At 39.9% G+C, this 63417-nt stretch overlaps 4 protein-coding genes across 7 annotated transcripts; 2 read left to right on the forward strand and 2 right to left on the reverse strand.

Moving 5' to 3' along the window:
- Positions 1-22540: 22540 nt before the first annotated feature.
- On the reverse strand, positions 22541-25412 carry LSM3 (LSM3 homolog, U6 small nuclear RNA and mRNA degradation associated). The gene is made up of 4 exons (XM_035546597.2): positions 25327-25412; positions 24350-24460; positions 23267-23362; positions 22541-22944 (listed from the first exon to the last, which is right to left on the reverse strand). The coding sequence occupies exons 1-4, from the start codon at positions 25345-25347 to the stop codon at positions 22864-22866; spliced, it is 309 nt and encodes a 102-aa protein (XP_035402490.1). The 5' UTR covers positions 25348-25412; the 3' UTR covers positions 22541-22863.
- Positions 25413-25418: 6 nt separating this feature from the next.
- Positions 25419-37065, forward strand: XPC (XPC complex subunit, DNA damage recognition and repair factor). Of its 3 annotated transcripts, none has more exons than XM_035546596.2 (16): positions 25419-25583; positions 25990-26188; positions 27132-27268; positions 28152-28275; positions 28372-28456; positions 28960-29117; positions 29328-29448; positions 30320-30409; positions 30893-31828; positions 32291-32451; positions 32693-32774; positions 33192-33326; positions 33815-33984; positions 34311-34404; positions 34942-35031; positions 35706-37065. In XM_035546596.2, exons 1-16 carry the CDS (start codon positions 25478-25480, stop codon positions 35916-35918), a joined length of 2901 nt encoding a protein of 966 aa, XP_035402489.1. In that variant the 5' UTR covers positions 25419-25477; the 3' UTR covers positions 35919-37065. The 3 variants fall into 3 exon arrangements, with proteins under 3 accessions (XP_035402489.1, XP_050568665.1, XP_050568664.1); XM_050712707.1 differs by having other exon boundaries at positions 25454-25552; XM_050712708.1 differs by lacking the exons at positions 34942-35031; positions 35706-37065 and having other exon boundaries at positions 25434-25583; positions 34279-34404.
- Positions 37066-38273: 1208 nt separating this feature from the next.
- TMEM43 (transmembrane protein 43) lies at positions 38274-50837 on the reverse strand. 2 transcript variants are annotated; one of them, XM_035546591.1, is made up of 12 exons: positions 50626-50837; positions 49888-50037; positions 48719-48853; positions 47921-48015; positions 47109-47158; positions 45558-45627; positions 43749-43819; positions 43475-43596; positions 42765-42839; positions 42582-42683; positions 40953-41070; positions 38274-39971 (listed from the first exon to the last, which is right to left on the reverse strand). In XM_035546591.1, exons 1-12 carry the CDS (start codon positions 50635-50637, stop codon positions 39769-39771), a joined length of 1203 nt encoding a protein of 400 aa, XP_035402484.1. In that variant the 5' UTR covers positions 50638-50837; the 3' UTR covers positions 38274-39768. The 2 variants fall into 2 exon arrangements, with proteins under 2 accessions (XP_035402484.1, XP_035402483.1); XM_035546590.2 differs by having other exon boundaries at positions 42582-42839; positions 50626-50779.
- Positions 50838-50878: 41 nt separating this feature from the next.
- CHCHD4 (coiled-coil-helix-coiled-coil-helix domain containing 4) lies at positions 50879-60100 on the forward strand. Its single transcript, XM_035546593.2, has 3 exons — positions 50879-51019; positions 53089-53187; positions 58939-60100. The coding sequence occupies exons 1-3, from the start codon at positions 50998-51000 to the stop codon at positions 59232-59234; spliced, it is 417 nt and encodes a 138-aa protein (XP_035402486.1). The 5' UTR covers positions 50879-50997; the 3' UTR covers positions 59235-60100.
- Positions 60101-63417: the final 3317 nt, after the last annotated feature.

Raw genomic sequence — 63417 nt, forward strand, 5'->3', positions numbered from 1 at the left:
GGCTTTGAATAGTGTGCAGTAAATAGGCCATGGGGTACACATTGAACAATGAAGATAAAAGAAAATATTAAATAGTTGCTCATTAAGTGAGCAGTATCCATCCTGCACTTTAAACAGAGCATACGTTTATAGTATGTGAGCCTGTGATTAAAGACGATGCCATAATGCATACACCCAAAGGCTATAACGAATTTGTAGCAACAACTTAAATTCTTGCATTTCTCAAGTTTTGAGTGTTTGGCTTAGCCATTTTGTTAGAATGCCAAATTCTCTTAATTTAGATACACACAAAAAGGGGCATAGACCAATAGAGATTAGAGAGGGGGATGGGTTCCAGAACTGGCTCAACACAAAGTCCAAGGGTGTTTGAATTCAGTTCATATTAGAGAAGAAAGCTGACCACAGCTTTTTATCTGGATCCAGATGTCCTTGAATTTCAGGGCTAATTAAGCCTCAGTTATGCTTTGGCACCTACTCTGCTGTGATTTTGTTCTCCCGAAGTTGGGAGGGTGCTGCTGTGGACCTCTTCCTTATCTTGACCTTTATAAACGTTGCAATACTAATCCTGCCATTAAATTCTACTTATTCTTGGTAAGTACAGAGGGCTTTATTTAGCAACATAAAAAAATAAAAAGTGTGAGGTAAGTATAGGTCTTCCAAGCAACTTGGGTGATACAGGACAGAATGTGTTTTTTTCCCTCTGAAAATGCCATGGGATAAGACAGAAGAGGTGCATCAGGAGGAGGGGACATCTTTACAGGGGCCAGGATGGAGCACAGGAGGAAACCCCATAAAAAGCAATGGACACATCAGGAAACTACATTGCACCAACTGTCATCCAACTGCCCACATGGGAATATGGGAAAAGCAGAGACTTAAAGAGGTGGGAAATGTGACAGTGCAGGTGGAAGGGTCCCTTTCCAAGGCACACAAACCATACACTGCACCTGTTACTGCAGACTGCAGCAGCATCACCCTGATATATGCTTCAGCTGTACCCTGCAAAGCCACAGACAATCAATGGACCAGGTGCCATTTCCCATACCACAGCCAAAGCATTTATGTTTGTGTTGTCATCCAGGATTTCTGCTCTTAAGCTTCCAAATATACAAACAACAGAATATGCATGAGGTGGGAAGAAAGTACTTGGGTCAGACACAAAATCACATCGTTCCACATATGTATGCTCCAGGAAGACAGCTTTTACAAAGTCTTTACTCTTAAAAGTTTAAACAAAATGTAAGGCAGCTGTAAAATTTTCTTTTATAGAGTAATTTATCCCAAATGTCTTGAAACAAGCCTGGCAACAAGGAATATCCCCTGCAACATTTTCCACACAGTATAATAAAGACCTTTGTTTTTTGGGGGCTGAAAATATTTTCTTTTATCCACTACAAACTTGTTGACTTTCAGAAAATTATATGTATATTTGTTCTTAAGCCCCGAGACAGAAGCTAGAGGCTCCTGATCAACTTTTCTTGTATTATTCACTACTATATAAAAACTTCACTATCTGTGCAGAAATGACAGAAACAGCACGTCAAAGGAAAAGGGAATTGACATAACTGGGGGAAAAAAAGCAAAATAAATTCGAATCTGTTTTTCTCCTCACTGGACTAGCAGCCAATATTCTAATCTTCGCCACTGCATCCCATTCCCCACGTGAGAACATGGGCATTACTCCTTTCTAATACCTGGGGTGCCACATCCGCTTAATATTCTAATTCATGCTCCCAGGAGGAAAACCTCTGTGTTTTCAAAACAACAGACAATTCAGTCTAGTCTTTGAGCCATCTGAAACCAATGATAATTATGTGTGTGTATGCGTATATCTACATATATATATATATATATGGGGAGTGGGAGGAAATTAGAGAAGTCTGCTGTTACCCAGCTGTGCACTGGGAACTGCTGCTACAGGTATCACAGCAAGGTTGAAACTCTGTCTTCTCCATGTAGACATTTCTATTGACATGTGGGGGTCCTGAATCCTGTTTGTAGTCCCAGATCAACCAGCTGACACATTCACAGCACTTCTCAGTGTCTTCTCATTCACAGCATCTCCCTGTGCAGTTAGACAGCCAATCCACCAGACAAAACACCGATTTCATACAGGTGACGGAGACCTGTTTCTGCTCCCAATGTCATGAGCAAAGCACTCAGGGCTGCAGGACTGGGCACAAGCCTTCTCAGTCTAGCTTTGTCCAACACTGTCATCTAGTGGAGGCAAGTCTGGAGAGCAGGGAAGGTTGTGCTGTTTGGTATGTTAACAGCACCAGAGAGTTGTAGTGCTAAGTAGCTGGCACGAGGGGGAAAAGCAGCCACCCACCTGTAACTAAAAATGAACTTGCTTCTTCCACTTGTAAGCTGCCTCAGATACCAAACTGGAATTCCATGCTGCTAGCTCTTTTTTGATTGACAAATTCCCCTCAAACTCACTTCGAAGAGGGTATTAGAAAGAGACACGTTTACTTCTGCCTTGGCTGAAAAGTTCTTCAGAGCAACTGCTGGAGGTCAGCGATGCAACATATTTAAGCGCAAATGATTTCCAGTGCTGGGATGTTCCTACATTGTGAATAGGCAGTTACCGAGCTTTGCTGAGCAGAACAGTGCTGTTCAGACAAAATGCTGCAGAAATAAAAATCTGATTTTGTGTAGAGATTGTTTTCTGTGAGCCCTTTAGAACATTTTGAAAGTCTTAAGAAGGCCTTACTGGCAAAGAGGAGTATTAGCACCCACTCTCGGGTGGTGAAATCACGTTGTGAAGATCCCACTCCAGGTCCTTGAGAAGAGTTGTTTAACAAAACATCCAAGTTCATCTCTTCTGCTTTCCAGTTTGAGTAAGCTGCTTGGAAAACTTCATGCACACCTCCTGCTGATTGCCCACAACCCAGCTGAACGTAATGAAGAAGTCAGTGCTTCCTACACCTGAAAGATTTGTCTGCAGGTGTTTCATGAGTGCAAACCCAAATGCAGAAGCAAGGCACACCAGAGCCTAGCAGTGGCTACCCAATTTGCTAAAGAAGGGGTACTGTTAGTAGAAGGAAACCAAAGGCTGCCTTCTGTGTTGCTGTAGTTAACAGATCCATATCTACGTTTGAGCTAACCTGCAAACCTCATTATCTACACATCATAACTAGTGGTAAAATTACCTGCCCAGAACTGTCTCAACGGAAGTAAAAAAAACAAAAAAAAAACACACACACACAAAAAACACTTCATTATGATACCCTTTATCTAAGTTACAGAGTCCCTTTTCTCTAAATACCTCATTTAGTTTTCAAATGCCAGTTTTATTACTCTGATTCCTCAAGGCATTTTAAAGCAGAGAATATTTCAGAATATTTCAGGAACACCACAGAAATAAAGCTTGCTTTAACAATAGAAGCTTGGGATGATTTGGTGTTCTTCTCTTCCCTTCTTTTACCCCAGGGAAAGCAGCATTGCTAATAAAACCCACAAATATCAACCCTAAAAATAAATATCTGCTGTTGGTCTAGACAGCTCTGGCTCTTGAAAGAATTTGATCTGGGTGGTAGTTACACTTCACTTTCGATCCATACGTGAATTCAGTTCTGGCAAGATGTGTCAGACTTTTATCTTTATATCTTCCTCTGATCCATCCATCAGCATTTACAAAGCAGTCACCGGAGCAGGAACAGTGCTGGAGATTGAAGTCCTTTGTTTATTCACACAGCAAACACACCACAGAACACAACAGTGCAAGCTTCTTTACATTACTTTATCATTATTGAACCCCGCCCAAAGAGAAGAAGTTTAAGGGTGAGAAAGCATCCCTTTCACTCATCAGCCTATGCTATAAAGTTGTCCACTAGACTCTTTTAAGGTCTCTCAGGGAAGGCCGAATGTGCATACAAATACCTAATAAAAGATATCATCTCTCTCTGAATGCCTAGCTTCCATTCTATCCTTAGACCACCATGACTTCAACACAGCTATTACATTACTATTAAGTAGTAGTCGGGGAGGTATCAATTTTACGAGAGAATACTTGTCTGATGATAACACCACCGAGATCTGGTGAACACTGCTTAATGATGAGATAGAAAAAGCACGTCATTTTACCACACATCTCTGCTGTTCTAGAGCCCGTTTGTGTGTTTACCTCCCACCCTTGAAGAAGCAGCATAGCAGCTGGCTTGGTGGTGAATGGATTTTGTTCTTTCAGCTGAGGGCCTTCACAGAGTCCTGTCCCAAAGCTCCCAGTTCTTGGTGCAAAAATTGGTAGCGATGACTCTTTCAGCATCAGAGGCTAGAAAGGTATTTTTATGATTACTTTTTTCACATTTTGATCACAATGCTGTCTTGTCTTTAGCTTTACTAGCTTCTAATCAGTTGCTGGAAGATCAAAATTTAAGTGTGCAAAAACTCCTTCTTTTCCTTTTCCCTGAGGCTTTCTAAGGACCATCTTTGCTCCACCATTACTTGTAAAAACAACTGCAAAAGGGGTAAACCAATCAAAGTCTAAATCCTTCCTTTGTTTCTCCACAAAACTGAATTATTTGATTTCCTGGTAAAGATCTTCATTAATTTCACTTCAAGGACAGAATTTCAAGGAAGAAATACTATTATTCATTTGCCTGCTCTTCTTGGCAGGCAGTGACATGCATGGAGCAAAGCCACAGGTCCTGTTATTGCCTTCAAGTTAGAGGTGAAAAAAGAGAAAGCACAAGAAAGAGACACACACACAAAGGTACTGCAGGTTCAGAGTTAGAGAGGAATGAGTAATAGATATTTTGTGGGTCACACTACCCTGTAGGACACTTCTGAGTTATTCTTCAGATCCTGAGGCCTCCAGGAGGTCACTTGTTTTTAAACATCCATTTATAGAAAACTTAGAAAACAAAGTGAACAAAGTGCATCCCAATTCTCCTTCTACATGCTGTTGAAGATAGGTTCCAGTCATGCCAGGATCACTTATCTAGTTTCAGGCTCTGTAGTGAGGCTTTATATCAATGCATAGCATTACAGATAAAAAAAAGTGCATCTGAAGCTGTTTCAAAAAGTGAGGAGAATGCTTTCAGTCTCCAGGAAAACAAATCTTCGGGAAAAACCTAAACCTGACGATGTCCACTGTGTTCAGTGGAGCTGCAACAACCCAAATCAGTAATCCCTTACCTTTAACTTCCATTTTCCTTTCAATACTCCTTGCTGAACTCAAGACAGATTGAGAAGGGAACACGGTGTGTATGTTAGCACTACACCTAACACAATGGAGTCCCAATCTCAGCTAGGTCTTCTAAGCACTACCAGAATATTAACAAGAATAATTAACAAAAATTAGCATGTTTAGGGGCCTTCCAGCTAGACCTGAATACTACGGATGTCTAGATCAGAGAAAGTGACAGCCTACAGACTGCATCCAACCTATGGGATGAGCCTGTCCCACTCCCAAATTATTTTCAACCAGAAGGTCTTTGGCTTATGATCAGAGGTGCTTGTAGCTGTGGGAGCTGCAGCTATTATCATTCCCATCTGTTTACCCCATTTTTGTGCCAGAGTTCACTGGTCCCACAACAGGCAGGACTGTGTGGTATGTGTAGCCCTATTCAGATATCACACAATACAGCTTGTTTTATTCATGTGAACTGAAATTAGCTGCAGATTTTGCTAATGCATTAGACTGGGAATTGTAACATCTCAAGAAAAGAGAAGGGGGAAGACAGAGATATCTCTTCTGCGGTTCACAGCCAAACCTGCCTGTGACCATCAAGCCGATCCTTAATATAATATTACATGGTTTAGAAGCCCTCCAAAAGTGATATTATATGTTTGGCCAGAAACTTCACATTCTGTGTCTAGATAATCCTAATTCTAGTTCGCAATTCCTTCCATTGTACCTAAAGTAACTCACTTCATAGCCATACTTCAGCTTTATACCTCAAAACTGCCTGCTGCCAAAGCACTTAGGAGAGACCTAGCAGACAGCTGGGAAGGTTACTTAGACAACTTTTGTTTGGCACTGAATCTGAGCAGTCTCTGGAGGATCCATGACAGCAGTGAATCTCCTGTCCCTCTGGAGATTTGTCATGGATTTGGGGGAACCTGAATTTTGTGTGGAATTGGTAGCACCGACAGACCAGCCCATTTTGAGAATTCAACCCAAGGCATGCTGAGACAGGAGCTAGGGAGTTTGAGGAGGGTTGTGTGGCTATGAATACAATATAAGGAGGATTAATAGTGCTATTAGGGTCTGAAATCACAAGTTTCCAAGAACCTGGAACACGTAAGAATGTAAAAACAATCATGCTGAGCCAGCTGACAGCTGCCTTTAGCCCAGTGCATTGTTTTCTACAGTCAGGTAAAGAGCATAAGAAACAGGGTGTGTATGTAAAGCAATTCTTCCCCAGGGACATCCTCCTACTCTCCAGCAACTAACAATTTAGGACAGGGAGATCACACCAGAACTATTGTGTTTAAGAGTCACAAATTGACCTACCCTCCATAAATTACCTTGGTCCCATTTTTAACCTACCTAGACTTTTGACCTCAACACTATCTCAATGGCAGTAAGTTTCTAAAGGTAATTAGGAGTTGCATGAAAAAGTGCTTCCCTGTTATTAGCTGTAAACACAAAATTGGTCAGTGCAATGCAACTACTGGCCAGAGCAATGCCCATTCCTGCAGAGTACAACTTCATTAACATCCTGAGGAATTATATCACACCTTAGACCGTTTAAATCTTAATGATTAAACGCGACCTTGAAAGAAAAAAAGAGTGTGTTTTCAATGTTGGGTACCATCCAAAGTGCCTCCTTAGCAATATTCCCTACCCACTGTCCAGACCAGTGATATTCAGATAGGAATCTGAATCCCGATCACTCCACTGGAATCTTCGGTACGCAGACCATCACACATCACTAACTAGAATACCTTTCTGTGTGCTACATGCCACTGCTTTTAGAGGAACAGGCCAACATGCTGCAAAAAGCTATATTAAATCCTGCAACAGATGGAGGAGAAAAAAACTTCCTTTGCCTTCTGCGCACAATCGCCTCAATCTCTCTCCACCAGAGCTATTATGTCTCAAAGACATAAGCCAAAAGACTGCTGCACAAGCTGTGTTCACTTCTGCGGCTGCCTACAGCAACCCAGTAGATAAACAGCAGCCATTTCAGCTGAAGAATAAGAAAAGCATTTAAGTGCCTTGCTTATTGGTGGCATTTCCCGTAGAGTGCAAACTGTCGCAGAAAGAACGAAAGAAAAGCAGAACCTTCTGCAGAGATTTCAGCATCTTCATAGCTCGCAGGGGCATTTCACATTCAGCATCTGCCTCTGAAGGTGAAACTTTCCATACTGGTCAATGAGGGAACAATTAATGCAAGTAAATTGGCTCCATTAAATCAACAGTGTCTGAAACATATGGGGCTAAGCCACTGGACGTTTTTTGTTCCAGAAATAAGCCGCTGCTATCATGAAAATAATCTTAATGTTTGCTGACACTATAATTAAGAATTAAAGCTGCAGAAAAATGTGAGTTTTGCTAAAACACAATAGGTATCTTCTATCCATACAATATATGGCACCAAAACATTCAGTGTTCTGGGGAGGATAATTAATGAGTGCTTGCTGAAGTTCTTTTAATTGTTTATGATGGGGGTGTGTTGAGGGGGGGATTACTGAGTTTTAACGTGGAAGAAGATCAGGCACCATGGGCAATATTTACATGAATAAAGATTGCATGATCAGGACCTTTGATCTGAGAATTGCTATTCTGTAATCATCTGTAAAGCACCAGGAATGCCCCTGGCACCATATATATAATAATAAATGATTAACAATAAATCATGTAATTAAATCTTTACTTCGAACATTCTTTTCAAAATTCTTGCCTAAGATTTAAGTTTCCACATCAGACATATTAGTTCTTCATAATATTATTAAAGTTCCTACACTTCAGATTTTAAAATTCCCCTAGGGATCTATTGTTTCTTTGTTTAATGTGTTTATGAGCCAAAGGCCCTATTAAATTCAATAGGGAAACTCCCAGACCTTTAAAAAGTTAGCCACCAGAGACATTTCTTAGGAAACAGGATCATTTTTGTCATTCCATCATGTAACTATTGGAAATCTATTGATTGGAGAAATTCCAGGAGAAAAACAGGAAGAATACCCCCCCCCAACACATCATCAAGTCATTAAGGCCACCAGGCTAGCCAAGGCACAGCTGCTACATGCATACAGTCCTCCATCCTCCATTGCATCTGCTCATTCCAATAACCACATATGAAGAGTATTTTGTATTAGGATCACTCTTTATGCCTCATCACCTTTGTAGGTGCTTTCTGTAAGGACAGTGAAAAGACAAAGCCTCCTTGTGTTTCCTTGGTCTGGAAGACAAGGAGCTGAGCAAATGCTGACATTCATCTAAATCCAAACAATACGTTGTCCCCAACAGATCTGAATGGAACATTATATCTGAGACAGGACGTTTTTCCAAAATTAGTGGAAATTTTAAGTATCAAACACTAATTCTTAATCATGAATTCCCATCTACCTTCAAAAGGACTTCTCAACAAACGTGGAGGAAGATTCTTTACAGAGAGCTGGAGAGAAAGGTGAAGCCAGTATCAATATGCTGAAGAAGCTGGAACCTGCCAGAGACAAACTTCATGGTCTGAACCCTTGCTGAAAATTATTTGAGATTGCATTTTGTAAAACCAGAATTCACTGGTTATCTGGATATTTTAAAGGAGTTACCTTGTAGAGCTGGAAGGCACTTCTGAACTGCTTGGATTATTTCTCTAAAAAGTAATACTCATTCAGAATTTATACAAGTCTCCTTAGTGAAGCCACAGAGGATAAGCAGGGGTGTGTTAATTTATAAATCCAGCCTCAAGAATTAAAGTCACAGAGCTATGCAGGGAGTTCTCACTTAAAGTGTAAAAGTGTGTAAAAGTGTGCCCAAGGGGTGCGCAGGGTGTCAGTGTACAACCCTGAGTCTAAAATGAGAATGCCTGGCATCAATCTGAGCAACATCATGCCAGTAAAGATGGTTCATCTGCAGTGGAGTTGTCAGTTTCTCAGCATAGGAGAGAGCTTATATGGGCTAGAGTGAGCCTTGGGTGAAATGGTAATTCCTTTGGCCTTGACTAATGCATTTTAAGTGAGTCCCTGTTAGGGTCAGATAATCACAAGTACCATTATGTTAAGTAGTTTTAAAAACAAAACCAGACACATACAAAACAAACAAACAAACAAAAACGAAGCACAATCTGTATTAGGCTGGAAAGCACGACATTCTAGTGCACATGAGGGCTGGTGAACGTAGCCTGTGGCCAAACAGCCCACGCAGAGCTTCACACTGCTGAAGCTTTCATGTTCAGCAACCTGAGGTACAGCCCACAGAAGAGTTCCATCTGGCTCCCAGCTAACACGTATCCACATATCGCATGCTAGGGCCCGTGCCTTTCCTGAGCCGTCCTGTCACACCGCTCCTGAGAAGGCTCCCGGCTTGTTATCTGTAAGTACTCAACGGAGGGGCTCGGTTTGGATTTCAAGAGGGTGAGACTACTTACTCCCCTGTAACCAGCAAGGTTCCCACAGAGCTTCTTCTTATTCTGAAGTTTGTAATTGACCGTGTATATATTCACCCATCATTTTGCTGATTCCTTCATGAATTGCATTCGCATATAAGTATGCCCTATGCTAACATTTACACACCACTAAAAAGTACAAAATAAATGCATTTTCCTCCCACCTCACCAAAACCTAATGACATGACCAAAATCATATAGAAATTGAGTATATACTTTGTTGCAAAGGTGTCCAGAAAGGCAGCAAGAAATAATGTCCTGCAAAGTTTCACATAAACATGGGAATTTTCACAGTAGATAAAATATCATAAGACCCTTTGATACATAACAGGAAGTTTTTAAAAAATGAAGCTTGAATAAATGCAGTTGTAGCTGGATGTCTGTAATACCTTTGGAGGATTTGGTGGCATAACCTTAATAAACAAACTCTGTACCATAACCTACCTTTCTGGATTGACAGTAGAAAATTATAATAATAATTTATTAGTAACACTATTTAAAAAATGTTATAAATAAGTTCTTCTCAAAACATCTATGAAATAGCAAAGTACAGACTAAAAATGCAGAAAGATAAAGAATTTACATGCTAAGAGTTTCAATCAAGTCAGTTTGCTGCCTAATGCAGATCCAAAGCTACCAGTGCAAAAGTCATTACACAATTTTAAGTTGTGCTAATGACATCTGAGTGATTTTGCTGTGACAACAGAGTAAGAAAAGGTTAGAATAAACCTGTAATTTTTGATTCCCAAAGCTCAAACCAAATTTGGGGATCACGTGTCTTTTCTTAGCCCAGTATTCTATTCTGTCTCTTGAATTACCTTTTGTTGACTTGAACTTTACAGCAGTATGGTCAACCACTATCAGCTGTCTGCAGAGAAAGAGATTAAGTTATTCAGGATAGACATTTTTTTATTTTATTTTATTATTTATCTTTAAGATTAACTCTTAATATTGAAAGTATCTTACTTTCTAGTAACATGACGTGCTTTCATTTGCATTATGTATTGATGGAAAGTAAACTTTACCCAGTAGTTTCAATTTAACTCCTCCTCCAATACCTTACAGTGTCTGGCAATGCCAAACTCTCTGTGCACCACCGTCTTCCATGTTACCGACATAACAGTGATCCATGTGCTTATGGTACGGGCTGCATTACTGGTCCCATTACTCTAGGATCTGAGACCTTTTACAGAGAACGGCAGTGTTCCCTATTTGCAGCCCCGCCACTGTTTCAGCATGCAGTCTTGAACAAAACGTTAATTACAATGTCCTTCCTTCTCTTCTTGAGATGAAAGATAAATTAGATAATAATTTACAGCCTCCTTTGTAAATGCTCTCAGATTTATGAATGAAGCATTCCTCTCTCCCTTGCTATTGCATTCCTACAACGGCTTTCAATTGGAAACAAAAGAAGTTGGGTTAGAAGGGCAATTAATAAGCAACATAAAATCAAAAGGAACCTAGCCCAAGGTCAGTATGACCTGCAGTAATTGCTTCTGCTGCTCTTAAACACACACCAAGGACTAGCTATCACCCTACACAACTCCCTGGCAGAACAGCTTAAAAAAAAAAAAAGAAAAAAGGAAAGAAATATGACAAGCCTCTTTGTCCCATATTTACTACTCAAAGGACACAAAAATACTACTAACTTAGCGTACTTGGAGAAATCTCTGGGAAGCAATCCTATGAAAATTAACCCTTGCTTCTATGAATGTTATTACTACATACAGAGACCTCTAGATTTCACTAAAATTTACCAGTCCTTAGAAACAGAAAACATGCTGATTAGTTCATCATGTAACCATCCAGCTCACAAACACATGAGCCAGACTGAAGGGAACAGTTATGCAACAGGGCCTGGTGGAAGAGAAAACACTGCTCAAGGCAAATTGGACATGTACATCAAATATTTTCATGCTCTGTTTACAATCTCTCCTTATAGGACTCTCACAATTCTGCTGTATAAGGCATGGGTGCATCGCTTCTAGTGAAATAAGAAAAAGCCAAACTATTGAACATTAATCTCAACTTTCAATTGAACATCGTCTTCTTTTAAATGTCATGTGTTTATCTGAGTTTTTGTTATTTTATTGCTTTGTTTTTTAAATGTCTAAAGCATTAATAGGCTAAGTATAATGAGGAGGGATGCCCTCCATATACTCCCTGGGAATTCTGTTCTGAGAGCACTGTTCCCTCCATGTTTACTTCTGAATTCTGTTGTATATATTCCTACTTATCAGCACTACCAAACAAAAGAGTGGAGTCTGAAACCTCTACTCTTCACTAAGGGGACTCTGATGTTAATTTAAGCAGGAACTTAAACATTTTTCCCCAGATGAAGTGCTGGCTAAAGCAGCTCCTGTTTCCTGCCCCCAGCAGTGAACTGACCTGAGAACTGATGCAGGTTGAAGGTACAATTCTTTTACCTGTGTCAGTTCCCCAAGTTGCTCAGACAACACGAACAATTCCTCCTTTTATCATACTTCTGTCAATAGTATCCTACTGTTATCAGCAAACCCTGAATAACTGAAAATTTCCTGAAAATTCTCCCTTGCCCACCATGCCCGTTTCTTAACTCGATTCACAGACTGAGTCACAGTGAGGTCCCCACAAAAGAAAAAAAAAGGCAGAATTGGGAATGTCGTGCAGAAAATAGAAGGGAGATCAGGTAGATGGGAAGGAAAGGTTTGTAAGTAAGAAAAGCCTGAAAATGACCCCCAATGCCCTGGTATCATGGAACTGAGAATCCAGGAATCCGCTGTTGACAACTGCCATACAGAATGTCAGAGCTCACTGGATTTCGCCAATTGGAAATCTCCATCCTAGAGACAACTGGATTCTTCCAGCTTGGCCGAAGACACCTGAAGTTTTAAGGAGCAAAAGGACTAGAGACCAAAAGCAGGACATAAAGCAGACGCTTAAAAACAGAATAACTAAATATTCAAGAAGGACTCATAGGAACTCAGAGGCAGGTTTCCTGAGCAAGAGGGAATCTGCTGACTGAGTGATGATCCAGAACTATTGCATACTGCATGCAGAAGCTGGAGGGAGACCCCACGTTTTTAAAGAAAGGTAATGGTGTGAAAAGAGAGCTCAGCCAAAAATGATCAGCTCTAAAAGGCATTAGACCCAAGTCAGGAGAACACACGTGTGGGAACAAAAATGAAGTAGGGAATGTCTTAAAATTTAACAGGATTTTTTAAAATCGCATTATATTTCCTTTGTGGTCTTGAATAGACTTGATTTTGACAAGCTGCTGCAAAGCTTTTCATCAAATTCTTTCAAATGTCACAACTCCCTAAAGAGTTAACTACAAAGAAGATCACGTCCTTAAGCAGTCAGTTTGTGGTTTCATTTCTATGAAAGGAGATCCTAACTTCAGAAAGCATTTCAGAGTGACAGAGATGGTGGCTAGAGTTCACCGTGGGGTGGGAGTGAGAGAAACTTACGCAGTACCTCATCATGTGGTTGGACCTGATCTTAAGGGTCTTTTCCAACCTTAATGGTTCTATGATTATGAAGACTTGCATCAGCTAGGCATGCAGGAGATGAGAATTCAAGCAGTGCTGTAATGATTGATTTCAAGAGTGGAAAAAAGATCAGTTCTCCTCTGAGAGCAGAATATCCCTGAGCAGAGAAATGCAGGAATCAAGGGAGTTTGTCTACAGCTAGAAGGAGAAAATACTATGAAAACTAGACATACATTATATCTACAGACTTCCAAAATTTTGGAGCCAGGCTCAGAAAAAAAAAAGGTTTTAAACATTTGGATGCCCTCTTTGCATCTAGAACTCCATGGCTTTGGATATTCAGTCATCATAAACTCTCACCAGAAATAAGAATCCTAAGGGTTAATGACTAATTGCTAATGCCACAGAAAAGGCTTACTTTAAAGTAAACAAGTGGGTGGACAATTAGTTGAAAGGATGCTATGCAACTCACCGTCTAACACTTCTTTCATCACAAGGAGAGAAGAGTTCCTGAGGTAGAAACATCCTGAACAGAAAGCAAGCACTTCAGAGATGCATCTGCATGTTTTAAACAGGCCAAAAGCTAAATAATTCCTTACATGGCCGTACTTCTTTATTAAATACCTGATGAGAACAGATGATTTTGAAAAAAGAAAATGGTTAATTCACATGGAAATTCAAGTCCCCATGGGCAGGCATGGGTCACAAACCCCAGCTCAGCCTTTTCCTTTGTAACACTTCTGCTTGCATGAATTTACACCTCAGTACATCTGTTTGAGAGTCTTTTCAGTGAGCTCCAAAACCAGGCAAGGATAAAATTTCTAACCAAATGAAGTTAAGCAAACATTACACATGTTTCCAGGATATCTAATTCCAGACATTTTTTCTCCTACGCAATTTTCTGACCCTGAAGAGCGAAGAGAAAGTGTAGCTTCTTTGGGGGCTTTTTTTCCTTCTTCTTGTTGTTGAGACAAGTGTTTTAATTCATGTCTTTCCACAGTTCAAAGGAACTTAGATTACTTACTGATTTGCAAAGGCAAACTTCAGTTTTTCTTCTTGATTGCCTGCTGTACTGGTATAAGAGCTCAGGAACTTTGAACACAGCTTGCCAGAAATTAAAAATTATATATTGCTGTAAGAGCTCGTGCTCCAAGGATGTCAGCAGCTATGCATTGCATCTTCCTTCACTCATACTTCAACACCAGATTTATCTGATTTCCCCAATCTCGCACCATCTCATTAAGATCTCAATGGAACATGAAACTACAGTGAGGATTGAAAATTAAATCTAAACCTGATACATACTACAAGGGACCAGGACACAGCCTTTGAGATGAAAAATAAATAAGAAAAAAAAGTGCCCTAAACTGGTGAGATTGAAGCAGCATGAGAGGAAATCTTTCTCCACCCCTCTCCTTTATAAATTGTAAGATATTCTTGAATATTTATACCATCCTGGCAGCCATCATTCCATGATCATCTTGCTGCTAAGCATCTTATACTGATGCTGGTTGAATCCACCTACTGCTTCCTGCATGAAAATGGTGCACCGTAGAGGAGGAAATACAGAAGCCTGCCACTTCTTTGAATCGCTTGCTCTAGGATCTTTCAAACAGTAGATCTCCTAGCTGATCTCCACTTTGAAATCAGGATCAGAGGAACGGATAATTTCTCTCAATCACTATGGTAGATCAGTACCGTGCTTTTATTAGGTTACTACAAATGTGTCACAAATCACATGCCTGACATTTCTCTTGCCAGTACACAGTACATTGAGATTATCATCAGAACAAAGCTGCAGCTGCAGTTTGAGTATAGTTCAAAAAGTTTCAGAGATTTGCTTGATGTGCTAGAAGATATCCACAGATATCCCAACTGTACTGACATTTCTCCTGTGAGATCAATATAGTGTTTACAGAAACTCATACCCATGCAGATGCTCATCAAGTGTTTACTGATATTTATGATTTGTTTTCCTGGAAAACAACAAAACAATTAAAAATCAGAGGAGAACAGAAGAGAAAAAATGTCATCATTTACAATAAATGACATACTAGAGTATATTCTGGAAGTTGATAAACAACTTAACCAGCTCTAGGCTACAAAACAAGGAAAAATACCATGGAGATTAGGTCAGTGTTTGCTTACTTCCTTGGACATGGCTTTTTTGTAACCAGTGATTTATTTTGAATCAGGTGAATGGATTAAAACCCTTTCAGAAAAGAAAACTAGATTATAAGAGACGGTGCTGTGCCAAAAGAATCCAGCCAGCAGAAGAGACAGTGGATCCAGAACCAGCAGATCTCTGTCATAAGAGTGATGCTATTATTATTTGTCTGTGGGACTGATAATGTTCTCTTCTCAGTGCAGTAGTGTTGATTTGAAAGAACAGTGCTGTCTGTTTTCAGAGTTGTGCATCAAGAGTAGTACCAGAAAGTTAACAGTAAGATGAAGAAATGCCTATTCGGGAAGTTTCATCCCAGAGACATCAGAATCCTTCATAATAAGAGAACCCTCCTGTGGGATGACGGTACTAAAAGAATCCAGAGAAAAACAGAAGTACTGGCAAGTTACACAACTTCATATTCAACACCTGAAACATCACATGTAAAATATTTGTCCTTAACTCATGAAACAGCACATGACAGAGAAAAATCATAGTATAAACATCACTGCCTCAAGGAAGAAAAAATAGCTATGACAGCTGGGTCTAGGACTGAGAACAGAGGACAAGCATCTCTTGTGTTATCCGTAGCACGCTATGAAACTGGAAACTACATCCATATAGCAGTGCTGGTTTTAAGGCTCAACGTTCAATCACGAGGAAAATCTGTTAGCTGCTACTGAGATTAAAGCCAGTGCTTTATGGATAGGACAGATTTGATACAGAAACAACTCCCTGAATATCTGAATTACACCAAGAGACAGCAACAATGATTGGAAGGTTTAGTATGAAAACGTATAAAATTATGTCCAATGTAACTATAGTGTATTCTCCCAGGCTGCAACAGAGCTTTGCATCTCTTTCCTTATATAAGCAGCACCTCAGTCCACAGGAATTTAACTTGGAGGAATGCATTACAAATGTAGAACAAATCAAATTAGCTCTCAGATGTTATCTGGTGGTATCTCATTTCTTCCTCAGATTTCTGCTAACCACTAGAATGCAACCAACATCTGGGCAGTCAAGGGAGGCAGCTTTTACTGTAAAGTACTAAATATAGGTGTTACAAAACATTATGGCACGCTGCTTTACTACACCACCTACAGCACAGGATGAACTAACAATTACCTGCTACGAAAATGTAATTAGGTCTACCTAGGCTGTATCACCTTATGGCACAAAGACTACTTAGAGCAATGATACGATGAGTGACAAAGCCACAGTCCTCTGCTGCAGATTTAATTTAAAGAAATCAAGACTTAGAGCACTATTTATTAGTTCAGATTTTTTCCCTACCAATGAAATTTGGAGGCTCTGGAGGAATTCAGTAATGCATTCAGTTATGACAACACATAATATGATGGGTGAACAGTCGGCTGACAGGCCAGGCTCAAAGTGTTACAGTGCAGTCTTACCTCGAGCACTGCATGCAGTCTTGGGCACCATAATATAAGAAGGACATAAAACTATTAGAGTGTGTCCACCAAAGGAGGGCTATAAAGATGGTGAAGGATCTGGAGGGGAAGATGTGTGAGGAGCGGCTGAGGTCCCTTGATTTATTCTGCCCAGAGCAGAGGAGGCTGAGGGAGGCCTCATGGCAGCCTGCAGCTCCCTCACGAGGCTAGCGGAGCTTTGACTTGAATTTAGAGCAGCAACTTCTTTAAAAGAAAACGTTTGCTTTCATGAAAGTTCTGTGATTTCTATAGGACAGATTGGGGAAGGGATTACCTGGCTTCCTTATTCAAAATTTCAGACAGCATATTACGCTAATTAGTGTGACAGGCTCCAGTGATGTACATACTTGATGTAATTATTTATGTCCAACAGTTCGGCAGATTAGATAAGAGCAAATGAAAATTTACTGTAGCAGAATCACCACACTCAGTTCTATTAGGTAGTGAACAGAGAGTGAATCGTTTAATAAACTGTATCATTGGTAAAAGAGATTTTTGCAGCCACCTTACCAACAAACGCAACCTGGCTGTGCAATAGCTGTGAGAAAGGAACAAGATTAAGAAGGCCATAACACGAAGGCCTCCTTTAGAGGCTACAACAGATCCAGTATCGCAGTAGAGTTGATGGAATTGAGGCTTCCACTTGTCAAACAGGTAACTATTTATAACACGAAGACATCAGTGAAAGTTCCTTGATCAAATCATCTGGAAACAGGCTGGGCAAAGCACTACACCATCTACTCTACAGAACTGTGTACTGACAGGGACTTTGGGTGATGTGAACCAACAGACTGATCAGAAAGCATCATGTTTAGCCAGCACAGATGCAGAAAGCACAGGTCTTTATCAGACAATTAATTCAAAAACTAGCTCTATAAAATCGTGAGCAATTTTCTTCATCAAAACCAAAGAGAAACTAGAAATACATCAGTTATCTGAGGGATTAAAAGGTATTTTATGATCTAAATATAGTTATATATTTAAGGTTTATGCTATCCCTTACTTTCAGAATTTAAAAGGTGTCGTTAGACTAAAGACCACGGTGTATATTCTGGATGAAGTAACATCCCAACTCTCAAAAAGTGTTTGCATTGCAATATTCTGATCTCTTCCAAAGATTTCTATATGCACCTTAAGTAAATATGCACATTTACCAAGTACCATACAGTGGAAAACACTGCTAAAAGCCTCTCATGATCAGTCATGATCACCCAAATCTTTCAGCAATAGTTTGTCTAGCCACACAGACAGTCAGCAGGCCTAGTCCCTTGCTGTTGCAGGCAGTCACATCATAAACCAATCAAATGCCATTGTAAAACTAAATAGGCTTTTTGGCCTAAGTTTCCAAAATTTGGGAGTAGGCCTTTCTTCCATTCCAACTAATTTGGGTAACAATGAAAAAATTCACTCATAAACAGGGTTTTTGACTACATCTTTTTCCGTCAGTGGTTCTCGTTTTCCGCTCCAACCCACATCATCTATTCTCTTCCTTCCACCCATTCTTTTCCCCCAAAAAAAGTCTGGCTTAGACACTGTGCTTCAATTTTCTGTAGAACTTTCTATTTTTCTTTCCCATTCTTTTTGTTTAGTATATGAAAGCAGCTTCCTGTTTAGAAACATGGGAGCCCTACACCCTCAGTAATGATGTATTCAGCCCATCAATGATCTTGGCATGAATGCCTTAAACCTTAATAAGCCTGATGGGATTTTCTGTACATGTCATCATCAGTCCAAAACAATGCACAGCATTTGTCATCTTGCACTGAATCACGCTCCCTTCCCAGTGCTCCAGTTCTAATAAGAATTCTAAGGGCTTAGAAGCTTAAATGCTATTCTCTTAAATAGTTCAAATTATAGATTTCTAATGCCTATAGAACAAGAACAAAACACCAAGAGAAGACAATGTCATTGGAGAACTCCCAGTATAATCAATACTGTTCTGCTTTTCCAGCCCTGAGTCCCTGCAGAGGTCTGCCATTGCTCACACAGCTCAAGGCCTACTGGAACCTATTATCCACATCCTGGGCTTGTCCTGTGCTAGGGAATAGGAATGAAACAGAAAATGTAAACTCTGTTAAACTAAAAGAAAACAAGCACAACCTGAAAAAAAACTAAATGAACTAAAACAAAATTCTGTGTTGTTGGATATGTAGACTGCATCAAAACATGTTTCTCTGGGTTCAAGAAGTGTTGGTGACTAAAAGTAAAATGTGATGTTTTCACCTCGAGAGTCTGATGTCCATACAATCATAAGCACAGGCTGTTTCACCATGCCATTAATTCAGCAGGGAAGTTCTCCAGTGAAGCTACTGAACAGCCATCCAACTAGCACTTGCAGCGGTTGGTGTAGAAGCAGCACTGTATGCCACACACAACAGTGTGCTGTTCATCTCCAAGCAGTGCTCAGCAGCAAAGTGGTTAACCACAGCACTTTGTTCTAAATGGCATACTGCTTCAGCTAATGCTACCAGCACAACTGCTAGCTTGGAGCTCGTGCATTTTGAAGTCTCACAATGCAAGACACACATACTGTTTTACTTCAACTCTTCTGAGGGCTTGCTCTGTGCCTACATAAACATCAAAACATATTTTGATTTTGACTTAATGGGTGAGCAGCAGAGTTGATTTAAAACTGTCAGCAAGTGCCATACTAATTAAAAACAAATGAGTAATTGTACAACTACAGGGCCTGTTGACACAGGCTACATACATCAAAATCAGGCAAAGCCAACCAAGCTTAAGTTTGAGACAACACCACCACCTAGCGTTCTACAGGAGTTACATTCAAAAAAGTCTGCATAGGAATTTCACAAGCAGTTGACACTCACAAAATTAAGAGGACAGGAAAGAGTCCAGCTATACCAGCACTTCGGGAATGGGAATTACAAAATAAATAGTTTGTAATAAAAGAGCCACTGGGAGTCAAATGGTTAAAGAATTTCTGCACTGTCTGCAAAGACAATAAATTGAGAACTTACTCTGCCACCCGCTCAAAAGAGATGAAATCCAAAAGCTAAAAACAACTGGAAGGCTACTAGAGAGGTTACCAGTATTTATAAAAAGCTACTAGAATAATCTTTAAGAAGTTGAATCACATAAAGAAATTCTGGCAATCTAAAACGATGAGACAAGGTGAAAAGGCATTTGAGAAGTCTTGAGAAGTTATTTTAGGAAAGTTAACGATACATTATGTACGTACGCCTCACGTTTGAAAAATAAAGTGTAAGTATGTATGTAAGATTACAGTTGATGTGCAACAAAAGAATAAAAACAACAGTCAGAAAGACAAGATTGTAGAAAGACTTTATTTTTTTAAAATCCACATTCATCACAGATGACCTTAGGCTAGCTTCCACTCTGAAGAGCTCATTTCAAATTCAATGGTCAGTAAAAGATGTTGCTGGACATTTCAGCAACGTAATAATAGAACATTATGACCAGACCACAAATACCCAAGGACTCAATTAGACAATAATTGAGTGAGCAACCACTATGCATGATCTGTTACTTAAAAATTCAAAAGAAGCAGAAGGTGTTGAGACAATTTTGAAAAGATTTCTGTAGGGATTCCAGTGAGTTGTGTATTACTAAATCTAACTTTTCAGCTCTGCTGATAGTTTATAATGTCTAGTAAGAATTACTACAGATAAGCACGTTACGCAGGCATATATGGTTCAAGTAAAGAGAACTTTACACCGCACATCTCCATTAGCATTCTCAAAATGCATAACTGTTAACAGTTATCTACTCTAAAATTTATCACTGTAGAAGTTCCTGATGTACCTATAACCTGTACCTTGTGTATCACATCAGTTCTTCAATTACAAAATCATAGTACAAGAGGAACGGAGCAGCTTTCCCCTGAAACAGTTAAACAGGAAATCTCTTTGCAGTCTAGGAAAGAGATAACTGAAGGACAATTAGGAGTAGAAAAGATGAAAAAGTAAACACGTAATCTGCTATCTCAGAATACTGAGAAGACAACAGTGCTGCACAGACATAAGGGGCATCACACGAAAGTAACAGGTGGCAAGTTAAAAACCAAAGTCCAAACTATACAAAGGCAAAACTAGAAGCATTTCTTCAGAGAACATGTACTCAGCCTGTGACATCCTGTAACAATACAAGACTGCTAGACGGATGTAGACTCATTAATTGAGGAAAACTCCATAAGGTTCTGTGAAAGATAACTCTCCCTTCTTAGATTTGTAGATCCCTGAAACTGGAAGACTATGATTGTGTTCACCCATCCTTACTCTCCCCCCCTAGGTATCTATTCTGGCTTCCTGGAGTGGTAGGAGATCATACAATAAAGAGAATCTCAGAACAGTCATCCTTGTATCAATTCAGAACGGGAACTATTATAGCATCCATAGGATTCTTCCAACATCAAGGAGTTTTGCACGCATGGAACAGGAGTTGAGCTGATCTTGCAGAGATGGCACGCTAGGGATGGATGAGATATGGATCGCAGACAACAGTTGTTTTTAAACTAGCTCAGACCAACTTCAAACAAGGATGGTATAGTGAAGGAAGCCTACTACAAAGCCACTGCATACCTTCTTATCATTCAAATAACGTTAAGAATTTTAAGTTGTACATGTACTTTTTCCTCTCTTTTGCATCTAAGGTACCTATATATGAAAATAGCATCAAGCACAGCTCTAAAATTCTTTCATGTGTATACAACTGGAATGACTTGTCCTTTCTAGGCTGCAGTAAAAGGAGTACACATATAAATCTACACATGATAAAAACGTTTAATAGCAATTATGTTAACACTAATTCTCAGCAATAGCTTCACTATATCAGCTTCAGCTACCAGTCCTACTTTTTACATCTATTCCAATGCTAGAGGACATTTCATGAGAGCAGCAAAGGAGCAGCCACCTGTAAGCCAGAGCTTTTTGTATTAGTCCCTACTCTCTTTATCTCTGAGTGCATGAAGTATACATTCACATTTTGAGGATATATATAATTTATTGCCAAAAAAAGTTAGCATTCCTTTAAAAAGGATCCAGCTTGGAGCTTACCAAGATAGATCTTGCATTCCTCACCCTTGTCACAGGTTATGGACAGTGTAAGTTAGGAAGATTTTAACTGTAGACAAAGTGCCAAAGCAAGCTGCTTTTGCCAACCATAAAGAGAATGCCTAAGAACCTAGACAAGTTTATAAAGTCATGAGTCAAGGTCTGTAAAAAGTGTCCCAGTGTAGACCTATTGTCTAGGTATGCCTTTCAAACATACTTACACAATGCATAGAGTAACTGTACTCAAGCCTTTTTATCCCCCTAGGAGAATAATCTGCAAGTAGTGCAGGCCTGAGAAACTATGTATTAAAAAAAGGACTTTGTTCAGGGTTCCAGTACACCTTTGCAGCAGATAACCAATAAGCATCTTAAGCATTCTGCAGAATTTAATGTATTCAAGAACTGAAGCAAGCTACAGATAGTGGAACATGAACGCATGCAAAAGGCAACTCAAGAGCATGTGAAGCAGCATCTCTGTTCCCTGCTTATGTTTTTGCAAACCATTGTTCTGTTAATAAAGCTGCAATAAAAGTATTTGAAACACTATCTAAAACTTTATCTGCTTTATGTATCATAAGTGGGAAATGCACATGTGGGTTTATATATACACACATACAGTTTCCCTGCTACAAGGGTAAGGCCAGAGAATTTGAACACAGAAAAGCCATAAATTATAGCACCATAGACTAATGTAGTGCTGTCCCCCCATAAATGTTAATCTGCAAGACTCAAGTATTAGTAAGGACAAAAATTAACACAACATGCTCAAATTACTACTTTCTCAGAAAGTAAATCCACATACCACAACATTAGGACTACATAAGTACATAAAAACGTCTCCAACAAAAATATGACCAGTCAAATCTGAAAGATAAGCCAAGTTTATTTGAAACAAAAAAAAGACACTGCTATTCCCAAGATTTGAAAAAAAGAAAAAAAAGGATTTTTTTTTTTACTGATAAGACAGCCAATTTACAGCAGTTACATTAATTCAGGGAAAGTGTGGTTGTTTTACACTGCTTCAGCTGACTACATGCACATTCTGCAAGATAAATTTGTTCTCCTTCCAAAAAGAACAGGCAAAAAGATCCTACAAAAATGTGTACACAATTTTGAGACACATGATCAAAGCACGAACCATTGTCCAAGAGCCTGAAACCTTCCAACAAGGTAAAATCCTTGGTTGCTTCAGCCAACCCTCAACGGGGGAGCTACAAGCACAACGCCGTCACCTCTGACAAAGAGCATCGGAATATTCCTTTTCGTAGACTATGAAGAAGGAAAGAAAAGTTTACATTTACAAAAAGATAGTTTACAGAACACATGCTAAGCATGTGACCAAATTCAATCATAACAAAACACCAGAAACAACTCCAACAAACATGAGCTCAGATATATAACTCTGTCATGCTGATGAGATCAAAACAATCAACACCAAGTCTCTCCATATCCTTTGGACTTTCACAACAACTTGTCTGAAACTTGTTAAATCTTAGTCCAAAAAGTAGTTATCAATACGCTATTTTAACTATATGACATAGTTTCGCTTGAAAAAAGTTTTTTATAGGGATAAATACACTGAAGTCCTTACTTTATAAATTTCTTCATAGGTTTCTTCATCAATCTCTATTGTTGTTACAGTTTCTTCTACATCACCCAGAATCATATTTAAGTGCTGATCATACGCCTGTAGGAATAAAGTTAATTATTTCTTCCAAAATTCAAACAAACTCAAGAAAATGACAATTTTAGAAAGACGTTCAGACAGAATTATTTTAGCCTGATTTTGACCCAAATGTACCATTATGTCAAAACAATTCTTTCCCATCAGTCCATATTCCCAGAATTTATTTTTCTGGGGCCAACTAAATGGTTATGAAAACTGTAACTCATACAGTGTTAGAAAAATTTAAAATAAGCACAAGCTCCACCCTACAAAAGCACATTAGGAATTACACCAGTGCATCATGGATCTGTCCTCATCTTTGTGTTCCCAAATGAGTTTGAGGCCTATTAAATACATAGGGCAACAGGTTCTCTTCCGCAACACTGTACTATATTCAGGAAGAATGACAGACCTAATGAGACAAACTGGTTTTCAATTAAGAGACATATTACTCTCAGAAGAAAGCACTTAAAATGAAACTCTGAAACTCAGCAGAGTACATATCCCAGCATACCCTCACGGTCATGCCTGATAAGATAGTTGTTTGATAATGATTGTTATTTCAGTCTAAATAGACCTTAGAGTCCTTTACAAGAAGATGTCTGCATCATTACTTTACAGACATGGAAACAGAGTCAGAAGCAGAGGAATGAATTACATGATATCATTTAGAAGACCACAGGCAAGAAAAAACAAAATGCATCTTTTAAATCTCTAGAAGAGCATTTTATAGCAGAGTACTGAACAAATTCAATTTTGCCCCTTAACATATTACACTTTTGAAAGAAGAAAGAATTCAACCCTTGTTACTAAGATGACCTTTAACCTGCCTTCTCTAACCACTTCTCCACTTTTAATCATGAGATATAATTAATTACTTGTGCTTTTAAACAAATTGAATAATCAATAGAATATTACAGGTAAGCTTGTATAATAAAGTGTTGCAAATAAAAAGTGTTGCCCAGTGCTTGTCTGGATAAGCATAGTAGCATTCTGAGTTTTACTTACGTGTAGTCTGCCTCTAAGTTCTCTGTCATTCCTCATTTTAACATAGATTCGCTCATCTAGACTGAGTCTAATGAGATCAAGTGGCTCCTCTACAGTATTTGTTGTTTGTTGCTAAAAAACACAATAAAGAAAGTTATCTATAAAGATGACTGAACTTCTAGATTCCTCAGCATTTGAAAGACACTGAAAACAAACAGGTAAGAACACAGAAGCTGGTATTTTGAAACGCTCCTTCAAATCCTGGTGACTCTGAGTGCAGGTGGTATTAACACTCCGTGGATGTCCAGCAGTCTGTACAGAATTAGTTAACAGACTCCAGGTTAGTTTGCAGCAAATCGTGCCTCATGCATACTTTCATAAGAGCTGTATTTTTTAATGCGCAAGCATTGTCAGTACTGAAACAGAAAGTCTAATCCACACAAAGGAGCATGGTAACAGAAACTACCATACCTGTAGCACCACACGGCTCTAGGTAGAAAGCCAAACACACACACACACACACATTTCACGAGCCCACACCAACCAGCTGGGTAACACAGACACCCCTAGCTGAGGCAGAGCACCACACCTCAGTTCTGCCAAGCCCCAAAGCAGGTTAGAGACCCGGACACACTCGGGGCTGAAGTCTCTTCCTCGTGAGGAAGGCGAACTTTCAGGACCACGTCTAAGAAGCGTGAACACCTTTTTACACCACCACCCCCAGCATGCCACCCATTTCTTCCTCAGCGAGGGACAGCCGACTGTTACAACACCCGACCTGCGCAGCCTAAAACCCACGGCGGGCCGCCTCCATCTTACGCCCCCCTTCGCTCTCCTCACAGCCGCGGAGAGCAGGCGGGAGGGAGGGAAGGAGGGAACCCAGCAAATGGCGGCGAGGAGCCGGGAAGGGCCCCGCCGCCACCACGGCGCTCAGGGGTTGGCAGCCAGGGCCCGGCGAAGACCTCCCCGGTGCCTCCCGGCCGAAGGGAGCCGCTCACCTGATCCACCTCATCCGCCATCTTTCAAACAGCCGCCCGCCTTCTCCCGCGAGACGCTATGGCCCTTCCCCTTCCTTCTCTTCCCCGTCCCCTTCCCCTCCAGTGGGGCGGGCCGTGGGGCGGGCTGGGTGTCCGCTGCCGCCGTAGCGCCATGGCGAGGAAACGCAAAGCTTCCATCCCGGCGGCAGCCGCCAGCAAGAAGCGCCCCGGCGGACCGAGGGCCGAGGTGAAGAAGGAGGAGGAGGAGGAGGAGGAAGGTGGGTGCGGTGTCGGGGGGCAGGGGGGCGGCACTCGCCCGTAGCGCAGCGCTGGGGCTCGGCTGGCTGCGAGGAGGGACAGGGGCCGTTATGTGGGATTGGAAGAGGGATAAGCTGCGTGGGTAAGTAGGGGGCTTGTTCTTCAGCTGACCCCACTGGTAGGACCGCAGGAAACTCTGTGTACTTCTTGTTCACCGCGTTGTTACGAGTACGTTCCTGTAGCTGTTGTTCAGTTCTTGCGTATTTACTACGAAACGACGATGCGCTCTTCATTTTGAGTGTTTGCTTTCTTTTGTAACTAGTGGATAATTTGCTTCTAACAAAGTCTGTGGAGGTATTTTTTCTGATTGCTATGAAGATGAGATTTTATCCTTTGACATACCTTCTTTTCTTCTATCCGATGCAGATGATTTTGAAGAGAAGAAGCCTAGTATAAAGAAGAACAAACCCAAAGTTCCAGCTACAAAGAAGAAAGAAGACTCTGATCCTGGAGTTTCCAAGTCAGCAAGTAAACCTTCAAAACAAAAAGGGGTAAAATTGCTAGCAAAAGAAAATAAAAAAATCACGGAAAATAAAGGAAATCATAGCAAAGAGCAAACCTGCAGGTAAGTTTACTTATTATTCATCATTAGGGTATAGAGGAGCTCTCTGTTTCTGGTTGTTGGTTGTTTTTTTTTTGTTTTTTTTAGGGCCTTTTGCTGCAAATATGCATGTAAGTAGATTGCTTTAGGCTGAAAGTTCAGTTTAGTTTATTTGTGCCACACACTTTAACAGACGTACTGTCTGACTGATTGCAGAATCAGTCTTGAGGAAGACCGTCTGTATGGGAAGCAAATATCTGAGCCTTTTCAAAACAATGGTTTAAATATATGATGTTATTTTATTTGTTCTATTTTTTACATAGGACAAGGGAGGTTTTATAGAATCTACCATGAATAGAAATATAGCCCTGAGATTAGGGTTTAGGATGATGAGCAGAAACTTTTTAAACATATACTTCCTCTGTGTTTTTTTAGAAATCCAAATACAACATTAGCATGGTTTTGCAGTGATTTCTATAGGGAATGTATCAATGAGAAGAAATGAAACTGGTCTCACTTCACTGGCCAACCAGATCCTTCGGTATTAGTGTAGTGAGACAGAAACAGTTCCAATCCCAATACGCTTTGGAGGTTTGGTAAGGACAAATTATTCAGTGAACGAATTCTCCAAGAACTCATTTATACAAGCTGTTACAAAGGATGGGACTTTCTTTTAGGTTCAAGCATCTTTCTTCCTAAACAGCCTCGCAGAACCAAGATTTAAGTTTGCACTGAAAAAATGTTGCCCAATGAGCCTGTAGTTATTTATGGCAAAGATTGCTTGCTTTTCTGAGACGACATCTGTGGTTTACGTGTCAAATATTCAAAACCTTTGCATCTGTTGTTACTGATGTAGAGGTCATGCTTCATTTATTTCCCCATTTTAAATGTTTTCTTTTTATATTTTTTTTAAATAAACAAGCACCTGAACTTTGTGATGCTAAAACCGTTTTGGTAATTTTAATAGTGACTCACTGAAGACCCCTCAGAGGGAGACAAAGTTGAAGAGAGAATCTCCTGTTAAAAAAGAGATGGATGAAGACAATACTGACGACAATGACGACAATGATGATGACAGTGAAGATGAATGGGAGGATGTGGAAGGTAACAATTGCATGTTTATTTGTTTTAAGCAGTAAATATTCTTGTACACAATGGGTCTTTTTGTAATTTGATTTTTGAGCCATTTCTCATTTGGATTCAGGTAAATATATACTCTAAGTGTACAGAGTATGTTCCATGTGCCATGTATGTTCTATATTAAAAGGTCATATCTCACAATACTTCTAGAATGATTCCAAAGTAGGAATAAAACAGACAACTGACTTGAAGGTAAAGCTTTGAATTTGACAATTTTTTGGTGTATGTTAGGGTTATGCTACCATGTATAGCACTTTCTTAGCTGTTAGCGTTGTCTAATACTGCGAGAAGCAAAGAATGAATTGGTCTGAAGATTCAAAACTCTTGACTTCCTTGTAAAGAAAAATGGAGATGCAATCAACTGAGCTGTTCAATGAGGTTTCTACCAACAACCTGTAAGAATCATGATGATCATAATCTTCATAATTTGCTGCTATAGATTTATGCCTTCTAAAGTGAAGTCAGTTGTGTTTTTGTTGTTGTTGTTTCTTTGGTGGTTTTTTCGGTACTCTACAAGTACTCTTTGGGTGGTATCTGCTTCATTCAGCTTTCTCCTGATTAAATTTGCTTGTTGCAGTCACTTGTCATTAGACTGTGCTGAGCTGATTCCTCAGTGGCAGTTGACTAGCAACCCCCAGTTACTTGAAAAAGCTGAGTAGACGCTGTGTTACAGAAGATCCAGGAACTGGTAATTACTGGGGACATTCTCTTTGTAGGTTGTTTGAACACATGAGGCGGAGTGGGTGGGGTTTTACCCATTGTCAGTCCTCCTTATGGCAAGTACTCCACATTTGCGTATTATTTAGTAATATTTTGTTTTGTGTTTTGTTGTTTTTTTTTTTTCCAGAACTCCAGGAACCTGTCACAGATAAATTAGAAGAAGCTGCTGTTCTTTCGTCAGTGGCGCTGCCAAGCAATCCGGTTGAGATAGAGATTGAAACGCCAGAACAACGTAAGAAAAGAGAGAGAGGGTAAGAACAGGGAAGGCAGTGGAGGGCATCTCATGAGTCTAGAAAGGCAGATCCATAGAAAACTACAACATCCATTTCTTCTGTAATCTTATGCAGAGAAAAAAGGAAAGCTGAGTTTGAGAGCTATCTTCGGAGAATGATGAAACGTTTCAGCAAGGAGGTTCGTGAGGACACACATAAGGTATTGGTCACAAAGAAACCTGGCAGAGAAAAAAATGAGTGTAAGATCTGTGAACTGGTCCGTAATGAGGAAGAAAGTAATTTTTGATCAAAATAATTTGGGGTCTTGGCTAGAAGAGAAAAAAAAAAAAAGGCTGTAGTCCAGACAAATGCTCACTGGACTTCTCCTGAACTGTAAGTTAGAAACATCCATGTTTCTATTCATCCATTATTAAATTTCTAAATGAAAACAGATGTGAGTAGGGGATGTGTTTCTCCATTGTGTGTATCTGCTCATTCTATTCATGTTAAACTGTCGGTCAAATGAGCAGGAGACACTGACAGGAACTTCAAGGCTTTACTCTATTATGATGGTGATCAGGTGACAGTCCTGTGTCCACCCTGTTTGTAGTTGCCTGTCTCTGTCAAAAGGAGCAGTAGAGGCATCTTCGTTTTTAACCATGGACAGTAGTTTCAGCAAAGAAAATCTTGTTTGAACTCACTATAGAAACTTTCTTCTCTCAGGTTCACCTCTTGTGTTTATTAGCGAATGGTTTCTATAGGAACAGGATCTGCAGCCAGCCAGATCTTCATGCCATTGGTCTGTCCATCATCCCCACACACTTCACAAAAGTGCCTGCAGGCCAAGTGGACATTCTCTACCTTTCCAACTTGGTGAAATGGTAAAACACTCTCTCCTAGTCCTGCTATCATATAGAATGTAGAATCAGGGTTCAGGGAAAGGGGTAAATGTAATTAAAAATTTTCACTGATTTTTTGATTTGAAATACAAGAGTGAGAGGCTGTCCTTTGTGAAGAAGGAAAGGATGAACTATGAATTGTAAGAATATACGCACAACAGTCGACCATAAATAGGTGTCTCAACATTTCAGGTTTATTGGAACCTTCACTGTCAATGATGAGCTTTCCACTGAAAAAGGAGAGTCCCTTCAGTCAACCTTGGAGAGGCGCTTTGCCATCTATGCTGCACGAGACAATGAAGAGTTGGTTCATGTAAGTGACTTGGAACTGCAGGGTTGGTCGCTGAATTTGGATGCTAGATCATTGCAAACAAGGTGGTGTTTGAGGATTTGGAGAAAACAAGTTGGTGATTTAGAGTATTCCCTGCTTTTTTCTTTCTGTTGTATTTTCGTCTGGAGTCGTTTTGTGATTAAGTTCTTCAGTATGAACTGTGCCTAAGAAAGAACTGAAAGAGGTGCTGCTTTGCAGACGTGTGGCTTGCAGCTTTGCCCTGTTGCTGATAAATGGGATGTTGCAGCTTCTGTGTCGCAAAGCAGTTATTGTGGTCTCTGCAACCCTGCTGTGTAAATAGAGATGCCACTTCCTGGGACAGGAGGTAAAGACAAAGCAAGCCTGGCTTAGGCACTTAGAAGTCCCATGCAGGAAAGCAGGTGCTGGGTTACAGCTGTTAGCACTCAGTTGTGACTGTAATGCCATTTTCTGAATAGTTGGTGTTTCTGCTGGGTTCAGCCGATGGTGTGTTGTTGGCCTCAGCCACCTTTGGGAAGGAGAATTTAGAGTCATCTTACTCAGTTTGCCTCAAGAACAGGAGGCTGACACTGTAGATGGGACTACGGTAACTCACCACGTGTACTCCAGGAGGATGGGTCATCTAGCCTCTTGGCTATTTATCTGTGAGTTCACAGCAGTGCCTCTGTCACTGTTGTACCATAAATAAGAGCCAAAGACAACTGTGCAGTGCTTTGATACTATAGCAGCTGGGCTACCTGCATGTCTGCGTCAGTGTCTACAGTGCTGGGTAAAAGCTAGGAATGAAAATGGTTTGTGAGCTGTAAAAGAGTTTTGAGATTTTTTTCATATACCTTAAAGAAAGGTTAAACATGCTTTATTTTTCCTTTTGCAGATATTCTTAATTATTCTCCGAGCATTACAACTACTGTGTCGCCTTGTGCTGTCTCTTCAGCCTATTCCTCTCAAGGAGACAACAGCAAAGGTAATTTTCATAGGGTTTGTAGAAAAGTGTAGAATTCCCTAATCAGTCACTCCCCAAAAGGAGTGAAAAAGCTGTCTGGCTGTTGCAGCTTGAAGTGAATCACTTACTGCATGAACCAGGATGGTAACAATGTTCTGTCTGTCGTGCAGAAGATACAAACCCTTAGTCTTGAGGTTTCTCCTTTTAAAAAACAAACAAACAAAACTCATATTTTTTTAAGCGAAGTATTTTGTATGTTTTCTCATTTTTCAGTTGATGAACATTTCTTTAAAACTTAGACAGCAAATGCTGCTGGAGTACACCTCTCTTTGTCCATCCGCCTGAAGTTTTCAAGTCCCTAAGATATGCAAATTGACCATGCCTTTGGTCTTTATTTACTTCATGCTGATCTCAGTATTATCTTCTTATTTTTTTATTTTTTTTTATTTTTTTCCCCTGCGTGTTGTTAGCTATGGTAAAAGTGACCTAGCCTCTTTCTTGCAGGGAAAAGGCTCATCCAAGAGGCAGTCACTCAGCAGTACCTCTGAAGGGCGGGAAAGCTCTGGCACAACACCCAAAGCCGTGGCAAAAAAATGCCCCTGCAAAAAAGCGAAGAAGGATGAGAAATCCTCAGGGAGTGAAGAAGACAACAAGGAGCCAGAGAAACCCAGAACTGCTCGGACCAAAAGGACACACAAGTCAAAGCTGACTTCAGGCAGCCAGGAGCAGAAGGAAATTAGTAATGAGGAGAGTGGTTTAGGGGAAAAAGATGTGCCCGTCAGGCCCAAGAATGATCGCAGGAGACGAGTGGCCTCCAAAGTGTGTTACAAAGAAGAGAGTGGAAGTGATGAGGGCAGTGTTTCTGACTTCGAGATTTCAGAGGAGGAGAGCGATCTCTCTGATGCGGATTTTGAAACCGTATCTAAAAAGCAGAGAAGGTCATTGGGCTCCCAGAAATCAAAGCTAACATCTATCAAAAGCCCCAAAACTGAGACTTCAGAATCAAAGCAATCCAAAAATTGTTCTGGAGTTGAGCCCAGACCAGTCAAAAGCACAGCTCCAGCATTGCCTCAGGCACCGAGAAAGAGGAACAAAATAATTTCTAGTGATGAGGATGATGGGCAGCAGGTGGTAAGGAAAGTGGTTGGCACAGACCAGTGGCTAGAGGTTTTCCTTGAGCGTGAGGACAAGTGGGTGTGTGTGGACTGTGTTCATGGCAGTGTTGGCCAGCCCCAGCAGTGCTTCACATATTCCACAAAGCCACTTTACTACGTTGTGGGATTTGACAACGATGGGAGCGTCAAGGATGTGACGCAAAGATATGACCCAGTGTGGATGACCACAACGAGGAAGAACCGTGTGGACCCTGAGTGGTGGGAGGACACGCTGCAGCCATATAGAAGTCCCTTTGTGGAAAGAGACGAGAAGGAGGAAAGGGAGGTAAATGATAATCATTTTTTTCAGGACTTTTAATACCAAGAGTTCAGTCCTTGGATTCTCATTCAGGTAAAAATCATAAGTAATGGTTCCACGGGGAAGGAAGTTTCTATTTGAACTTGAAATATTCATGTTTTAAAGGGAATATACAATGATACAATTCAAATAATAATCAAATGGAGGCTGTTAAGAGGAATGTGGATAACAAAAGTATTGGACAGCTCATTCTGAAAACGTACCAGCATGGGTTTCTGTATAGCCTAGCATTACCCTTCTTGGAGAGAGTCTAGGATACGTAGATCTGAGTACACATCTATTTGCAACGGGAGTGCTTTGGTCCATTGGTTCACCTGATAAAGTTTCTGGTGTTTTTTTCCTTTGATACAGACTATAATCATTATTATTTTTTAAAAGGCTGATTCAAGAGAGCTGCAAAATCACTCTTTTTTTGCATAATTCCTACAGTTTCAAGTTAAGCTTCAAGATCAACCTCTACCAACAGCAATTGGAGAGTACAAGAACCACCCTCTTTATGCACTGAAGAGGCATCTCTTGAAGTATCAGGCAATCTATCCTGAGTCAGCTGCTATCCTAGGGTACTGCAGGGGAGAGGCTGTCTACTCCAGGTGAGTGGAGTGTGTCTGTGATCTCTGTAATAAATTAAAGAGCTAATTGGTATTAAGACCGCAGTGGCATCAACAATAGTCTCAGGCCACATACATGGATAGGGTGAGACATTTAGCAACTCAGACAGCGTTTGCATACCACTTAGATACAGCTTTTTTTTTTTTTTTTACCATTCCTAGCACGTGAATATCGGTTTGCAAGTCTCCAATAGAAATGATTGCTTTCTCTTGGCCTTTTTAGAGATTGTGTACACACGCTCCACTCCAAGGACACTTGGCTAAAGCAGGCTCGAGTGGTGAGGATTGGAGAAGTACCTTACAAGGTAAGAGGGTTTGGCTTCCTCCTGTGCAATGTCTGCCCTCTAAAGTTCAAACTTTGTTTTGTTTTTGCCTTCTTTCTGTTGGCAGACATAGATTTCTTACTTGCTTGCATGTCATAGCAGCACAGTGAATCTGTCCACCTACTGGGCCTGTTGAAAAACAAAGCGCAGCTGTCTGTTCTTCCCATGCCAAGGGTGTCTAGAAGAACTGCACCCTTTTCATCCTCTTCCATATAAACTTAGGAATCTAGCTCCCTGTACCATACAGGAGCCATGAGTTATCATTATAAGCAATAGATACTGAAGAAAGGAAGTAGGCATTTCTTCTTTCTGATGCCTTTTCCTTTGTCCCAGGAAAATCTGAAATCACTGTCAGCTTGTTTTTGTGGTGTTACAAGTTTGATCATTGTATTTGCACAGATGGTGAAGGGATATTCCAACCAGGCAAGGAAGGCACGCCTTGCAGAGCCTGCAAACCGGGACAAAGAGGACCTGGCACTGTTTGGTCGCTGGCAGACAGAGGAGTACCAGCCACCTATAGCAGTGGATGGAAAGGTAGCTAGGAAGGCAGGGGGCTGGTGTTAAAGGAATTGTTTTGTATGAAGCTGTGGGCTTTATTTTTCCGGAAGTTGTATGTTTCAAAGGTGAGATCAGTCAACAACATCTGGACTCAGGCTTATTGTTCTGAAGTAACTGTACCCACGAGAGAATGGTGAAAGTTTTATCGAGGCCTTTCATTCCTGAGTCCGAGTAATGAAAGGCTGCTGACTTTCTAATTTAGTTGATCCAATTTACCTACCCCATCTTTGTTTTGCTAATTCTGTGCATTACAGCCAGAGTAACAAGGCCTGGTTGGTGAACATAACTAGGAGATAACCATGCAGCTAAAATCTAGACTTGTGCCTTTTCATGTGAATATGATTATGGTACTGGAGTGGAATGTAGAAGGTCAGCAATAGAGGAGAGACCTTGAATTGCAGCGGGGATTTTCACCTCTTTCCAGAGGGCAGGAGCGTCATTTCTCTTTAATTTTGCAATAACAGGTTCCTCGGAATGAATATGGAAACGTCTATCTCTTCTTGCCATCCATGTTACCTGTTGGCTGTGTGCAGCTCAGACTCCCCAACCTGAACAGATTGGCACGGAAGCTGGACATTGACTGTGCTCAAGCAATCACAGGATTTGATTTTCATGGTGGCTACTCGCACCCAGTGTACGTAAAGGTGCTTTGTTGCAGCTGAGGAATTTTGATTTTCTGCAGAAGTTGTATCCCCTGTGCTAAGGACATGTCCTCCTCTTTTGTGCTAGCTGTGGTAGTAGAGTTAATGGCCCTGGCGTGCAGAAGTGACTTTATATGCTTAAAGGGTCTGCACTTGTGTGGGGAGGATAGCTGACGAATTACGCATTTAGATCCCATGAGACAGCTTAGTCAGTTCTGTCAGTATTCAGCAGCTTTCAGTTTGGCTGGGTCAGCAGGCATTTGCTCCTTTTTTTTTTTTTCTTCTAGTAGCTGACAGAGGATTCTGTTCTCCTTCCTAGTACTGATGGCTACGTTGTTTGTGAAGAATATAAAGAGGTGCTCATTGCTGCCTGGGAGAATGAACAAGCAGAAATAGAAAAGAAGGAGAAGGAGGTGAGAACTATTTTTGCAGCCTCCTTACTGTTAAATTCAATTTAAGCTGTGGACAATAAAAGGTAGGCTATGTAAGCAGCAGACCCAGCTCTATGATGGTAAGAGGATAATTGCATCCCCCAAGTGCCTTACCTGGGGCTTGCTGTCTGCACTGCAGTGGGAAACAATACAAACGTGTAGTGATATCTGAAATAGTGCATACGTTGGAACAGTTTTCCATGGCTCCTGGGAAATGGAAGTGAGGAATACATGTATGAGGTTAAACTTTTTGAGGAAGCTCCAGTGTATTTTACACAGTGAGTGCACACATTAGAAAGTGACAGTAATTCATATGGTTAGCAGATAAGCAGACACCAATACATCGCACTCCTAAGAATCCTACCAGCCTATAATCTTTTAATGTGATGCATTTAAGTTGGTGGTGTGTTGTTTTTCTAATTGCCATTTAAAAGTCTTCAAACTTCTATTTTCTGCCAATGTAAATACATTGGAACTTGAAATAGTAATTTTTTTCTTTTCAATACTAATACCACACAGAAGCGTGAGAAGAGAGCTCTGGGGAATTGGAAGTTGCTGACAAAAGGACTTCTCATCAGAGAGAGACTGAAGCAACGCTATTCCATCAAGGTATTCTGCATTTCTGTTATTTTCTTTTTCAGGACGATATTTCTCTACAGAGAGACGTTTTTTCCAGTACTTCCAGTGCGTTATTTTTCTAGCAGTAGAGCGTAGAACTTCAGAATGTAATTGCTCAAAAATCTTTCTTTCCTGTTAATATTTGACTAACAACTAGTTAAAAAAAATCTACACCAGAAATCCAATAGTCATGTCCATGAAAGATTAAGTATTGTTTAACAAGAGACAACTGTTTCCCCAAAGCATTGTTATTTTTATACTGCTCTTTTGTTGTGATATACCTCCTTCCTAAATTTCTTCCTCTAAGCCAAGTATATAGCTATAAGAACGTCAGTGGGCTGCTTTTTGGTATGAAATCAGATGTGTCTTAATCCTTTTCCCTGTTGAGAAAGGTGAAAAGCATGATCTTTTTAAAGATGGTTAATTTTTATTCTTCTGTGACCTAAAACACTTGCTTGAGTTGAAAGAATGCTTGACATTCAGAAATAGAAACACACTGCTTTGGGTGAGAAGCCCAGACCAGGGCAGCCAACTTCTGTAATGGCAACGAGAGCCACTGTGACAGAAAATGAGCCTTTTTAGAAAAGGGGTAGTTACAAGTGATTCCTAGAGCTTCCTTTTCCATTTTCATGGTCTTTTTTTTTTTTTTTTTTTTTTTTTTTCAGACTGAGCCGTCTGCACCTGAGACAGAGAAAGGAGCTGGATTCTCCTCTGATGAAGAAGGAGGTCCAAGTTCAGGGACTGCAGGACGGGATGTGGCAATTTCTTGGCCCCAAAATCGCCAGGTAGAGAAGCAGAAGGAAGAGCAGACAACTAAAAAGAGCAAGCGAGAAAAAAAGGGAGAGGCAGCACAGTTGTTTCCTTTTGAGAAACTGTGATCAGAACAAGCATTTCTTTACCATTTCCAGATGCAAGAACAGAACTGTCACAATAAATATATCCTATGCCAGTTAAGAACTTCTTAGTCTTCTGTGCACTTGTGTTTCTGAGCTGTCAGGGACCAACCTAATTCAGCATCAGGAATGTCTTTTGCTGTTGTGGATGATTAAGTTCATCCCTTTATCCTTGGACTTAGGAGAAGCAGATGCAGAGTTGGACCTTCTAAGATCTCTATCTATATGAAGTTGGTCTTTTTTGTTCTCTTTTGTAAGTACCACTCAGCACTGTAATAAATCAATTTTCTGAGGCATTTCTTTCATTAGCACTGTCTCTTCCCATTTTTCTCCTTTCCATTTTTCCTACTTGCCCAGAATTAAAGCATGCAGCTGCTATTTAAGAGTCTGTGGTGAGCTGGCCAAGACGCTGCTAATATCCACTTCAATACTTTCAATTCATACTTTATCCAAATCAGTAGTGACGTTGAATTCTAGTCTCACTGTCTGTCTCATCATCACAGAGGGGGAAATACTTCCTCTAAGGTGTAATGAAACATGCAATCAAGATTTAGAGGAATCCAGAAACTTACTTTGTGAAGAACACATGTGCCTTTTGTGAAAACTCAGCTTTGGCTTTTCAGCCTATCGTCTTCAGCCTTCCTTTACTTTCCGAAATCTTGTTCATTAGAAGGAAGAAGCTGTGTCCTTGTTTCAAACTTAAGGTTAAATATGTCATCTTAAGTCATTTAAAATGTATACATGTTTCAGTTTTGTTTTATCAAGACTGTTTGGTATTGTTCTGGAAAAAAATGTGTAAATCTGGCAGTGTTGTCAGAAAAGAAATTCAGTGAAACCAGGGAGCTTTTTAAAAATGTTATCTAGTACTTAAGCATTTAAAAAACGTTACGAGAGGAATGTTAAATCTATACAAGCTTTTCCTGCAGTTTTGAAATAGAAATACTGATCTGTCTTTTGCAGTATCTTTAAAACCAAATTAAACTGACACTGTCTCTACTTTTAAAGAGGGAAATAGTCTACTTATTGCTGGATGCTGTTACAGAGGAAGACTTTAAAATGCAAGAGAATGGTTTTCATTTAATTATGTTTCTAAAAAATCTATTTTTGTACTGTATTTGTAGAACAAAATAAAGTATTAAAACAGACTAATGCTGTCTGTTACTCCTCCCTTCTGGCAGCAGCTGGAAGGATTCTTACGAGACAAAGAGCACTGTAAGAGTACTATTTCTAAACATCACCCATCAGGTCCCAGGATGTTGCAGAACTGCAATACTCATTCTGAGTTTTAGTTTTTGCTACTGAGTTCTAAAACAAAAACATGACTTCACAAAAAAGTCTCTGTCTTGCATGAAGTATTACCATTGCAGTGGACTCGAGCCCATAGTATGTTTTGTGTTAATCATTGTGTGGGTATGGAGGAAGGTACACCCTGAGACGAGTACTTTGAATGCAAGGATTCAAGTCCAGCTCCGCCTGGCATCAGTAATTTTTCATCTGCTTAAACTAGGAGCCGATACCAGTAGTACCGAAGTGACTCAGCACTTCTTAACTCAGGATACTTAAATACATGAAGTTGTGAGTCCAGTCATTATATACAGTCAGTGGGGAAAGAGAGACAAAATGACTGCACAAGGCAGGACACTACTCAGCTACAAAGGGAGCCAGCTCCTAAACTAAGCATGCAAAAAATGAGAGAGTAAACACAACTTAAGGGAGAGCAAAGCAGAAAGGAACAATTATTGACAGATAGGTACACGTTGTCAGATTTTTGGTAAGGCAAGAAAAATATTGCTTCCATCATTTCTATAGAAATGTTTGCATACATACTTTGAAAGCAAGCTTTGGCTACCCCCAAATGTCTATCCTGGGAAACACCAAGTTTGTTTCTGTGAAAGGAATCTTACTGTATTTTCCCTTACTCCTGTGGGCACACAAATATATAAGATGAAAAGTATTTTAAGATGTTGAGTACGTATGTAAACCCCCAATCTCTTTAAAAATAAAAGATGTTGAATCCAGTCAAGTAGAACCATCATACTCCTTAAATGATCCGATGGAGGCAAGGAAACTCTGTTACTTAAGTAGTACGTGATGGGGAGTAAAACCAGGGTAGTCTGGAATCAGCCTTATCATATATATATGGACCAGGTAACAGCTGCGAGATTATCTGGAACTTGTTTCCCAAGATACAAAACCCAGTTGAACATTTATCTTCACCAACAGTAGAAAAACTAGCTCACCTGGAAGCCACAAACTAATCTTCCATCTACCTGGACGCAACTTCTGCACACAAAGTGTGCCATGCTTAAAGGTAACAAAAAAGAAGCCCGCAGACCAACCTTCTGAAAACTGTATTTTATTAAACGTACAAAAGCTCAGCACTTCTGTAGAAAATTATATCTTCGTCTCTAATATAGTAATACTGGTTAGCTTCCTGCATCATCAGTAAAACAGCAGTCCAGCGTTTGTTTTTCTCCCCAGCAAAGTGCAATTTCTCATTTGATCAGACGGCAGCAGATAGAGACTGCCTGGGATCACCAAGGCATGTCAGCAACATGCATGAGACTACGTGCACTTCCTATAACCTTCCACTCGCTACCACTGCTTTCAGAGACATGAGACTGAATTGACAACATTAAAATACCAGAAAGAAGAATGAAAATAATTAAGGCTAATAAGGTAATTCCTACTTCTCAAAATGTTTGTGATTTATAAATCAGATCTCTATTTTGGTACCATTTATAGGAAACATTTGCTTTAATGTATATTCAAGTTAAATCCTTTTGGTATGGGGGAATACAGTCTCAAGTACCAGTTACAACAGGAACCTGTAAGCATGGCAACACTACAAGAAAAGTGTTCTTATGATATAATGATAGCGCAACGTTTAAGCTACTAAGTCTATGAAAGCTAATCAGGCAGAAATGTTTTCATGACTTAATTTCATGGAGCATTTTCATTGTCCTTGCTAAGTGAAATTCAAGAAAAAAACAGTATGTATAGCAAAACACACCAAATATTATAAAGAATATATATTTGATTATTAAGCAGTTTTGTTTCAAGGCAGCAGGTTTTATTTTTAAAGTTAAAGGTGAGTGACCTCTGAGTATCCCCTTAAAGAAGTGCAATTTGAAGTTTTTATGTAACACTACCATTTTGGGTGCTTAACCAAGAACAGCTTCAGAGACTTTTAAAAGAAGTTGAGGAAAATCACTGCTTTCTGGCAAATCTTCCCTGTCTTAGAGCATGGCTAACCTGGACACTCAAGGTTTCAAGTTACTTTAAAAATACTGAGTCCAAAAGAATATATTTTACAAAAATATTTTGACAAAAGTTGTTTTTCCTTTAACGATGCACTTCCAAATACATTAGCCAAAGAAGCGCACGTGACTGTACAAATCAGAAAAGGCAGCAGAGGGATGGATTGTCAGAGACAGGTACGAACACGTTTTTCCCAAGGATTTCAGATCCCAGACCATGTGATGAAGCTGGCACTTTCTCCATAATACACACAGTGCCCCACCTGTTGGTAAGGATTTGCCAGTTCAGGGGGAATTAATAAATGGTGGACGATAGTATCTGCTTTTTCTCTGACTTATAATGAACACAGATGCTCCAAAATGCTTTTTTCCTGAAGTCAGTATCACTGACTTCCTACAAATAGCATGCTACAGTCATCTTTTCCATAGATAATACATTTATGAATGGCCCTCCCCGGCTGCTGGTGCATACTGCTGAACCACGATGTGCTGTAAGCATGCTGCAGTAACTGGAACAGAAATGCACTTGAAGAGTTTCTAGCCAGGATTCAGTGCAGAACCCGAGAGCTTCTTTCTCACTGATGCTTCTTTGGTGGAACATGGGATTTTGCAACCACAATTGGAACTACAGAGAGCAATCCAATCAGCAAAGCCCAGAGAGGGCGGTAGAAGAGCCAGCCAATGGAGATAGTCAAGAGTGACAACGAACTGGCTACGCAGAAGGCAAAAGCTTTTAATCCAATGTTAACCAGATCTCTCACAACAGGAAACCAGTCCACTGCAGAAAGAATTAAACGGGATAAAGTAGTTGACAAGATTATCATTTACAAGCAACTCTTATTCATGCCTAGGATCCGCACATAAACAATTGCGATCAAAAGGAAGACTCAAATTATTATCAAGGGCACTGGAAAAGGCATTTCAGCAAAGTATCCTCCAGGCATTTGATAAATAAGCAACAGCTAAACATCTAAGACAATGGCATCCTCATCTGTTCAGACAGGAAGTCATGCAAAATTAAGTCTGAAGTCTTGTCCAATGCTTAAGAGGCAGTGTAGACAGACAGCCTTGCAGCTATGGAACAAGTCTAAGGCAATGCAATAATAAGGCATTGCAATAATATGCAAGCTAAAAAGGAATTTCTGGCAAAAATAATCCTTCCAGTTGTATGTGTATGGACATGTAAATAAATAAATAAATAAGGAGTATCAAAGTTTATCAAAGCGAATGATAGCTTTGATGTTTGAAGTTTATGCAAGTTAGAGGCACCATCCTCCTGTTCTGTGTTTATTCCAACATTCTTCTAAGTTAAAAGGATGAACCAAAACTTCTTTGCTGTGCTCACAGTAGCGTAGAATAACAAGACAATTTATTATAAAACTGCTAATTAAGACTTGTTGGGAGACCACCTGTATATGGGTATAGAAAGAAATTGGATTGCAGCAGCCACAGCAAGACTTGAAAGAACCAGCCCAGCTTGTGCTTTGGCTTCTAATTTTGGTAAGCACTGGGCTGGGATCTCCTGAGACTGGCAAAGAGATACCTGTTTGTTTATTTATCTTCACAAAGTATCCATCTGGTGCTGGAATCCTGTTTATCCGCAATTGTTTACAGGGACTTTCACACTGAATCCAATCTAAGATCAAACAAGATTCTTCCTGGCCTCCAAATTAATTAATTGCACATCTGAGCAAGAGAGGACGCTCTGTGGATTATGATCCTATTTCTAAGTCATTTTAGCTTTCTGTCACAAACTTACCCAAAGTATACACAATTCGGGTCATTAGGTTGATGCCTACAAACATAGCCAGCCAGCCAGCCGCACGGAGGGCCCAAGTCTTCATGGTGTTACTCTCGTGCTCTTTCTGAAACACCTCCTGAAAACAAATGCCATTACATGCAGCCTGTTTCTCAACTTCCTTTGAGATCCAACTCTTTCCAGTGCATTCTGAACAAGTCAGAGTATTTTAGGGGTTCAAGTTCTCCTGTAGAAGATACTTTGCAGTTCGTTCTTTATGGCCTTTTTTTTGGCAGTAATATCCCAGCACACTACAAGAGATTTCAAAGGGCAGCACACGGGAAGCCTCTATTTTTCTAAATTAAGACAGCTAAATAAGCACCCTCTGACACTCTCTATAACCAAAGAGAGAGAGAGAGAGAGAGCGCACAGGTTTTGGTGCAAATGGATACACTGAACATTACTGTGGAAAACAGGGCACAAGTAAGTACATGTAACATGAAAGATTTAGTTTCAGTATCTTTGCAGGAAGAGAGAAAAGGCAATGAAGGAAAACTGCATGAAAGAAAAAAAAAATAGTATGCAGAGAAGAAAAGATAAAAGATATGTGTATATTTCACCAAGCAAAGCAAAACATCTATTTGCAAGAATTCCAAGAAAGATTTTTTCAAAATGGATTGTGTGCCCCTCTCCCTCTATAGAACCTACACATGCAGATGGCTAAGAAATAATACAACACTCATAGGGAAAGACACACGTATGACTGATTGACTACTTGTATGTACAAATACTTTAGAATTTATTCATTTTTAATAAGTTCGCTTCCAATGAACTAAAATTCTACTTGATGAAGATTCAGAGCTCACAGCAGAGAGCTGATTCTACTGCTACTCTTTCAACTCAAAACAAACGCTTTAACTGCTTTTGGAAGCTCCTGTAAATTCCTGACATCTGGGATTTTTGCGGCAGGGCATAAAACAATCATTAATGGAAACCAACCTACTAAAAGTAGTAAATGAATCACCAAATTGCTGGAGCATGCAGGATTTATTGGAGCATTATGCACCGCCTGAAGGTTCTTTCTCAGCCAGAAGAGCAATAAACATTTCAAGCAAGCCTTAACTCCCTGTTTAGAGAGGCTGAAGAAAGGATAGCTCCTACGGTTTATTTAATTAAAGCCTGATTTGTACTGTTTTTGCATGTGACCTTTTCAAAAGCATGTGTTTGTGTGTGTGTAAGTGGGAAGCTACCAGAGAGAAAATAAAAGCAAAATGAGAAGGCACAGGAACAGTCCTTAGAGCAAACGATGTTCAGTAGCATTACAAGGGGACTTTTTTTTTTTTTTTAACTACAGTTTAGCTACAGCTTCTTCTTAAAATGGAAAAAGTAGGAATAACTATAGTCAGATTATATACTGCTAGCAGGTGAAGCACAGCATTTAGTTGCAACACAAAGAACATGCAGAAAGCAGGAAGGCAAACACAGGCTGTAACGCTTTGCCCTAGATAAAGCATGGAGAAAAGCCAATGTTTACATCAGCTATCTCCTCCTCTAGAACAGGCCTGCGGGAGAATGAGAGCTTATTCCATTGCTGCTTCTGCACTACCATCTGTAATTTTAACCCTTCACTTGTACACTGTGGTATCTTACCTCCACGGACAGATCCCCAGGGTAGAGAATCTGCAGGACAACTCCAGACTTGGTGTGATATGGAACAAGTTGATCACCTTTCTGGCGAGCAATCACAGTCACCTTGGAAGAAAGAGAAATAATTTTACTGGTTACAGAGTTAGGGACAGAATTTGCAAAATTCTCAAGCAGCTGAAGACCCACCTTCTCAGCTGAGCCCAAATGGGGGTCATCTCCACTCAGACCTGCATAGAAGAATGAGACACGAAGATCTCCCACCTACAAATAAGGAGAATATTTCAAATCAACAGAGAAAGATTTCTTTACAAAGGAAAATCACAGAAAAGAAACTGTGCATGGGAACGCTCTTTCTGTATCATCACTTTTCTTAAGCATTTATGTCAAGCCAGAGGATATCCTGTAGGAATTCTAAGCTGCACTTTTTTGAGACCTAGCTGATAGCCAAAATGTGATAGCTCAAACGCTGCTTTGCAACATCCCCTCTGATCTAGCTGCATGAACACATTAACACCAAAGAGATCCTATGTTTGTCCCTTGTCATTTAATCTTTTTTCAGAGGAGGGCAAGCAGCACAAGCTGAGAACAAGCTACTTCTTTGTACTCAGTTCAGTATAGCAAGGCACAGGTGGAACCTACCTCCCAACACCATCCCATGCCATTCTATCTAAAAGCATGCTAGACAAAAAACAAGCAAACAAACAAACAGAGAAGATGCAAGCAGAATCAGAAGCTTTCTTCAAGACAATCACTCTCACTGAAGGACTGTACTAACGGTATTGTCCTATGTGGTACTCTGTACCCCAAGTTCTACATGTTGAAATAGAAATGGGACATACCCCAGCTTTCTTTTTCACATTATAGCAATTTCTGCTTTAGTTTTTTTCTCATCTTACTTCTGGACGCCTGGGGTTCTCGCTGTGGTAAAAATAATCTCCTCCCCGGGTAACATCAGCATGTGGATCCTCAAGGTTTGACAAGCTCAACTGCTTGAAGTCATCAATCTTATCCACAAGACCTAAGCAGAATAAAGAAACAAGCTCAGGTCTGGTGTCTAACAGCCAGTTTGCAGGCTGGCCTCCTGGCTTCATTTGAAATGACTGCCATTGCAGAAAGAACTGAAGTCTGCTGCTAACAGAAGACACGAAGTCAGTACAAAGCAATTCTTACCTTTGGAAAGGACAAAGCTTCCAACCTGAACATTAGGAGAAACGGCAGTGAAAGACTCCACAGCCATGGCACTGGGGAACAGAAAGAGTCCCTGATCAGTTCCAGAATTATGATCAAATTCTTGATTTGCAGTATGTAATATAAAACACATAAAAGGTACTGTATCAAACATCAGGAGAAACTCAATGAGCTAAATAGCTGACATATGTGAGAACAAATCCATTGAGAAACTGTCCTGACTTCATAGCGTTGGAACCGCTAGGGTAAGTTAAAGCAAGGTATGACTGTCTCATCACCTGGCCTAACCTTCCATCCACACCATAGGAATTCATCATTTTTTTTCTGTGCTGACCCTATGTTTCAAGTGACAATGATTAATCACATTCCGAGATGAATACCTGCAATGTTTAACTACACGTCTAAATGCACTTTATTTCTAGCCTGAATTTACTTAGCTTCTGCTGGAAGTTATTAAATCTTATTTGCTAAATTAAGAAACATAGATCATAAACCTTCTCCAGATAAAGGTACTTCTATATCATGGCCAAGTTAAATAAATTCCCAGTTCTGTAAACCTTTAATTACAGACTTGACTTCATTTTCATAAGTGGCCCTACTGGATTCTCCTCGGCAATAAATAAACGTTTTTGAAAATAAAATCCATTCAGCTGCATAAACAGTAAGATGGATGGATGAAAGGAAGAATACATGCTGTACACACTCAAAAGTCTCATTAATGCCAAGTATGTATTCTAAAGTTCATCACGTCTGCACACATAGTGCTGTTTCAGGCAAGGATCCACCACAGTTACACTCAGACTCCTTGGTTTGTACACTCAGATGAAGCATTCAAAGTTGCAGCACTTTTTAAATGATGTACTCCAATAGCACCAATCAAATATTCCCTACTCTCAAGTGCATTTACTGGAGAATGCTCACTGAACGTTCGTTAACAAAAAAGCATGCATGGGGACAAGAGACAAAGCAGGTATGTCATCTATGCATCCTTTTTCCATTCTCATCTAAACAGGTCTACGTTACATGGGATTCATAATTAAAAACATGTATGTCTTCATTTTCCTTCCTAACGTAGTATTTCCAAATAAAGGGCAGTTTATTTGGATGAGCCCATAGGGCCAAAAGAAAGCTCTGGAGATTAGGCAGAGTTGTAAGTTTTATTCAAATCCTGGTTCTCCTATTCCTTTGGCTGTATTTGTCACTTATACATTTTTTTTATTTATTTATTTTTGCCAGATGGTATCCTGCATCCTAAGGAACCTAGCAGGTGCTGTAAGAATGACAAGCAAGTTAAAACTTAGTGTTAAAAATGGCACACTGCAGTGTAATTACAATGTTGCAGATGAGAGAAATACAAAACTGATTATATAAAAGCAATTGCCACAAATATGCCTGAGCTCATACACGCTAGCTTAAAAGAACAGCAAGCAAGTGGTATGGCAAGCTCATGGGATGCCTGCTATTCTCACTCTATTTGTGAGAGAAGAAAGAACTAGTAATAGCCTACACTAACAGACAATAAAAGCCCGAAAGAAACCCATTCAAGTTCTCCCACATGGAAACCACATGGTCCAGAGGTACAATAACAGCCTGATGTCCAGCCATGGCTGGACATGAGTAGCATAATGCTGGTTCCACCAGGCAGCTTTAAACTGCTATCTATCTGTGCCTAAATTCTCCCAAATAGAAAAAGACAAACACTTTCCATCTACTTTGCTGTGTCATGAAGCTCTCATCTTTGATCGCATACATTGACAGAATCTAGAGAGACTGTGCTAGGTGATAAATTACCTGGGGTTTTTGTGTCCAATTTCTCGATCAAAATTCCTGCTGTTCACAACTTCAGATTTCCATTCAGTATCTAAAGAAAATGATACGAAGGTTGAGAAGATGGAAAGAATTGCCACTGAGATCTTAGTTACTGAAGACACCTCTCAATCAATCAGTTCTAAGTTACATAATTACACTCACAGTAATACTTTTTACATCAAGAGACAAAATGTGATAGTCTGTAATGATACTTAAATCCAGCCTCCTAACACATTAGCAATGAATGGAAGGGCTTAGAGAAGAGGATTTTAGAGATAAAACTAACTCATCTTCACTCAGTGGGAGCTTTGCTGTTGGCATCTTCCCTGATCAGACTTTGAGTCCTAGCTCCACTCTTTGGGATCAAAGTGGTTTTGCAAGGAAAGGCTGTGAGCTCTGCTGGAACTAGCAGATATCAGCGCAGTCAAACAAGATAGAGTTGGAACCTGTAGCTGCCACTGTCAAAAATGCATAACTCTGCCTTCATTTGGGCTACAGCAGGCTCCCCGCATCCCCAGAGCAGAGTAGGGGGTTAGACGGGAGAGGAATCTGGAGTGAACTTGAGCCTGGAAAAGGGTGGGAGCAAAGGTGTTTCCCCAATACCCAAATCAGTAATTATGTATTTTATTTAACTGACAATATATTAAGTTAGTTTTCCACAAACCAAACCTGTTCTGTCCACAATGGCAAGTGATCTCCCTGTCTTTGACTCCACAAACTCTCTTGTTCTTATTTTTCCTATTCTCTCCCCAAATCTGGCTGCAGGGTAAACGAGCAATCAGCTATCTAGGCCCTTGGCTGCCAGACAAAGACAACCCACCAGGATCTAGAAAAATACCAACTTTTACTGGACAGAATCCAGCAATCTTGAGAGCACAGTTTTTTGTTTTTGTTTCGTTTTGTTTTTAAATTGCCATTTTTAATAGCTCACACCCACCACTAACTTTGCTCCTTACAGATCTCCATGCTGCACAGCCCCATGCTACAGTGAGCTGGGAAATTTTTGTGATCACACCCAGAAACCGCACCCCCACGTTACGTATCCACGTGCTTTAACTGGGAGTAAATGAAGCAGAGAGACTCATCCCCAGATACACAATGACTCAATAGTATTATTTTTGCCACTGGGTAGATCAGAATGATCCTCCCACTTCTGCTCCTACCAAAAAAAAAAATACTTGGCAAAAACTACAGCACACATCAGAAGGTGGTGGTGGTTTTTATTAGCTAGTATCAACACCTAAACAGACTCTCAACATCCTGCCTTTACACTGTTCTTCCCTGTCTGTTCTCTTCTGCTCACACCGGACATATGCCTAATTACAACACTTTGGAACAGCAATCTCAGAAGTAGCTCTGAACGCACTGTGCTCCCAGCTCTGCCCGTCTCCCATCACCAAGGACCCTACGGGTCCTACCACTGGAGCACACATCCTATCCCTAGATGCTCTTCCAAACACTGGGATTTCCAAGACAAGACTCAGATATTCTGTAGTAGTTGCTTGCTAACAGCACATGTGTTTATCAACTTACTGTATGTATACTTTGTTTCTTTCTTAATCTCACCATTTTCTTCATATTCCCTGCAAAGAAAAGATAAAAGAGTTGGCTTCATGGTCTATGCTCAAGTTTTAAAGAACAGAAGGAAAGGTTTAGCAATCACAGGGGAAAAAAAAAGGATTTTAAAGTTTTATTGAAAAAAAAAAAATCAGGACCAAATATTCAGGAATAACAGTTTTGATTTGGCTAATCAACTAGCAGGCAGGGAATATTACGGGGGTGGAACTATGGAATTCCTAACAGTCAGAAAGAACATCAATACATTAGAGAAGCTTCAGGAACGTTAGAAAGGTTAGCAATCAACTGGGCCTTTGGGAAAAACAGGAGTGTTTTATATTTTTTCCATAAATTGTTAAAGATTTTTTAATTCTGCTGAAAACACATATGACCAAAAATCAATGGTTTCTGAAGAAGCCCAGAACAGGACAACAATAATGAAAACAAAAAGCCACAGCCACAGCACAGAGGTCAAGAAACCCCATACAAAGCTATACTAAATCAGGAAGTGGAAACATTTTATAAAAAGCCTTGATTTTATCAAATGCAAATTCTGCAACATCAGCCATCTACAAAACCTGACATCTCTAAGGAAATTAAAGTGACTCCATGAAACACCCCAAGAATTCCAGAACTCTCCTGACAGAGTTCAGTTGTGTGGCTGGTTGGTAGGTGGCTTTTTTTTTTGGCTTTGTGAGCGGGAAAAGAAAAGAAAGAGAGTATTTGTTAATGGGATCCTGTTAAGACAACATATTCATAAACAACTTTTAAAAGTTTCTTTCACTGACCTAGAATCTTCATATTCTACCCACTGGTACATTTCCACTGTGCGCTTAAGCTTGACAGCGTGGATTGTCAGCCCATAGCTGGGATCAAACAAAGGCTATATCAAATATAAAGAAAAAAAAAAGTCAGTATAAATGCTGTACTTCACAAATTCAAACACTATACTTTTATTACTGATTACTTTTATTACTATATTACTACTATACTTTTATTAGTTTGCTAGAGCAAAGGTAAAGTTCATCCTTTAGAAAACATGAATTGAAAGAAAACCGTGTTTCTAAACAAAGCAACAATGTGCAAAAGTCCCAGAAGATAAAATAGAGGATCAAAGCTTCTCCAGTTCGTTACTTCTGCATGGCCAAAGGAGCAACATGATGCATCAGTGCTGCCTTCTCACCACACAGCCTCTTTCATTCAATAACCTTTAACAAGTTCACAACTGAATTAGGTACCTTAAACACATGAGGTAGCATCTCCATCCCACCTGTATTGTAAAAGCATAAACACTTTACAATGCCATGAATGTACAACAGGTTCCTTATGCAAAAGGAAACTGAAATTATCCTTCAAGTTAGTGGAAGGGTAAACACAGCATGTTGCTTAGGAGAATGAAGACTGGTGCTGTATAGCACCTCCCTGATTTTGGCCAAGAACTATTGCTCGGATGGTAGCACGTAATTCTTACAGGAGAGGAGAGAAGCTACTTGTTTTCTGCCTGGATATCAGTTTTAATTGGCAGCAAAGATTTCTTCCCTCCAAGCTTGAAATTCTCCTATCTTCAAGATGCTGGTTGTATTTACCTTTGATGTGCTCAGAGCGCCAGCTAAGTGCACTAGTCTCCCCTCATTCTGCTGAGACACACTGTGAATGTTATCAAGAGGAATCACAAGAGAAAGTCCCTCATCAAGAGATTTGGCTGTCCTCAAAGCTCGTCCCTGTAATCAAGAAAAACAAAATCAAGTTGTAGAGAAACAAAGATGTTGCAGTATTTTGTGAAAAAGGTTAGCAGACAAGCAATTTGCAGACCCTTGGGACTCCTACATTCAGACTCAAGGCATGCTCTCAAAACCCACTTGTAATCCTTCACTCTCTTTCTCCACATCTGACAGTTTGGTGCAGTACTTCTTACCCATGCAGCAGGACAATTAACACTGACTTAACTACACAAACACACATAGTTTATTATTACAAAGGTCTAAAATTATTGCTCTTCATCTCTTACCTTATTGTTCTTGAATGACTGCAAAAAATTATGTTAGTTATAATCCTTTTTCCAAAGGCTTGTATAACTACTCGACTACTTATTTTTTTTTCCTGCACAGTCACTGAAACTGGGAGTAGTTCCTTTTCCTCTTGTTGAGGTACGAAAGAAAGTGTTAGGTGAAAATTCACCTAAGTGAAGGTCTAATACCTCACTTCAAAACTGCCAAAATCATGCACGTTTGCAAGGGTAGGGTATAAGAATTCCTTGTTTACTTTAATCACTTTTAAAATCTAAAACCAAGACAAAGTAGCACTGAGAATAATTAACACCCTCACTTTTGCAACATGGAATATGAATTCCTTTAACGAAATTGTAACAGCACTAGAAATGAGGACCCTGTGTTATCTCAAGAAGGGAGATGAATGGAATGTGACTGTCTCATACAAGCCTCTTTCAATAACACTGTATATAGGCTGTTTCCCCACCACCTCATAGGTTTTGGATCTTACCTCCCACCACACACATCCTACATCTCTGTCGCGCTCTGTTCTATAGAAAGAACATCTGTGGCCCTGTGATTTCACTTTTGTTACATCCCAAGCACAAGCACCAGACTCTCCAGACATACTGCTCTCTTTTCATGGATGCAGTATTAAAACTTTAGCATGACAATTTCAGCGAGTCTATACATGCCAAACCAGTTGAATGTCAACTTGGCTATGACATGTTAAAGCAGCGTATAAAGACTGACAGGACTTCACTTACTTCATTGGTAAAAAGAAGGTAGAAAGACAGAATAAATGTCACAAGTCCCATCAACATGCCTCCAGAGGTCTCGCTGAGCCTCTCCAGGAACCCCGGTTTGGCCTCACTTGTGATTTTAACATGTTCTTTTTTGCTGCCTGTGTCAGAGAACTGTTGGAGATAAACCAAAAATGTAGTATCAGTGTGAAAGGGGAAGGCATTCTGTTCCAAAATGAGTTCTGTAGTTTTGTAAAAACTGTTACTCTGCAAAGTGGTACCTCTTGCCTTGGGCCTGAACTTGCCCACTCTTATTAAATACCACGTCATGCTTTTTATACCAGAAATGCAGTCAATAAGCAAACTTAAACCTGACGGAGAAAACGATTGCTTTAACAGTTGTTCAGCCCATCCCTCCAGGCCTCCTTCAGTCAGTCCCAGCGTTCCCAACTTGGTGATCACACCCCGCACTCGGGCCATGAGAAATTGAGTAATGCTCCCAGATTCCACACCAGCTACAACACAGCTATAAATAACACGTTATGCTTTACTTCGCCAGTGGCAAGCGCCAGCTGCTCGGGCACCAAAGAGGGCTATCAACACAAATCTGGCATCGCCACCCTCGCTGGTGCGGCGTTAAAGGATGACAGCGGGGGTTACACCCTCTGCGGTGCGGGGGCTGCAGGGGCTGGCCGCGAACCACCCCGGGGCAGCCGAAGGAGCCCCCAGAGCGAGAAGGGGCGGCGGCAGGGCCAAACTTACGTTCCTCGACATCTTGGGGCCGTTCCCTGAGCGGGCAGCGCCCTGGGACGAGCCGCAGGAGCCGCCGCTATCACCGCGCTGCGCCCGACCCCGCCTCAGGCAGACCCCGCCTCACGCCTCGCCTCAGCCACCGCCGCGGTGCACGCCGGGACGCGTAGTCCCAACCACCGGCCACCGCACGGCGTGCAAGAAAATGGCGTCCCCCCTTTGCGCGAAGCGCTCTGGGAGATGTAGTCCTGAGTGGATTGGTCGCTCCGTTCCCGCCGCGGCGAGGAGGCGCCCCAGCAGCGGGCGGCCGCTTCCGGAGGCGGGAGTGGGGGGGGGGGGGAGCCGCGCGCCGCCGCCCGTTGCCGTGGTGTGCGCGGCGCCGCCATGTCCTACTGCAGGCAAGAAGGTGCGCCGGGCTCCGGCCGGGCCGCCGGGAGGCGAGGCGGGGCGGGGTGAGGCGGGCAGGGCCCGAGTGCTCGGGAGCGAAAGCGGCCACTGAGGGGGGGGGGGCAGGCCTGGGCTGCTGCAGGGGTCCTGGGGCTTCTGAGGCTTGGCCGCCTCCTGCCCCGGGGGGTGGTTTTTTGGTGCTTTTTTTTCTTCCCCGTTTGATAACGTGACTGGTTTTATGCTAGAAAGAAGCGTTTTCTAGTTTTAAAAGCTGTTTTTCTCTAGTTCAGGAAGCTGGTGATGCACGCTGAATGCTGTTTGAATGCTGCGATGAGGCAGCCATAAGTTATAGTCCTCTTTGCTTCATGGTTTTAACCTGATTTAACAATATTCTGGATCATAAGATCAATAAATTGGCTTATGGCATCCTACAAAATTACAGTTAGAGTAATAGGGGTTAGAGTTCATGTGTTTCTAGTTTCTTATGAGAAATCCTGAGGTGTTCTGTGGTGTAAAGCGTGCTGGAGTACAACGCAGAATTGACAAAAAAAAAAAAAAGACAACCGTTTTCTTCCTAAAAAGAATTTGGGTTTATTTGCTTCTGAGACACGTTTGAATGTGTGATACGTCTGAACCCAAAGCCAAGGGAATCACTGAACAGCTGCTGGTTGAGGTCACATTGAGGTGCAAGGAGCGACTAATTTCTAATACGCTGCGTCCTTGTAGTGACCTTCCTGCCTCCGAACATTTTTTATAGTTTCACAGAGTTGTTGGGAAACTCTGCCCTGGTTTCCAGCCAAGCCTCCTTTTTCCCCTTCAGAACCTCTTTGTTAAATCAGGAGTGGCACCGGAGCAGGAAGCACACCCTGGTGCTTTTCTGCCCTTGGTAATGTGTGCAGCACGGTTCAGTGTAGTTGGTTCAACACCATTAAGGTATTCTTCAGTATTTAATTCACATAATAACTGCAAAACACGGCACTGGTCTCTAATGGAGACTGCTGATCTTAATGAGTATCCTACTGAACGCTTGCCTGTAATTCTGTATAGTTTTGCTTTCACTGCTCCTTTTTTGTCTAAAGCCCTTCAGCTGAGCAAGTCCTTCTAGGAGAGTAGTAGCTTGAGCTTTTTTCAAAACAACTTTTTAACTTCACAGTCCAATGAACTGTGCTGTGATCTGCAGCCATTACAGTTTGTTGCTGCGAAAACTGGAACTGTAGAGGAAAAGAATTTCAGGTAGCTTCTTTACATTCTAACAAATAAATGGGCGATCTGTTATTATGTATGCTAACACTATTTAAATGAGTGCTTTAAAAGAACACTTCCCAAACTATTTCATGTTCTCCACCTCCTTTCTTGGGTTGCTTGCACCCAGCTCGTGTCACCACACTGTGCTGGTCCCCGCCTCCATTAGGGTGGGGAGGGGGATGCTGGTGTTTAAAAAAAAAAAAAAAAAAGTTAAAATTCTTTGAGGCATGTTAAATGCTGGCACAGCTCAGAAATAATGTGCAATCTTCTACTGCTTCTGTGAGTCCTGACAGTTGATTCTCGTCTCCTCTAGAAATAAGTACCTGTTTTATCTTGTTTCTCTTTAGTGAGGACTTGTTGCAATCTCTGTAGACATTTGTTTGCATTGCCTAACTGTGCTTTATGCAAATGTTTATTGTAAATCAATGTAACTGGTTATGTCTTTTTCTTTTCCTGTTGACTAATGAGAATAATTTCCTACAGGTACATGAGCGTGGTACAAAGAGGACAGGCTCAGTTTCTTTCACCATTTTTCTGGATAAATTACTACCTAATCTTTTTTAACTTCCACTGATTTTATTGTAGGTCTTATTTCGAGGTCTTTTTATATAGTTTTTAGCACCTTCCCTGTGAATACTTTCCAGATTGTTTTTCTATGTTTGTTCCTGTGAACCAACAACTTGTAATTGAAGGTGATAAATAAGTACAGTAGAATTCATTCACTATTACCACCAGAGCATCATGTTGAAAATCTCATTATCTCATGCTGTTCAGCAGCTTTGTAAATGACTCATTCTATCTCAGCTTTCTGTGAACTTTTGCTTTTTGTCTCCTATGTGACAGGAAAAGACAAAATTATATTTGTGACCAAGGAGGACCATGAAACACCAAGCAGTGCTGAACTGGTTGCAGATGACCCAGATGACCCTTATGAAGAACAAGGTCAGTAGTAAGCAGGCTGGAAGTAGGAAGTGACATATGACATACATGATAATCTGACAATCCCAAAAAAAGAACAGAACCACCAAATTTTGTATGAAGTAGGAGCAAACTATTGATTCATTTTTACAGACTGATAGCAGGGCAACTGGTTCGTTAAATAAGCAATTTATTTAGTAAATTTAGAAATCTGTTCAGTAAATAAACACACAAACTCTTGTCAGTCCTAAGTTCCAAATTAGGACAGTGCAGATGACGTGCTTTCCAAATGGCGGGCTTTTTTTCCCTGAATTTGTCATAGTTTTTCAAAGTGACCTGTTCAAATACATCACTTGATGGCTTATAATTTCGGTTAGTAACCAGAGAGATCCAGGAAGAAAAAAGTCTTTCTTGTATTAACATAGTTAGGGCTTAAAAAGTGTAAATTCTTGTTGTTATCCTATTTAATATTATACGTTTATCACTTATCCTATATGGTACAAGTGGCAATGTAATCAGTAGATGTGAAATGTTTTTATTTCATATGACAGGTAAGTTCAAATCACTAGCTTTCAGCTGTAACCATCTTGTCTTGAGAAGAGGTGAGTTCAAGTTTTCAATGAAAATTATAGATCTTACAGAAAGTACATCGAACCTGCAAATGAATTAGTTCAGGAGACTTAAAAAAATCAGAATATTTCTGAGACTGACTCTTAATATTTTGGTTATATGGGGCGTATTTTAGGTTGTTTCTAATGGGTGAATGAAATACCTTGTTCCTATCACGATGATTAACTAAATTTTGCCCTAGGTTAACAAAATGATCTGAATGTCTGTGAAATTGTTGTTTCTTTTGTGTTTTTTTTAATTGCCTTTGTGCTTATACATCTTTTACCCTTTTCACTTTGTGCGATTTCATTGCCTATAGCTCAACTGAGACTAAAATTTTGTTAGAAACTGAAGATACGCAAGTGGCTGTGTGACCTTTAGAGGGCAGCATTTAAGCATTGTTTAGCAGCTGTAGCACACGGGATGCTTTGTTAACTGATGTGATCTGTAGTTTAATTTGAACCATATCTTTCTGTGTCGTTAAAATAACTTTGTTTTCTTACATAGCACTGTGTGAAAATGATCTTGCACTCTAGCTGTTTATCCTGGTTTCATTAGAACTGTATGTGCAGCAAACATATATACACAAATGTTTTATTTCATGTGAACAGAATCTGTTAGTTTTATAACAATCCACATGAGAATAACGAGAAGTGAATATAGAAACATCAAGTTGCCTTAGGTCATTAGGTGGCTGTGTCTTATTTCGGAAAGATGTTTAAAAGCTGCAGCTTAGTATCTGTCAGGAATTCCTCTACCTGTTATGTTTTCAGGCAGCTTGTGTTTTACTGGCTGCGATGCCATGCCAGACCTGCCTATGTAGTGGACACGGTCTATGCTTTGGGCTTTGTCACCATCTTTGTCATGACAGCAGTGCTTCAGCTGCTAAAGAGTTCAAATCGAGACACCCATAGGCAACAAAATCCAAGTGGCACATATCTGTTACTGCCTTGACTTGGGCAGAAGATGGAACATACAAATGATTCAAGTAAAGGAGTTCACCCTTATGTGGAGAACAGTGTCTGAGGCGAGCTAATTTTAAGGGTATTTACTCTGGTCAGTATGATATGTGGAAATGAATCAAAATCTGAATTTTTAACTCCTGTCTCAGACAAATTTATAATACATTATTGGTCTGTTAAGTGAAGAGGTAACAGCCTCTAATGATTAAATGGCAGCATGAATTTCCCAATTGCTTTTCATTGGCCAGTTGCTTTCTGTTCCCTCTGGAAAAACTGGTGACTGCTTGCAAAATAAAGCAAAGGAAGATACTTTTTCTGGATATCACATCTGTAGCGCATACAAACCTTTGGAGAGTTTATTGTTTGCTGAGCTGTTAAGTCACCTTGTGTGGTGTGCAGCTAAAGAAGCTTGCTGTTGAACTAAATAAAGGTATGCAATCAAAACACGCAAGCTGTATTGATGTTACATGTGGTAGTTTAAAGTTTGTCCGTCTTCCCCATTACAATCATTTATGGTCTTTCTTTGGTGATAATTAAGATATTCAATTAACAAAAGCTGGGCATGTAGCCACAGCATGAGGGTGCATATTGGTCCTGCAACTAAGCATCTATTTTTGACACTGGATTTTAAGAGGAAAGGCTGCCTGTCTCAGATCTAACACAGAGATAATACAGAGACGTAGTATGACGATTCAGAATGCAAACATAAAATACAACTCTCTTGGCGCCTCTAAAGAGGGGTTTCTCTGTTTTCTGTCTCTGTCCTTATACCCCAAATTATTATTTTTCTGTTTGTACGTATTCAGTGAGTACACAGTGTTGTGCCATTTATTTGGATTATAAACTAGCAAAAATTAAAGGAGCTGCTTCTTCCTTTTATGAATGCCATATTCTTTGATTCCTCTGATATGTGTATTTGTATACAGTCCTGTATTTACAGTATGCTAGATCACCTTCCTCCTGAACTATAGAGAACAGAGAAAGCCTGAAGCTGGTTACATCAGGGACACCTTGCAGTGACAATGTGTGTCTGTATAATTCAGAATGTGAAACTCGATGTTTAAAAACTGTAATAAGTTTATTCTTAGTATGTGGTTAGTTGCTGCCATGTTTTAAGGGTTCTCTGAAAGCTTTTCACTTGAACAGCCTCAGGTTACAATGCAGCAGATCAAAACAATTCACACATCACAGAATGAGCTGCATCTAATGGGAGAGAAATTTGTAGCCAGGAAAGACACATGGGCAAAACGTTCTAGAATACGTTGAAGTGCAGAAGCTCTGGTTTGTGTGGTTTTTATTTAAAAGAAAATTGGAAAGGGCTTTGTACATAAAGTAACAGGTAGGCTTTTCTGATTTAGTTTCTACTTTGAATAGAAGACTTGGTTTTCAGTGTTCAATTTTTGTGGCATAATCCCCTGTTATGTCTCTTTTTATCTTCTCTGCTGTAATGTATACAGAACAGTCATATTGAGAAAGAATAGATTTATTATATAGATACATAATAATCTGTATTTTTTAAATACAACTGATTTTTTTTTAATTTACTTGGTGTTGCTTTTTTTTTTTTGTAGGAGCCTTTTTTTTTTTTGTAGGAGCCTTTCCCATCCTTAAGATAAACATGTAGTTTTCTATTATTGCATTGTTCTTACGTAGCATCTGGCATTAACAGACATTAGTCTTTGAGAAGTCTATTTAGTTATTAGATTGCTCATGAAAACTTGTGCTTTGTTTCCCTTGGAAGAAAATAAAGCTGTATTGTGGTGGGTTTTTTTTGACTTCTGTCCTATCAGCTATGAGATTTCAGTAGGCAACGCAGATGTTTCTGCATTTGTCCGTGATATTAGCAGATCCCACGAGCTAAGAGAAGTTACCAGTTGATTGCTAACCCAAGCCTTGATCTCCTATGATGTAAACAGGTGTTTTTTCTTCCCCCAAGTACAGGCTCAAATAGATTATATCCCACTGGATCGGTGACATTCAGGCTGCATTTGAAAGAAGTGTTAATTCGGAGAATTAAAGATAGTAACCTTGTCTATTGCAGACTTGTGACTTCGGAAGACTGCTTCCATTTTAATTGTGTTTTTATCTAACTGATAAACTGAATCATTTAAGTGTGCATCCTGTTGTAATTATCAGCAGGGAAATGTTTGTGTTATTTATCTGCTTTTTAAAGTGTGGTTTCTGTCCAAACAACATAAGACACTGGTGCCACCTCAGTCACATAGGTACCAACTGGTATTTATGTGATATCCAAGAATGTACTGTTTAGCAGGTAACTCTTCTATTATGGTTAAAATTTGCATGCTCACAAGCAGTTCTGATTCCAAAATGAATAATTTGTATTTATTAAAGATAAATATTTTATAAGTAATTTTGTTGCTGTGTAATCTTCAAGAACTTTTCAAAGCTCCTCTTGTGTTTTCTGTTTTTTTAAGTATTGAAAAAATGACTGGCTGATGTTAGGAAGAATATAGGACTTCAAAGTCTAGTTAACAAAGCAAGCCAATTTTCTTCTACGCTGTATGATCAACATCCCTTCTTTCTCCTTTGTCATCTTTGGCAAGAAGAAATCTGGCACCAGCCATCCATCTCCTTGCCTTAGTTTTTCTGTTTCTCCTCCAGACAGCTAGGTGCCCCAATGCACTGTACTAGGTGTATCTTGTCAGTACAGTGATTAATGCAGATATTTTACAAAACTGTCATGCTGAATAAAGCTTAATCTATGAAAAATGACAATATTGTAGTTGACAAAGTCATGCTAAGGAGACTTACCTTCTGAATGAAAAGGAGATCAGCGCTGAGATTTGACTTAGTGAAATTTTCTGCTGAACTGGTTTGACTGAGAGCAAAGTATCGAGTAAAATTTTCCTTTTGTTCTTGTTAATACAACAATAAGCATATCTGGAACTTCATGATCTCACAGGACAAAGACATGAAGTAGGCATATTAAAATCTGTGGGAGTAATTTAGGTGATCGTAAGTTCCATCAGGCCCTAAATATAATTTCTTGTTCAGATCAGAACTTATACAGACTTACTATCTAATAATGGTAGTTGCATACCTTCCTCTAAAGGGAAAGTACTTAAACTTCAGTTTTACGCTCCTGCAGGAAATCAGCCTGGCGATGAAGTTAGGGAAGTCTTCTGTTGGAGAGGAGGGGAGAAAACTGTTGAAGTGAAGAATAAACCAGCTTGGATTACAGAGCATTTTTTCCTGTTCTTCATTGATGAACATAACTACATGTACATTCTCATAAAGCAGAGAAAGGGAATGAAGTTGTATTGCTTATTAATAGCAACTTCAGAAGTGCACATTAACAGATCCATCATATTAAATTTTCCTACCTGACTGTTTAAAGGATTTTCTAAAATGTACAGAGAAAATGAGTTCTCTGGCTTTTTGCTTGAACTCCATCATACAAATCAGCTGATATATCAAAGAGCATAATCCCCTTTTATATCTCCACCTTGCTATTCCATCACTGAAGTATTTCTGTGATGACTAATTGTTCTGGAGCAGAAATTTCCAGCTACTTCAGTTTATTTAGGGTCTAGAATGCAACCTAACTCACTTTCAGTTGTCATCTAAAGTGCTGTTCGATTTCTGGGATCAGACAGACTGTCATGCTCTCACTATTCCTTTTGTTCTGCGAGACTTAATCTTTGCATGTCTTAAAAGAAGCTGATTTTCTTTTTTTGTTATTATGGATTTCCTGCTCAAATTTTGAGGGAAGAAGTCCTGGATTAGTGTTCCAGAGTTCATCTAAAACAAAGAAATAAAAGCATCCATTCAGCTTGATTTAAAAGAATTCTAACTTTAATACAGGAATTAAATTCTTACGTCCTGTATGATGTGATTTTAAGGCTTTCATGCTTCCCTGACAGAGTCTGGCAAGTGGATTGACTTGACTCTGATTCCTTTTGGAGTTGCCTTTGAATATGCTAAGTGGTCTGTGGTCAAGGGACAAAGCCTTAATTCAGGCATAGATATAGAACCAGTCTTGCTTGTGCCCAATAATGGATCATAAAGATCAGAGAGAAACAAATGGGCCAGGAAACATGAGGTGTTTTGTACTCTTGAAGCTACAGAATTAGTATGGTATTACTAATACTTCCACTTATACCTGCCGCTTAGCAGCTTTCATTGAATGAAATTAATTTTTGAAAGGAGCATTTAACTTTTCTTCTCTCTTTTGTTTGTTCAGGCTTGATATTGCCCAATGGAGATATCAATTGGAACTGCCCGTGTCTGGGTGGAATGGCTAGTGGTCCTTGTGGGGAGCAGTTCAAGTCAGCCTTTTCTTGTTTCCACTATAGCACAGAAGAAATAAAGGGATCAGACTGTGTGGACCAATTCCGTGCCATGCAGGAATGCATGCAAAAATACCCAGATCTTTACCCTCAAGAAGATGAAAACGAAGAGAAAGAGAAGTCAAGCAAAGATTTGGAAGATACTCCTGTGGAGGCTTCTGTTGCCAAAGAAGAGAGAGGATCTAGCTAATGAAGATGTGAGGAGGCTGTTGTCTCCATTTCTCATTTTCAGAGGCGTGGACTTCTGCAGTATGTCTGTCTTTTGAGTCGTGGAGAAATGTTTCACCATTGTTCTATACACTGTATCATAGTAAGTAATTTATTGTAGGAGAACTCTCAGTGCTACAGCCTTGCAAATAAATACTGCAGGAAGAACCAGTATGTGTGTGTGCTGTATAAGCTGTTACCGGACACAGTTAATACTTTAACAGCTGTTCTCACACCTCAATTTCTCCTTGAGTTTTGACTTGAATAATCTCTTTAAATATACATAGCTGTCAGCAAAAAGTTTGGTAGTGCACCAGGTCTGTATTCATTTCAGTATGCTCTGATCGGTAGCTGCTTTTTTGTAATGTATTTCTGTTCTGTTAATAGAAATTGCATTAAATGATTGTTTCTCCTTAATGATTTTTTTTTTTGCTAGAATGATACAAGATGCAGAAAATAGCCTAAATCTAAAATTTGTAAGATAATTTCAAATGGTATGATTAGATTTGGGTTGCATTTTACTGTTGACATCAGGTGAGGACTGCCAGAAAAACAATGTGTGGTTCCTTTGATTTCGTTTGCTTATGGTGATGGCTTTTAAATTTTGAAAAACAATGTCGTGCGCAAACACTGATATAAATGAATAGAAAGAATGTTGATCACTGGCTTTATTTTTGTTCTGAAAGCACAGTTTTTCGTTTCCCTTAGTTAACGCCTATTCCTTCAATGTTTAGACGGGCTCATAGAAAATACTTCGAGAATACAATGAAAATGTTACCTGGTGTAATGATCTCAAAACAAATACTGTGACTTAAGTGCATATTAAAAAGCAAATACTTTTTACCTTCAGTGAAAGCTCTTTTTTGTTTGTTTTGGTTTTTTGTTGTTGTTGTTTTTTGTTTTGTTTTTAAACTAATGCTGCTTGTATTGGAAAGATTCTTCCGCATTGCAAGGATGAGACTTGGAATCAATTTGTGTGTTGTGAAGATCATTTGCTGCTTTATTTCTCTCCAAGCAAGAAGGTGTAAAAAATGTAAAGCATTTGTAGTAGCTGTAGTTGACTGGATCATGAACCAGCACTACAGAGGACCTGAAGAGCTAGTAAACTATGTGAGAATTAGTATAGAGGTACAAATAATTTAATAGTAATTCACTATAGTTTAATACCTATGGATAAGGGAATGCTGCATTGTTTTTCTCACATAGCAAAACGTAGGCTCTGAGGATGATAGTACAGAACAAATTTTACTAGTGCCTTTCAGTAAGTGTTCCTTGCAGGTTTCCTCCATGTGTTAACTAAAGCATAAAAAGCGTGCAGTAAGACTAATAATGTTTAAACACTTGCCTCTCTCTGTGTGCAGTAGTCTTGAGTGCTCAGCAACATTGCTTCCTCACAGTGTTTTAGTATCTTGTTTGCAGAAGTTATTTCAATGTTAGTAGTGATGTTTCTGAATGTTTGAGGGGAATTTCTGTTAAATTTTAAGGTCTGCATGAACTGCTTATATTTCAGTATTGCCATTGGATCCTCAAAAAAAGAGAAGAGGGAATTGAGTCGCTGACAACTCAGTTCTGGGGGGATGGACAGCAGGTACTCAGCATCTCTGCTTTTAAAAGAGACAAGGTGTGACAGAGCTTCTCAGCGTGACTCTTTCATGCACAGGAAGACAAATGCCAAGTTAACCTGAGTAAATAGGCACAAAAGCAGCAGTGATAAACCTTGGCACATAGGCAGTTGGACCATGAACATGAAATGTTAGGCAATCAGATAAACACTGGGCACCAAATACAAAAAAAGTCACATGCACCTGAGCTTTTGGTTGTTCAAATGGAAATCCAATGCGTTATTTGTGACGGAGCAGTAGCAGTTTGTGAAGGGGTGCTCTGTTCTAAGACCTGTTTGTTTGTCTTGGATTTTTCCTGCTCTGCTTTTCTTTCCCACGTTGCCTCAATGCTCTACAGGTTTTGGATTTAACCTCTGTAACAAGTGTTTATAGCATCTGCATACAAAACATAAAATGTAAGAATGCTGGTGCCACAGTAGTTAGGATCCAGAAGCTATATGGACAGAGGGAATTTACAGCATATAATCTAACGTATTTGAAGGATTGTTTAGGGTGGAGTTGTTTCTGTTTGAGCCTGCTGTGGCTTGGTAACCTGTTGTGCTAGTTGTGGTACAAATACAGTGTAATGTGTAAGGGCTTTGTACTAGAAGCTTTGAAAACCTCTGTGTAATGTGTTTGAGATGTTTTGAGAAAGGGACTCAGCTGTCATCCTCAAGACATCTGTGTGGAAATTCATTTTCTTTTCCCCCTCTCCCTGTCAAATTAGAAAGTGTCATCATTTCGCTGCATTCGTGTTCTGGATAAGCCCTTAGAAGTGGAAACATTTCTTTGGTCTTTCTCACCTGCCCCCTCTTTTTTATTTTTTTTAAACTAGTTTCTCATCTAGTTTAACTGGATGATAAAACGATCGCTCGTAGTATGTGGCAAACTTGTGAAGTAAACAGATGAATGGAAGTTGTCTTCTTGTTGTCTGAATACAAAACGTGTAGCTGTCTAATGCTGTCATGTTCTAATGCGTTTCTTATTTGCTGTATAAATAATGTTTGGGTTCTCTGTCTGCCATCAGTGAGCTATCAGATCTTGGATGTGATTTATATATTTCTGAGAAATTGCTTGCATGGAGTTACTTTCCAATGATATTCATGCTTTACCAGGTACTCCTATGCATCAGGTCAAAAGTAATCATTGGGAGGGAAGGAAAGGTTTCAGTATGAAAGAACTGATCTTTATTTAATTCTGTGCCTTTCTGTTGTTCTCTATCTTAAAAAAAAAATCACAAAAACACTCAAGTGTCAAGTATCAAGAAATGCTGATTAGCGTTTAGCTGGAAGGAACTGTTAGCAAGACATGAAGTACTTCTAGACGTGATAGAACATGGTTTTAATGCCAACTGTTTAGTCCAGACAGTTACGTGCAAATGTAATCCTAGTTGGATTTTATCCATTTAACTGATTTTTGTCATTGCTCCTAAAATACTGCCTTGTACAGTATTAGTGTGTAATGCTTCACATCCTTGTAATTCCAGACTTAGTGCAGGGGTGAAACAAGCTGTAATTCTGAAGGCTGGGTAGGGCTGCTGTTAGTCACTTGGAACCCATGTATGATGCAGGCCACAAATTCATATAATCTGTGGTAACTTGCATGTTAGGATGGGGTTGTTCCTACAGTCAACTTAACCTTTAATTAATGGAGAAAGTGTCACATCTTTTGATGATAAAGATTCTGTAAAACTTGCCTATTATTAGCAAATATTTTAACATACTGTATGTTCTAAAATATAGTTCTTGAAACAATTATTAAAATTAGTTACAAGTGTATTTCCAGAACGTTTTAAAATTATCTGCTGATTATCTTTTTTTCTTTTGCTATACAGCCTACTTCCATTTCAAAGACCTGGCATTAATTTGTGCTTAGTAACCTTCCTAGAGATATGACCTTGATTCAGATGTGAAAATGACCTTTATTTGCCTTCTTCCCTGCACTAGGTAGGAATGTCGTACACAAGGGTATCAAGAGGGAGATGTATATCTTACAGTTTATTTTAAGGATCGTTACATCTGGGAATCTGGCAGGGCTGTGTTGGAAACAAGATCTAGATTCTATCCAGTTCTTACTGAGAACGTCCTTGTTAAACCTTACAGCAATGTCTCCTGTTCATCTAAGGCACTTATCTGATCACATGTCAATGAATCTCTTTGAGGAAAGTTGTTATCTAAATAGGTAGAACCTACTTTCTTATTCCTAGGGAAGAAAAAAGGATAGTATATACTTCTTAGACTCTTGTTTTACTTCTCATTAAAATTCTGTTAGTGTCGTACATCGTAGAGAAGCTACCAGCAGTTTGTCATTTATTCTTCATCAGCTCTGTTCATTGGACATGACTTCATTTTGTAGAACAGCACTAGCCTGCCTGCAGTTAGTTGTTTTTTTTTTTTTAACTGCTTTTAACCCCTCTGGAGCTGATTGTTTGCTAGTAATACTGAGAACTTATGAGAAAAATCCCCCCCAGTAAAGGAAGGGTGAAAAAGTACAGCAATAATTGTAACACCAATGTTATAATTCTTTCCCAGTAATGTCAAACAGTACCTAGTATTGTTCATTTAT

Source organism: Cygnus atratus, chromosome 10 (genome assembly GCF_013377495.2).
Source record: "Cygnus atratus isolate AKBS03 ecotype Queensland, Australia chromosome 10, CAtr_DNAZoo_HiC_assembly, whole genome shotgun sequence".
Taxonomy (NCBI): Eukaryota; Metazoa; Chordata; class Aves; order Anseriformes; family Anatidae; genus Cygnus; species Cygnus atratus.

What these genes read in the sequence shown, in the direction of transcription:
- LSM3 (XM_035546597.2), bottom strand. Translation starts at nt 25,347, where the DNA reads ATGGCGGATGAGGTGGATCAG. An exon ending in TGGCGGATGAGGTGGATCAG is followed by an intron (nt 24,461 to 25,326) that starts GTGAGCGGCTCC and finishes TGTGTTTTTTAG; the next exon opens with CAACAAACAACAAATACTGT. An exon ending in AACTTAGAGGCAGACTACAC is followed by an intron (nt 23,363 to 24,349) that starts GTAAGTAAAACT and finishes TTATTCCTACAG; the next exon opens with GCGTATGATCAGCACTTAAA.
- XPC (XM_035546596.2), top strand. Translation starts at nt 25,478, where the DNA reads ATGGCGAGGAAACGCAAAGCTTCCATCCCGGCGGCAGCCGCCAGCAAG. An exon ending in CTTTCCAACTTGGTGAAATG is followed by an intron (nt 29,118 to 29,327) that starts GTAAAACACTCT and finishes TCAACATTTCAG; the next exon opens with GTTTATTGGAACCTTCACTG. An exon ending in AGCAACGCTATTCCATCAAG is followed by an intron (nt 35,032 to 35,705) that starts GTATTCTGCATT and finishes TTTTTTTTTCAG; the next exon opens with ACTGAGCCGTCTGCACCTGA.
- TMEM43 (XM_035546590.2), bottom strand. An exon ending in GCGCTCTGAGCACATCAAAG is followed by an intron (nt 48,016 to 48,718) that starts GTAAATACAACC and finishes TATTTGATATAG; the next exon opens with CCTTTGTTTGATCCCAGCTA. An exon ending in AAGCTTTGTCCTTTCCAAAG is followed by an intron (nt 43,597 to 43,748) that starts GTAAGAATTGCT and finishes TATTCTGCTTAG; the next exon opens with GTCTTGTGGATAAGATTGAT.
- CHCHD4 (XM_035546593.2), top strand. Translation starts at nt 50,998, where the DNA reads ATGTCCTACTGCAGGCAAGAAG. An exon ending in GTCCTACTGCAGGCAAGAAG is followed by an intron (nt 51,020 to 53,088) that starts GTGCGCCGGGCT and finishes CCTATGTGACAG; the next exon opens with GAAAAGACAAAATTATATTT. An exon ending in TGACCCTTATGAAGAACAAG is followed by an intron (nt 53,188 to 58,938) that starts GTCAGTAGTAAG and finishes TTGTTTGTTCAG; the next exon opens with GCTTGATATTGCCCAATGGA.